This window comes from Amphiprion ocellaris, chromosome 19 (assembly GCF_022539595.1).
Source record: "Amphiprion ocellaris isolate individual 3 ecotype Okinawa chromosome 19, ASM2253959v1, whole genome shotgun sequence".
Taxonomy (NCBI): domain Eukaryota; kingdom Metazoa; phylum Chordata; class Actinopteri; family Pomacentridae; genus Amphiprion; species Amphiprion ocellaris.
In genome coordinates, this window is record NC_072784.1 from 2482212 (window position 1) to 2554300 (window position 72089).

The window sequence follows — 72089 nt, forward strand, 5'->3', positions numbered from 1 at the left end:
GCAACTCCTCGCCAATGTCTTTGTACGGTCGACTCCTGTTTGAAGCAAACCCACTGACATCAACACATACAGTCAGCTTTCCTCTGTACACGGCTTATTTTCACATAATTACTAATGTCTCACTGTACTCCCTCTGCTGTTGTCCTCTGCTTTGGTTTTCATGGACATCACAGCCATTTTCTTTACTGCTCCTCATTTTACACCCTGTGAATCTGTTTTTGTAACCAACACAGTAACAATGATTGAATCTGCTGTTGTTTGACTTCCTCATGAATTTAGCATAACTCCTCCTCACACACTTGGTCTTTCTGCTGCAAAAATGTACAGTCTCATGACTAAAAATGCTCATACTATCTGCTGTCAAATTCTATTATGAAATACTACAGGTTAAGGACTTAGACTAGGCTTTGATACGGGCTTCATTATTCAGCCTCATAGCTGTGGATGGAACATGATATGAACAAGTTGAAACGCTGCTCTTGTTTGCTCGTGGGTGAAAGTGAAACAGCAGAAAAACAGCTTTGTGTCATGATAGAAGCTGGAAGTCAGAGGAAAACAGCTAAGTACAGAGTGGTTATTACAGTAAGGCATCAGAGTCAAAACTGAAAGTAATTTTACTAAGAAACAGCGAGACATAAGACCTTTTTTGTGCACAGAACAGAGAAAATACTTTAGACTTTTGAAATATCTTGTTTCTACTGGGAAGTGACATTGTTGAGAGAAAATAGCTACAGAACATGAAACGGTTGTGGAGCACAAACTGAATTTAAATGACTGAAACTGAACAGTGAGAACGCAAAGTTTCAGAGCAAAGTTTCGATTTTATAATATTCCATTAACTTTCAAACTAATTCATTTTCAAATCATACTGATCAGATTTGATTTTCAACGCAGTACAAACTGAAGTATTGTGATTCCAGTTTTGGTTTTTTGCATGCATTTCTTCAAGTTGATCAGTTCAAATAATTCAAATATGATTGAAATGACATGTTTCTGACCATAATCATGTTCTTATATCGCCCCCTGTGACTGTTTTACACACCTAAAGTTTATTGTAGGTTCGCTGTTTTTCTTCCCCTGGGCATGGGAGAAGCCTGGGCCCCAAGTCCACACATGTAAAGAAGGAAAAGCCTTTAAAAGAAAACAAGCCTTGATAAACTGTAGCCTAAATTACTCCCAACATGGATCTACAACAGCACCTGGCTCTACATTTGCATCTGAATGGGAGGCAGCACCTAAAACTAATGCGTAAACACTCCTTATCTCTACAGCTTTACGCACAGCGGGTTGGTTAAGTCTTTATCTGCTCTGCTGACGATCTTTATATGTTAATTCTTCAATATATGTCGAGGAAGTTAAAAAGAGGACTTTAAACTAAGTCTCGCCAACTGTTTATGTGCTCTGGTGCAGCCCGAGGAGAGGCTTACTGGAGGTTTTTGCGGGAAGAAGAAGGGAGCCAGACAGGCGACAGTCAGCGCTGTCTTGGCCTCAGGGCAGAGGCAGGGAGCGAGCAGGCGAGCCAATGAGAAGGAGACATCCGCTCCTCTCTGTCCTGCCCGGCTTGGCTCAGCTCGGCGCGCCCTGTAATTAGGAGCTCTAGCTGGGTTGGGCGCCGCCACGGTGGACAGCCTGGCTGCTGCGTCAAGGGAGTTTGGGAACGCCAGCTCCAGACTGTGCGTGGATTTCTGAGCACTCCTGCTTCAGAGGTCAGAGCAAACACCAGAAAGACAAAAAGCAACCTGAAAATGAACGGGCAGCCTTCACCTGTCTTTGAGGAGAAGAAACCCTCCCTCCCCGTGGCTGGGAGCTCCATCTCGGCAACCAAGGATTCCCCGACGCTGCCGGAGTCCTCCTCCACAGACATGGGCTTCTACAGCAGCCAGAGTGCGCTCCACGGATCGCAGGATTTCTACTCGGCGCAGCAGTACTCCGCTCAGCACATGAACCCGTACGCGTACCACCACTACAACCTGAACGGGATGGGTGCCGGCGGTGCGTACCCTGTTGGGAAGGCCGAGTACCCTTACCCGCACGCAGCGTACAGAGAGCACGGCGCGTTCAGCAGGGAGGTGCAGTCAACGCTCCAGGACGGTGGTGAGTTAATCTAAACCCAACAAGTCTACAACCCAGATCAGATGGCTGGCTGTACTGGATAAGTTTGGATCAATTTAATGACTAAATCCAACTTAAATGTCTCCAGACTGAACCCATAGACGCACTGCTGCCTCCCTCTAACACTGCTGTGTAAGAGCTTCTCCATCTTTGTCCAAAGCCACTTTGACCACCTGAAGCTGATGCATGGCAACAGCTCATGTCTAGCCATACTAACCCAATAATTGCGCATGAGTTTTACGCACTGGGGATTTGGCGTTGTTTTTTATTTTCCAGTTTTTCACTGCGTTTGAACTCTCTTAACATCACATTTCAGACATGTTTTGGAGCATTAAGCTGCTTCTCTCTAAATCTTGAACTTATAAACCTCCATCATTAGAAGACAAACACTAAGGAGCAAAAAATGCACAATTAGCAGACTTTTTTTTTGGAAACTTATTCATATCAGGGATTTCAGGCATATTGTTCTCTTATATACAAATGTATTTTGTTGAATTTTTCATGTGACAATATAATTTCCTCAAACTTACATATTGAAAGTTTGAGGAATTTTGACATTAAGAGATGCACTCACTTCTTATTTATATAAATACAACCTGTTTTCCTAATTTAAAATGTATACATGTAGCTCACATACATATTATAAAGCTAAAAAGTTATTTAAAAAAAAATAGAGGGGTCAACAATTAAAACTACCTGCAAAAATTAACAGTTCAACCATATTAACGTGCAGTTGCATTTATTTTTCACAGAAAATAACAAACTTCTTTTATTTTCTTTACTTTGCGAAAGAGTAAACTTTTTAATAAAATGTAGTAAGAATAGAAGTAAATTAAAGTTTCCCAGGGATGTCACAGGTCAGCAGTGGTACAGATATTTTTGGGAGGTGTTGTAGAAGGATTCTTCAACACAACGAGGTGAAGAGCCAGCCTTCATCTGCATTTTTGTCACAATTAAAGTAAGCTGTCTGTAAACTAACCTGTTAATCATCTCCTCTTTGAACTTGTTTCAGATTTTATTTTGTCAGGAAGATGGAGATCAGCCTAGAGGGCTTTGGATGGAAGCCACAGCTTGTTATAATCAGTGGCTTTTCAACTTAATCCATATCTGTCCTCAACAACTAATTCATTAACTCACAGCTGGTGTGTGTTCATTAGATAAACAGTCGGTGCCATCATAAATAGGCTAATAGAGCAAACATGATGTTATTTAGGAACATCAGCGTCTTCCAGTGGTGCCACACGCTCATTATAAACTCAACACACTCAGATTACAGAGCATCAGGTTCAGCGTTTTGAACAACAAGCATAATTTTGGCCCTCTGACTTCCCCTTTGAGTGCAGCCAGCGTGCGTTCAGAAGCATTTTCTTTTGGCTCTGCTTGGAGCTTGGAAGGTGTCTCTGTGCAAACTACAGAGGGAGAACAAACTCAACAGACTGGTGTTGTGTTTTTGACATTCCAGTTGGGAGTTGACTCCTGGAAAAGGCCCCGGGGGACTTTGGCCCGCCGCCACACACATCAGGTGTCATGACATGTCAGTCAGCCTTGGCCTTTGACTCATCCGACAAGGACGGTTCTTTATCACGCAAGGCTCACGGCCACGCCCAGACAAATAAACAAACAAACAGTACGGAAATAGGTGGAGAGTTTCATTTGCAATCGATATTTAATTAAAAAAAAAATAGCAATCAAATGAAACGGGGTAACTAATGTGAAAAAATGAATAAAATAATACATATTCAAGGAGCACACAGTGAAACCATCATGCTGCCTGATAGGATATTTCTTTTGACACTACTTTAAGAACACATTATTGACTTTTCATACATTTTTAATTCTAAACCCTGTTTAAATCTCTCTCTAAGATTAAAATTTTGAATACTGCAAATAAAGTACTTAGTTTCTTTTAGTTTGTTTAAATATACAGAGTCCAAAATACTGAACTCAAGCTTTAAAACACCCACTGTAGTTTCATGGTATAAAATAATCCCAGTAAAATACTAAGGACATTATTTATATGGAATGTTGAGAGTCTTTTATTTAAATGTACACACATAAAATGCAATTTAAATTTTATATTAGTTATATTTTTCATGAATTGTACTTGTTTTGAATAGCTGAAGTCAAATTTGTTCAATATAAATGAAAAGATGTAAATAGCCATACTTAAAATTAGTGGATCAGTATAAACATGTAGAAATGTTCTGGTTTTCGGGTTAAGAAGGATTTAAATAACAAATGTGTTGATCAAATGTAAACAAATATATTTAAGCCAGATTGCTTGTGTATTTATGGAAAGACAAAAAAATCAATCAATCAAATGCAGGAATAGCAGCACGAATGGGGAGCGATGTATACAAGCGGGCCTCCAGGCTACATGAAAGACACCTATAAATCTCTGTCTCCCTCCCCAGCTGTGGGAGACACTCTGACCAAAATTATAAGTTCACAGTGCTGGCGGAATTTCTTTGAAATTTCGGGGTTGCAGCAGCCACGGCTATTTTTGTGCTACAACTCCTCTGCACAGAACTGCCCTGGAGAGAGCTAATGCAAGTTCATGTGATTGTTTCAAGAAAGAAAAGTGTGAAAAAGTCTCACACAGGTTGTGTTACATTTCACCAGACCAAAGAGAAGGAAGGTGGCAGTGATGTGAGGCTGTCACTCCAAGCAACAATATTACATAACTTTTTCTGTTTCCTTTCTCAAGTGAAAGAAGAACCAGACGTGGAAGTTCGGATGGTCAACGGGAAGCCCAAGAAGGTGCGCAAGCCCCGGACCATCTACTCCAGCTACCAGCTGGCCGTCCTGCAGAGGAGGTTCCAGTCGGCCCAGTACCTGGCCCTGCCGGAGAGGGCGGAGCTTGCCGCTCAGCTGGGCCTCACACAGACACAGGTGAGGCTGCAGGAAGCATCCAGTGCAGCTCGCTAAAGAGCAGAGTGTTTCTGAAGGAACTGTGACGGTGTAAACGGTGAAAATGGGCCTTAAAGTGCATCTGAGGATAGATGGATGGATAGATGGATGGATGGATGGATGGATGGATGGATGGATGGATGGATGGATGGATGGATGGATGGATGGATGGATGGATGGATGGATGGATGGATGGATGGATGGATGGATAGATAGATAGATAGATAGATAGATAGATAGATAGATAGATAGATAGATAGATAGATAGATAGATAGATAGATAGATAGATAGATAGATAACTTTATTGTCTCTAGTTGAAGCGCTGAAAGGACCGGAGGCATCAGTGGAATTGATTAAAGCATTTGATATTTTACATTTCAGTCTCCAGTTTCTACCGATGCCGTAAACTAAAATTTGAACACTGAGACCTTGATTATACTCCCATATGTACACTAGCAGTCAAAAGTTTGGACATACCTTCTCATTTAATGGTTTTTCTTTATTTTCATGACTATGTGCAATGTAGACTCTCACTGAAGGCATCAAAACTTTGAATGAATACATATGAATTCATGTAGTAAACAAAAAAGTGTGAAAAAAAATTCAAAACATGTTTTATTTTAGATTCTTGAAATGATTGAATTTGAATGAAAAAATCCCAATAATGACTCAAAATATGTCCAAAATAACTTGTAAAACAAGTTGAAGTTAGTCCAAAATGACCCGAAACCTGTTCAAAACTACTCAAAATTTCACAGAACATGTAAAAAAACTGTACAAAAACACTCAAAATATGTCCAAAATGTGTTAAATCTTGTCGTAAATGACCCAAAAGAAGTCCCACATAGCCCCAAACACTTTTCAAAAAAACTCAAAATTTGCTCAAAATGATTGAATTTTTCCAAAAGAATTAAAAATTGTCAATCATGACTCAAAATCTGTCTAAAATAACTTAAGTTGAAATTTCTCCAATACCATTGTAGTAAATGACTTGAATTTTTCGAGAAGGAATTGCAACTAGTGTTCAGTGACTTGAAATGTGTCCTAAATTACTGAAAAATAATCCAAACTGACTCAAACTTTATCCATTAGGAAGAAATATTTGTCCACAATGACTTGAAATCTGTTCAAAACTACTCAGAACTTCTCAAAACATGTTCAAAATGGACCAAATCACCATCTGTTAAATCTGGTCCCAAACGACTCTAAAGGATTCCCAGATAACCCTGAACAAGAAACTCAAAGTTTGCTCAAAATGATTCAGTTTGAATTAAAAACGGCCAATAATGACTCAAAATCTGTCTGTTCTATGAGATTCTTTGATTCCTGCTTTGCACACTCTTGGCATTCTCTCCATGAGCTTCATGAGGTAGAACCTGAAATGGTTCTCCAACAGTCTTGAAGGAGTTCCCAGAGATGCTGAGCTTGTTGGCTCTTTTGCCTTCACTCTGAGGTCCATCTCATCCCAAACATCTGGACTGGGTTTAGGTCAGCTGACTGGTAGCGTATGTGCACATATCTAGTTGGTGTTTTTACTTTCTAGTCCACCTGAAGTCTGTTTGGAGGCCTCTGTTCCATACAGCAGCAGTAGGTAGACATCTGTGCATCCTACACATGCACACTTCTGCCCAGCATGCTCACTGTGGTGCTGGTAGTGTAGCCACGGATGCAAATCTTGGTCTGCATGCGGATTTCTGCAGAGACGCCTCTCACTGGCTTGGAAAGATGAGAGAAGTTTCATCATGTGCTACTCAGAAAGTTTACCCCTGACCGAAGCTGAAAGCAGCTAAAACAGTGAAGTGTAAGTTCAGTGTTGTACTCTCTAAATGTGACATAAACCAGTGTGCGACTGAGCTACAAGTTCAACAGTGCACATGCTCAGCTGTAGTGTGTGTGGGTGGAATACGTTGGAACGCTCTACTGTGCATGTGTTGGAAAAGTAGTGTATTAACAACTACTACACATCCATTCGTGTCTAAATAATCAATCTTAAAAGCAACAGAAGCACCAGCAAGGATGACAGTAATGGGAATTTTAACTGAAGTTGAACTGTCAGAGGTCGTTTAAGTGCACTGAAAATAGTGTCAGATGATCTCCAGGATTACAAAATTTAGCTTGCATATTTGCACCGTGAGCCGAAAAATCTAATAAGTTGTTGTCAGTTAATGTTAAAAGGTTAAAAGTAGGTGTGTGTGCATGAAACTGAACAGAGAAAGGTGAAGTTAATGTATATAATTCCACATCAGCCTCTAGTTAGATAAATAAATCTATATAAAATCAGAGTAAAAATCAGTAGAACACTAATAGATTTGTGTGAATGTTAGAAGTTCGTTGGCAGAGCTGTGAGTTGTTACTGTTGCGTTGGTCTGGATCTTGCTGTCACAACCTTCATGCCATTATGATGATTTACTGCCGCATGAGTTATCTGTGCATGAGTGATAAAAGACAAAACTTGAGGCGCAGGTTGTTTTATCACGGCTGCTGTAAATCATTGTTCAGCGTTATGCTTGAGCAACATTCACAAGCTGTAAGAAAACAGACGCAGCAGTTATTTCATTTGGTTTGGATTTAAAACGTTTTTTTTACAGATAAGACCATTAAAGTAGCTCTTACACGGTGTTAAATGAGCTGTAAATGTACAATTACAACAAAAAAATGGATGAATATTGTACTTGTTTGTCCAGATCAAGTTACCAAAGTGAAACAACAGACCTTCAGTTTTTTTAAAGCTGCACTTGTCAACAGATCATGCTAAAAAGACAGCGCTGACCATTTAATGTTGAAAAGCATTATGACACATTTGAGTTGATGTTGGGGGCTTTTCCTTTAGCTCTGCTTACGTTGACAACAGTTCATGAGTTACATTTCAGACTCCTCAGCAGCTACTGTACATGCTAACTGGTTGCTAACGCTGTCTGTTATTTGGTAAAAACCAGATTACATATCAGCATTATCATCTTTTTTTGATTATTTTTTCCCTGAAAATAACTGTTTGCTTTAAGTAGAAAAAGACAGAGAAAAGGAGTGTATATTGAGAAAAAACCAAGACAATAATCAAAAAGTGAAATGAAACAAAATGCTAAAAAAGCACTTTTTTATGCTAAAAATGCGCCAATGTGTGTGTATAGTCCCTGTTTCTAATCTATGCTAAGCTAACTGGTAGCTGAGTTGCCACCCAAACAATTAGAACCTTTTTTTTCCAACAACTTGAGACAATATCAGCTGCTACTAGCATAGCAGGCAATAAGCGTATTTGTCAACCAGTTCGTTAAACCCTCTGAATCTCTAAGCCAAAACCTAGCCCTAACAAGTTGCAGATACAAAAAAAACAAACAAACGACAGATTGACTAGAAAAATGAAGGGATTATTGGGCTGAACTGCAGGCTGTGTTCACAGAGCAGATAGAAGACAAGTACAGAAAGAAACTAAACATCAAAGTCAGGGTTGTCCAAACTTTTTTGCAAAGAGGGTCAGATTTGGTGAAAGTGTTCGGGGCCGACCATTCAGCCTGACATTCTTTCAACCATTAACATTAAATGCATGTGAACTATTTAACAATGACATACTTTTCATTTCTTCACATAGAACACAATTAAATCTAAACTAGTTTTGACCAAAATCACTCTGCCTTTCCTAATTGAAGACCACATAAAATGAAGAAATAGTCTGACTGGGAAATAACAAACTTTCGTGAAGATTAAACAGATCTACGTTCATTTGAAACATTCCATATTACTCTATTAAATGCTGACTGTAAACTTCTACATTCAAAACGTGAATAAAAAAAATAACACGTACTTATTCAGAAGTACAAAACATCCTGGGCCATATGAATCCGTGAATCACTCGTTTCGTTTTTGATATTTAACTACTACTTAGATTCTAAGTAGTTAAATATCTATTATATATATCCAGTGGTTTTCTTTTTCAGTATTGGTAACACATTTGGAAAAATGTTTTACATGATTATTTTAGGTTGGTAAAATTCTTCTGAATGGACTAATAAAAGAAATCCCGCTTTTATTATTTATGTATTATTTATGGAACTTTTATTTATGTGAGGATTACTTGTAGCTTTATTTAGTTTTAGTGTTTTATTCTGTATTATGTCCTGTTTATTTCAGATATTCTCTCTTGTTTTGTTTGACTTTTAGATGCCTGGTTCTTTGGTGTGATGTAATCTCTCTAATTCTTTAATTCTCTAATAGTTTGACTTTAAATTTTAGCTCTCAGTTTTATTCTTTAATTTTCAAACTGCCTAGTTCACTTGTTTGATATGAGTGCTAATCTAGCTAATTATTCATCTAATTTATTATCATTTTTACTATTTATTTTAACTAACTGCTCTGACTTGTCTCCGATATCTTGCTTGATTGTCTGTTGCATGTTTTAACTGTCAAAGTGCTTTGTGAACACTGTTGTTTCTGTACTTCTAGCCATAGTTGTGCTGTTAACATATATATATATATATATATATATATATATATATATATATATATATACATACATATATATATATATATATATATATATATATATATATATATATATATATACATACATACATATATATATATATATATATATATATATATATATATATATATATATATATATATATATATATATATATATATATATATATATACACTATCGTTGAAAAGTTTGGGGTAATCCAGACAATTCCATGTTTTCCATTAAACTCCTACTTTTCTCCATGTGCTAACATAACTGTACAAGGGTTTTCTAATCATCAATTAGCCTTTCAACACCATTAGCTAACACAATGTAGCATTAGAACACAGGAGTGATGGTTGCTGGAAATGTTCCTCTGTACCTCTATGGAGATATTCCATTAAAAACCAGCTGTTTCCAGCTACAATAGTCATTTACCACATTAACAATGTCTGCACTGGATTTATCATTCATTTAATGTGATCTTCATTGAAAAGAAACTGCTTTTCTTTCAAAAATAAGGACATTTCTAAGTAATCCCAAACCTTTGAACAGTGTACGCGTTGAACAGTAGCAAAAAACGTCCAGAAACCGTTTGGCGTTTAGCGGTTAAATATAGTTAGAACATGTCCAGTTGGTCTTTATCAGTTGTTTTGATGCCCCCAAGTGGCCAAAAACCCATTAATGTTCTTTTTAAAGTTGCTTCAACATTTCGTCCTCTTCCATCCAGGTCAAAATTTGGTTCCAGAACCGTCGCTCCAAGTTCAAGAAGCTCTACAAGAACGGAGAGTTTCCACTCGGGGACATTCCTCTTGAACACAGTCCTGATGCCAGCGACTCCATGGCCTGCAACTCTCCCTCATCCCCAACTGTGTGGGAAAACAACAACAGCAACAACGACAACAACAGCAGCAGCAGCAGCAGCAACAACAACGCAAACAGCAGCAAGAATACTGTGATGATGGATCCTACCAGCAGGGGGCAGGCTCCCTATCAGCCCCCAGTGGAGTCTTCGCCCGCCTTCATGGGGGAGTACACGCACCAGAACTGGTACCAGCAGCAGGGCGTGCATTTAGGCCTGCCGCCGTCGGGCCAGACGCACCACGCAACAGCGAGCGCACCGTCGGCCACACAGAGCATGGGAGCCGTCTACTGATGACCAACACGGCGTTTCCACCGGAGCCCTGCGCTCAAACACCAGGTGATGATTCGGAGCTCTGCCGTGACCAGAAACACCTGACTATGATCATCAGACACGAGTCATGACTGTAAAAATCCTGACACACAAGTTGTAAAACAGGCTGCAAATGTGGATTGAAAACAAATGTCGTCCTCAGTTACCCTCGCTGCTCCCAAGTTGAACTCATAACTGTGCAGAGGTTCGGGTGACTGAAGTGGATTTTTCCACTGCTGAGACTGATACTGATATTTTTATGTGAAATCATTGATAACAGATAATATTTTGTATATTTAATGTTTGAATTTTGACCATATTTATTCCAAAAAAAACAGAATTATTTAGTTCTTCCCTTAAAGTGTTCTCTAAAAGGGCCTCCAACATGAAAAGTGAATACTACTGAAAGTCTCCCACCAGCGTTAGCGGGGCAAAATGTTGAAAGACATCAGCCCAACGGAGGAGACAGACTCTGTAGTCTTGCAGTAGAATTTACAAAATACATATCCACATTTACTTACTTCAAACTCACTTTTCGTTGAGGAAAGGAGGAGAGTTGCCTGTTTTGGACGTTTGACACCAGATTAAGTCACTGTTTAGCTATTTATGTAGCACATTTAAAATGATTTAAAGAGCTTTCAACCAAAGAATTAAGACTAATATTCCAAATGTATCCAACTAATTTGAGTACTGCTAGATTCTTCAGGTTAAGACCCTACAATGTTAAAGATTCTGTAGTCTTGCAGTAGAATTTACAAAATACATATCAACATTTACTGAATTGAAACTCACTTTCCGCTGGGGAAGGATGTTGAGCAACAGAAGCAGACAGGTGGTTTTAGTTTTCTTTTAGTGGCAGCTGGAGCAGGTAAAAGTAGAATTGTTTGTGCAAGAGAGGACATCAAGACTGTATTCTTGGCTTAGAGGTAAGGCTGGGAATAAAAAATGGAATTTATAAACTTTGGATGGAGCCACGCTGGCCGTTTCTCCCTGCTTGCAGTCTTTGTGCTAAGCTAAGCTAAGCTAAGCTAAGCTAAGCTAAGCTAAGCTAAGCGGTGTTCAAACCTCTCACCAAAATCCTCCCATCTTTGCTTGTGGTCACATTAGCTGCTACTAGTATAAAACACCTGAAACACCTGCCAAACTGTTACTAGTTTAGTTGCATTGTGGGTAATGTAGTCGAATGCAAGGAATGAAATAGACAAATCTTATGTTCTGCAGCATTACAGCATGATTTTGGCACTTTATGAAACAAACTCTGTTATATGTATGCAATGCTAAACCTATTGCTAACTTGAGACTTTTCTATAGACAAGTGCGTTAAAGTTGAATCTCAAGACATGCAACTGACAAGTCAATGATGTTAAGATGTCTTCCTCATGTCGGCATTCGCAGCAGTTTTAGTCACAGAATAGTGTTACTTTTTAACAACTAAGTAAGGAAAAGATGGTTTTTACCTTGCTGACATGTTTCAACTACGTCTGCAGCCTTCCTCAGAGCGTCATCTCTGACGAAGACTTCCATACTTAGTTGTCGGTTAAAAAGTAACGCTATTCTAACACAAGAAACAACAAAACGAACATAATCCAAGTATTGGTCATTTTTGACATGAAGGGCAAAAAGAAGTATCAGCCAACCTGTTTAGGTTAATTATCTCCTGCCTTGGAGGCTGAACATTTAATTGATGTACTGAGCAAATCACAAAGAAAACTAAACTGTTGTGCCATTGGTTTTTCAAACTCATGCTATCCTTGTTGTGATGGTATCCCATATGGCAATATTCATTATTTCATTAAGGATATTAGGTATATCCTCCAATATTATCTTACATAGATATTTACAGGTTCGAGCAGCAGTTTGGGATTGAGTGAAGATGATACGATATGTGACCAAAAATTAGCCGAAATGCTGCGTAGAGGAAAGACATCAAACATCCACAGAAGGCTCCCAAGACTTTATTCTGTTAATCCTCCAGGAATTTAAAGTCTGGCAACACTGAAGGCCAAGTATGAGTCTGCATCCTACAGTTCCCATAATGCACCTTTTAATCAAACTTGCTTCCCGCAACTTTGAATCCTTCCCTGACGCTTTAAAGCAGGCTTTCTGGTATATATTTGGAAGGCAGATAAACTGATAACAGAGTTATTTCCTCAAACTCAACAAAGCTTCTCCAGGAAACATTATACAACACATTCTCAGTAGTTCTCCCCACGGTGTTAAACTGTTCAAGTGGCCCTTTAATTCCAGCTCGGAGACTCTACAAGAGCTCGATAAAGGAACTGTCAAGAGCAAAGTTGGCTGGTTGGTGCTAAAACATTTGAAAGTTGTACATATATATATTTTATGAACACGTGCTGTACTCAGGTCTCTTATTTATAGTGTAGATATAAAGTAGCACAGCTGTTTGTGCCTTTTGGAAATGAGTACAAAAAAAATAAATAAAATGTATTTTGTGTATTTCAACCGGCTGCTAATTCCTGCTCGTGTTTACGTGTAAATGCAACCCAGAAAACACGCAGGCAAAGGCGTTGTGCTGACGCTGCTTTCCTGGCATGCCTGGTCCAGAGTGAGTCAGACAACAGATACAGGTTGCACCCATCCACACGGTATATTTTACACACACATGCAGAGTGGCGTGTAAAGGAGGTTGTGGGAGGTGACGGCGCTGCAGACACTCTGGAGTCTCTGGATGCTAATAACACACCGCTGACACTGAGAGACGGGCGTACGCCGCTTTCATGTGGCTCACAGTTGGAAAAGGGGAGGAGAGATGTGTGTGTGTTTGTGTGTGTTTGTGCGTGTGTGTGTGTGTGTGTGTGTGTCTATGACAAACAAGCTGCTCGCCAAGCTCTCAACCAACCAAACCCACAGGTTAGCCAACAAAAAGAGGGTGTGACAAGGTAGGCACACTTTTAAACAGTGTTACTGGGGCTGTAGAATACCTAAAATATTCCTTTGTGTCCTTGGATGAAATTTTATAACACGACTCCATGTTTTGGGCAACCACCTTGCTGAGAGTTCTAAGACAGGGTTGACATTGCATGATCTAACGATAAATATAAAGCTGGCAACTAGCACAAAGAACCAGTCGGCTGCTGCAACAGAAAACCTTTCTTAGGGTCGGCCACTGACAATCTATGACAATCTGTGCTGTTGTTGAGGCTAGTTAGTTTCTTTTTTCCATTTATTGTTACTAAATATCTAATGTACACAGGCTAGCAGAAGTACATGTGGGCATTTGTTTGGGTGACAACTGTTTAAATCCAGGAGATTTTGATTCTGAAATTGAAATGTCTGTAGTTATATAACTAAAATCAAGTTATTCAGCTAAAACTGCAGTCATATTCCGGTTACTGAGTAGAGAGTCGATCTTCCTAACCAAAGAGTTGCAGAAAAATATTTCAACTTTAGCAAACGGATCCGACTTTTACAGTAAAATAATGTCCAGCTGTCACAGATTCAGCTGTGAAATAAATGATTTACCTGCAGCTTATAAACTGTGACAACTCAAAGACGTGTACTCATTTAGCGACAGGTCGGGATGAATTTTGTCTCCATGTAGGGGACCATTTATAATTAAAGGTATTTATGAAATTAGTGTTCTTATTCCTCATGCATAACTGCAAACAACTTTCTTCCTCACATGGATCCTGCTGCAGGTATTTAATAAACTCAGAGGAAAGACTCCTACAAACAACCAGAAGCAATAAACTTTAGCTGCAGTTGATGCTTTGTCAAAACCTGGATTACATTTATTATTATTAGTATTATTATTACTATGATTATTGGATTATTGTTGTAATTGTTAAAATCTAACCTGTCTTCATCACCTGTCAAGTTTGTACATTCATTTCACCGTTTAATTGATGTGAAATTGAAGAACAAAGTGAATGAGGTAAAAGTCAACACACATAAAATATATTTAGTGATTTTGGAGAGTTTGGAAAGTGTGCCACCCTCAGCTAAAGGCCTACAGTTGTGTCTTTAGTGTCTGTGATGTCTATGGACTGATCCATGGCCACTACAGATCAACCAGTTGAGCCACTGAGTTACCACCATTTCCAAAATTTTACAATATGTCTTTCCAAAATAAATGAAGTGCAGATGGTATTACTCCGATATGAAAGTTTGCCCTCTAGTGGTTGTAGACAGGTTCTTCTCTGCTGATGTGACTCTTCTCTTGTTTGATTCTCAAATGGTTTCTCATGACTTCATTAAATAAGTTCAGCTTTTATCCTGCAACAAAGAGCACCTGAAATGTAGTACAGTTTAAAAGACTTGAAAGTAAAAATAACTGCTGTAGTTCTGGATTGTAGTGATGAGGAAAAGCTCAAAAACGGACAAATATTGAAATAAAAGTCGTCAAAATGGAGTGTAAAAGTGTTGTGTGGTAAAATGTGACTTATGCATGCTTTAAAAATATACATACAGTATGTGATGTTCACCTGAATCTATAGACGTACCGGTTGTGGAAATGAAACCACAGATCCACTAAGACTTCGTCCATGTTTGCTGAGGCTCCTACCTTCCTGTGCTGAGCCCTCAGCTTCCAGGTGTCAGAGAGGAATGCATCCCAACATCACAGGAAGACAGACGGTGAGGGCAGACAGGGGCTTGTAGCGACCTGTGGCTGGTTCTCCACAGGGGAAAAAAAAAAAACCTTCTCACTAAAGCCATTGTGGGTTTCTGGCTTTTAACAAACAATCAGCAGCTAATATCCATGCAACCAAAGACAAACGTGCCAAGTTGTGTATCTTTTTTTTTTCATTTATGAACAGTCAGGGTGTTTCCTCATGTCGCAAGAAAGGAAATGCCTTATCAGCTCCAGTGTCGTAAAAGCACGACGTGAAGGTGAGCTGAGGTGAGTTTTATATCTGTGCTCTTTGGCATTCGTGAGGAGGCCGGGGAGGGCGAGACGAGGTGATGACATCAGCCGCCGAGAGCCGAGCTGAGAGGAAAACTCTGCAGTGGAAGGAAAGTTTATAACAGCGTCATGAAAGATTGGGAGCTGACGTTACTTTCCTTTCCCTGCCTCCAGGTATAATCCCAACGCTTGGACTGATATGTGGTTTTCAGAGCCGATACCATAAAGCCAGCTCCTGTAGGGGATATTTACTGCCAATAAGAATCACGTCTGATTTGAGGATCTCTTAGAATTACCTCAATTAGCATGTAGACCTTGATGAGGCACCCAAAAACTCAGACAAATGTAAAGAATGAAGCCAACCCACACAATCAGATCACATAAAATACAATCCTTGTTTCTCCCAGTCATATCCAAAATGCAATGATATCATCCACATATCGTCCAACCAGCACAATTTACATTTCTCACAACATTTACACACTATATGTAGGTTAATGAGCAACCAAAATCTGTATAATTTTTCCATAGGAGCTGTAGAATCAAGACTTTCAAGCAAGATCTAAAGAAAGTCAGAAGTCTACAGTCCTGCGTTTGTATCTAACAGCTAAAACAAAGTGGTTCATATTTTCTAAAAAGAGAACTTTTCCAGCTGTCAAATTCAGTATATTAAGCTGAAGAGCTTGTTAGCAGCTAATTCTTAGCTATAGTTTCTCAGTTATATCATGCAATGTCAGCACTAAGTCAAGTAAATGCATAAACTCACCCTTTTTGCTCCATTTTATCATCTAAAACAACATTTTTCTCCCTCCAAAATTAAGCTAAAGCATCCAAAAGCTGTTATGACAAAACAGATAGTGGAAGTAATGTGACATTTCACAGTTTTTGTGAACTTAAACTGGAAAGAGGAAGAAGAAGACGAAGGACAACATCAGTGCCACCACAGAAATGTAAATAATGCACTATGTCTTCTTCTGTGGTTTTACTTGAGTGCAACATGTTGGAGGAGAGTTGCCTGTTTTGGAGGTTTGATGTCAAATTATGACACTGTCATTTATGTAGTACAATTAAAACAACAGAATGGATTCAAAGACTAATATTACAAATTTACCTAACTAATTTAAGTTCTGCTGAGTTCTTCAGGTTAAGACCCTACAATATTAAAGAGAAACCCAATTAATCCAAAGATTCTCTTAGAGCAAACATACTGGTGACAGTGAGGAGGAAAGTACATCAGCAGAACCAAACTGAAATCCAGTTGAGGCCCTATGATGAGTCTTGTTCTCCTCTCTGTTCCCTTGCTTCCTGTCTACCTCCATCCCATATTATTTAATAAGGGCAAAAATGGCAAAAACATTAGCCTTTTTATTTTAGATGCTATTTAAATTCAGCTGACAGCGAATGATTCTTGTAAAATACTTTTAAACTGGTTAAATCTGTGGATGTTCTCAGTCATCCAGGTCATGATAAGTCTCAAGCAAGCATAAGTTATGGCAACTGGACTAACCTCGTGTGAGTCGAAAACGTTTCACCTCTCATCCAAGAGGCTTCTTCAGTTCTGAAAGCCTGGTGGGGGTTTTAAACTGGTTGCACATTGACACCAGAAAAGCAATTTGTCAGTACAGATGTTAAAATTATTTAAAATTCCACTTTTTTTTTGCATCAATGAATGGTTTCCCGTCATTGTATTTTTTGATCCACTGCAACATTTGATGCTTTATCACCATCAGCTGTCGATCAATGAAAGAGCTCGAAACCAAACAGCAAAATGTGAATCACATCCTTTTAAAATAGAAAATAAGTTCTCACTTTTACTGTACTATTAGATATGGGGACTTCCATGGGGAATTTTATAGTTTCAGATCTTTTCAGAATCATTTTAGTAAATATGTGATGGATATAGTGTTGCGAAACGGTTCATTTTTGTGTCTGTATGATATAATACACTGCATTGTGGCACTGTTAGCAGAAAGTGTAAAAAGAGAAATGTGAAAAAATTAGAACAACTTCTGTCCTTATTCATGACATTTTCTGAAAACAACAATGTAAGACTCTTAGTGTTGGGCTATGCTTGCTAATAAAGAGAGAAGATAACATTTCAGTGCTGCTAAATTGATATATAACATGACTGACTATTATCGGCCAAATATCGGTGTAATTCTGATCCATTGTGCAATATATAAACCCTGATGTGTGCATACACAATGTGATAGCTCTCACACAGACACACACACGCACACACACACACACGCACACACACACACACACACACACACACACACACACACACACACACACACACACACACACACACACACACAGGCTAAGCTCTGCAGTATCTCAGTTTCACTTAAAACTAAGCGTCTATGTGTTTTTGCGCTGCATGGGTCAAGTTTAACAAGCAAATATAAAGTGACCCCTGCTGTTTACGACTAGTTTTAATTGTGTTTTTTTTTCTCCACTCTCTCTCTTTCTGTCTCATTCATGCCTCTCTCTCTCTCTCTCTCTGCTTTCTACTCTTTAGGGGGTCAGATGCTGTCATCTGCCCAGTAGCAACGTCTTTTGGTTTAATGGTTCTTACATTTTTTGTCCTCACACAAACTCATGAGTTGTGCTCTTCCATAACCCTCTCATCTTGCACTCACTTGATGTTTACTTTTCTATCTAACCCTCGTATAGTATTTCTGATGTCTCCTCTCATCTTTATCCTCCTCAGTATGAGAAAGTGTGAGTGTAGCTGCTGAAACACAGTGTTTGAACATTGTGGACAGATATGTGTCTTTGTATCCAACACTTATCACGGGAATAAGTCAAATAATGAGTCTTGCTGTGGACTGAGGTAAAGGACGAATGTGCTCTTGGTTGTCTCCACATTGGGACACAAAAATTATTTTTCTAGAAATAGACACAATCTATAAAAAGAGCAGATGAACACATCATAATATAAAATGTGTGTGTGGCACATGGGCCAAATATCAGACTACTGAGGGACCCTCTGTAAACGATAGAACCACTGACTGATTTAGCTGCTGATAAGCTGGTGGTGAAAACTGAGAGTCTGGCAGGATCTGTTCCAGACCCAGTGAGTCACCCACTCACCGAGCTTAACTGGTCACGCAACATGAGAAATTCACATGACTGTCGATACGTTCCTGACGTTGCTAGTCAGTAGCATCCTAAGCTAGCAGATAACAGGCTAACTGCTCTTCTGAAGGCCTGTTTTTATTTTAGCGGACTCAGTTCTTCTATTTTATACTCGGACAAATGATTTATGCTAGTTCCAGTGAGGTACTTATTTAGTGAGCTGCTGAGTCACAGGGTGAATCATTCCACGAAGGCCAGATCAGATATGCGACTTCTGGTTCTACTCTGGGGTTTCCTCCGAGTTGGATGTGCCGGGAAAACCAACCAAAGGCAGCCACCAAGGAGGAATCCTAATCAGATGCTTGGACCACCTTAGATGGTTCTTTTCAACATGAAAGAACAATGATTCTACTCCGTGCCGTCTCCGGATGTCCAAGTTCCTCGCCCATCTTTTAGCCTGAGCCCAGAGACCCTACAGAGGAAACTTATCCAGGATATCAGTGTCTAAATGAGTCGACATCCATGAACACATAACCTTAATGGAATGCTTACATTATTGCTAAATTAAAAACACTACTAGCACCTCTTGGAAAAAACTAGTAGACAGTTTGTTTTGGCTACATCTTCATTTTGTCTCCCTTTGTATGTGGTAGCCTTTAACATCACCATCCTCACTTTAGTTCAGTTAATGAGAAACATTAAAACATCTGGAACACCAGAATCTTTAGGGATTTGATTCATCCTGTGTGTTCATTTTGCTTTTAATTACACTAATTCTCAAACAACCTGTTACCAGTGTGCATAATATGATAGCTTTACTAGTATTTGACCTATGGATTCTCCACATGTCCACACTCGGACACATGCAAGGATATTTTAAAAGTTTCACCAGAAAACGTCATGAGATAAAGACTGTTCTTGCAATACTTTTCAAAGTGCTCTCCTTTGACTTCAACACATTTGGCCCACTTGGATGTTCAAGCTTCGTGACGTCACCATCGGTCTAAAAATGGTGAACGCACAACTACAATTTCAATTTCAAAAACAGATAGAAATCAGACGTTGCAGGTCGGGTATGTAAGGTTCATGGGGCACTAGCTCAAAGCCACATTTGGCTGCTTCTGCCACCTGTCACAGAAGCACAGGATATTCAAAATATGCAATATATTAGCATTGACCTGGAGCATGCCAGCTCCAAGCTTTCTACTCGTCCCAAAGGAATCATCACAAATGTTTGAGCTTTTGTGGACGGTGATATCATGCTTTATATTTTACCGTTATCCCCAAAACGAGGGTTACGCCCCTTGTTTATGGCTGAGAACTTTTAGAAGTCCTTTTGTAAGCTGGTTAGGTTGCAACTAAGTCCACAGTTAATGAGCAGCCACTTACTATGGGATAAAGGCTTGACTTGTTGAGATGTAGAAGGAACCAAAATAATAAATAGTTATCAATGGACTTAATTCAGCTGTTACATCTTAAATTTAAACAAATTAAATTAAAAAGTACGGCCTGAGCAACCATTCTAAGAGATCCTAAACAACCGTCCACATTATGAAGGGAATTTTTGTCCAAACAACACAAATGATATTAAAAAGAGCAACAAATCTATAAAAGGAAATATATTGTATGCTCCCTTTTTGCTATCACGATCACCCCCCAGTGTTAGCTGTAAGTAGGCTGTTTGGAAATTTTTAAACTAGAAGAACACAGTATTTGCTTTAGAAAAAAAAGTGCTGCAGAATTCAAGATCTAATCTTCCCCAAAATGTCCCCATTGCCTTCATACTCTACCCCATACTGAAAGAATAGCTACCCTGTAGTTAAATGCACTGGTACAGTGTAAGTCCCTCACAAATACTAGAATGTACTGCCAGAAAATACATATATTGTAAATTTGACAGATTATTATGCCTGAAACTTCACATCTTGTTCCATTGGGACTACAAGGATGTACTCGTACACACTGTAACAGTACAAAAACTTACACTAATGTTTTGTTAATTACTCTGTACATCACACTCTGCACTAAAGACTTTCTGTCTTCACATCCACATGCCTTAGTATTTCACTGTATTTTCACCATTATATTTGTATTCTATTGTGTGTATTTGATAAGTCTGGACACTAAACTTGATTTGGAAATTAAAAAATGACCAAAGAGTGTAATAAGGCACTGAACTTTGTAACATGAAGGTAGAATAGTTGTTACAGTTGGATAAAGGTCATGATCTTTTTTTTCAGGTTTCATGTGTCTTTTTGCAGTAACAGCAGAGTTGCAACCAATGAGGAAGGAGGAAATAAAAGTATTTTACGAGGATTTTTTGTCTTTTTTTCTAAAGAAATGACAGATTAAGCATTTTATTGCCTCAACAACAACCATTTCCTGACTGATGCAGGCCTCTCTGCATTATTTAACAAGCAGCTGAAAGAGAAATTCACCTCCAGTTCTGTCACAATGACAGAAGGAATGTAAAAATGTCTTGAGGAAATACTAGAAATGTTCCTGTGCTTCGGCATTGTGTTTGACTCAGTCCCTAACTTGTTCTTTAGCTAAATGTTGTTAGTGATACTGAACAGCAGCAACCGAACTGGACACATCTGCAGGTAGATGGAAACCAGGTCTTCTTCTACGTACTGCAGAAAACAAACTGTATCTGACTATATCAAAGATAGTCGGTGCCATCGACGCAAAAAAAAAAATATTTTAACAGCGAATTGTGTGGTTATAACTATAATTTTGATCTTTAAGTAGATCGGAAGGTATCCATCTCCTCAAAAGTTTGTTCTGTTTGTCAAGAAATAAAACCTTAAACGATATAATTCAGTCTTTTCCTGGTTGTAGCTTTAGCGTGCATGTGTGGCCCTTTTTTCTCTGCTTTTCTTGCCTTCCTCCAAGGTGTTGCCATGTTCCCTCAGCCCCCAACAGGCCTCCATCAGTTCATTAGGACGACGTGACGCATTTGAGGTATTCCATAAAACTCTACGGTGTGAACTCTGCCACAGGCAACAGGATGCTGCTCTCAGTAGCAGATTAAGTCAGTCGGGCCCTTCTGAAAATCCCCTGGCCCCTTTTGTAAAGAGCTGTTTGAACCCTGAGAGACAACAAAGCAAGAGAAGATCCGTAAAATATCAATCATGAGCCACTAAAACGGTGCCTCCTCACAGAATGCAGTTCTGTTAGTAACCTAAGTGTCATTTATTCACCTGAAGGTTGCTGATATCGTGGCAAAACGTTCAGGTTCCCCAACATGTGTTTCCCATTGAAGAGACAGCAGCCAACTGTCTCTGCTTTAAGAGGAAGAAAGTTTCCAGTGTTCCACTGTTCTAATTAATTCTCTTCCCGAAAACGAAGCCACTTTACGTCCAGGTAGAAGTGACTTCATTCTCAGAGTCTTCAGCTAATGGTGCCAAAGAAGCAGAGTTGGTAACGACCTAGCACATTTATTCCCAGCCCAAATTAGACATTTAGAAACACTTTCACCAGTTATATGGACATTTTAAGTGTTTATTAATGCCGACTGTAACTGCTAATATGATTCCATATAAACAGATATGAAGGCATTTTTAAGTTTTCATTGATGTCAACCATTGGAGGCTATGAACCTAGAAGTGAGGGTGTTTAAGTGTTTATTAATGCCAACTCTTCTTCCTAATATGAGGCTGTATAAGGGCATTTTAAATGTTTATAATGTGATACGTAGAATTGTAATTTGTCAGGAATATTGCCCTTTTTTAAGACCCATAGCTATGAGCAGAAAAAGCAATATTTTTAAGTGTATAATTCAAATAATCACTTGTATTCCCAGCAACCATCTTTCTGATTATGTATAGAGTACACAATCAGAAAAACTATTATTATTATTGTAGTAGTAATAGTAGTAATAATAATCATAATAATGTATTATTAGTTATTTAAAAACAGCACATGGACTATGTATACATTTAAGCATAATAATAATTTTGAAAAGTAAGGGACGGATTTATTTTTAATCTGGAGACAATGTTTAGGAATAAGTGTGATTTTCCTCTAAAACTACCAACGTTTTCAGTATAGCTTATAGACCATCTACACAGTTTATTATTGTCAGTTTGCTCCATTTTTCCATCCCATTTCTTTGCCAGCTGGACTCATTCCATCATTTTTTCTAGATTTTGCTAACATCTCTACACATGAAGCACCCTGTCTTGATTATATGCTGATATTAGATATTACAGTAACTCTTCATGCTTCTATATGATGTTAATAAGTCAGAAGCTTGAAATTTCCCTCCTGCAGTCTCTCAGTGTCAGGTAAGAAATACAAGTCTATTATCTTTGAAAGCACCAACATCTTTCATGTCTTGTTGTTTTATTATTAACCACCACCTGAAGGTCACTTAGCCTGAAACTTATTTTGCTCGTTCAGTCCATCTGTAGAATATACTACTATGTAATATGCTAGTATTCTAAATGTTTTGCCTTTGTGTTTGAAAAAAATAAATAAAAATGAAGCCTTAGGAAAAACACCAGCCACACAGCATAAATCATCAACATTCCAATGCAGATCTGTAAGATTCATTGAGCAGATCGATGTGTTGTGAAAGGATTAGTCCTCAGTAATCCAGTTTGATGCAATCCACCACTTCCTAGCCGGCTCCTTCGGGGCCCGAGGCGGAGGGATATTCCCTTGACTGACAATTACGCATAATTATAGCGTCAGAGTGAAAGCTTTATTTAACAAGCTGTGTCCTAAATTACCTATAATTGACATGGTCATTTTATAAAATCATTGACGATGGTTGACGACTCTTTTTGTGTTTCCAGATGTTTGCGGGGCAAAAGATGTGACCTGCGCCTTCTGATTTACGATTTTAGAGAAAATGGCCCCGGGGCCACTGGGGCGCACAAAGACCTTCCACTGAGGACGAATATGTTATTTTAGCAAGATGTTACCGATGCCTGAAGTTCATATTATCTGGTAAAAGTGTAAAAACAAATGATGTCCAGCAAATGAAGAGGACTGGGTGGAGTGAGAGGCCAGAATATCATGATATTGACTCAGAAAATGACAAAATCTGCACATGTATTTTCTTTACATATATTGTTTTTAAATACATTTCTGTCATTTTTCTGTTTGGCTTGATCTTGGTTGAGTTTTATATACAGTGTAGGATGTCTACCTATATATATATATATATTAATGCTAAAAATGACTTTCCAATACAACTAAATGACTAAACTGCATTCTCTGGAACATATTTGAAGGAACATATTGTCTCCTGGATTACAAATAGAACATTTCAATATATATTTGCTATTTATTGAATTGCTCTACTGTTTCTCTGCTTCAGCCAACCAATCACAAGTTACATGAGGACAGACTTGTAACCCTGGTTACCAAAATAATGGATGCAAACATGCTTTTAGTGCAAACAATGATATTTTCCCAACCTACTCAACTCCTTTTGGTGCCTAAACCGAACCAAAGAACAAAAACAAAAGTCAAGTCTGATAATTGTTGTATAGGAATGTAATATTTGAGACAGGTTTGCATATTCTCTGGGGTTCCACCAGTACCACAGAATGGGATTTTGTTCATATGCCTTTATGTTATATCAGAGCATCTGTTTGCTCTGCATGAACAACAGTCAGCATCACAAGAACTTTCTTTTATTTAGTTCTTTAATCTGGTCTGTCTTTAACATCAGCAAACCAGAAGGTTCACCGAATCAGTACAGTTTATTAAAAAAACACATGAGGAAGCCCTGAAGAAACTTTTTTTCTTTTTTACACGTGTACCTGCCCACAAAAAACACTAATAAACAAACAAACAAACCAAAACCTCCCGAAGTGTCCAGAATCAGGAGATGGCATTAGCTTTGAGTCGTAGCGTCAGCTGTAGCTTTATCAAAAATATCTCGGCAGGCCGAGCCGCTCTGGAGGCAGAAATAACACTTTTATTTTGGCGATGTTATTGTTATTTGAAGCATTGTTCCTCCTTACAAATGAACAGTTGAATGATATAGAACAACATTTAGCATTTAACTGTGACGTTGGCGTTCAGCAGAAGTACAACGATTCGGCTTAATTCTTAATTAAAGAAGTCGGATTTATTTTCTTAAATCTACTTCTTTATGTGAAAGTCAGGACATTGCAATGAAGGCAAGTTAACCAGTGTTAAAAAGCTCCACACAGGATGACTCCGTGATGTTTGTAAGTTTATTAGACTAACTATGCAAACTCTAAGTTATATCTTTCTTAGTTTAATTTGGCTGTATGTGTCACTAGGAGCTCACATCTCAGCCACTGCCCTGTTTGCTGCCATTTATATCCCCTTAATCAAATCTGATATGAGTCATTTTGTTGATATGTTGGATATAGCTGATATATGTATGTAAATACAATAAAAAGTCTTACAAGTTTATTTTAAAATGCTGCAATTGCAGCTAACATGTTGTAGTTTTTATGCTTACGTCCTGATGTTGAAATTTGCAAATGGTTAAAACTCAATGAATTCCATTTGTTTCAAAATGCAATGGTCCTAGCAGCTGTCCATCCATCCATCCATCCATCCATCCATCCATCCATCCATCCATCCATCCCATTGGGTCGTTCCAGAATTGGAGGACAGTTTAAGTCCCATCCATCCATCATCTATACACCGTTGAATCATCACTAGGGTAACAGGGAGACTGGAGTCTATCCCAGCTGACTTAGGGTGAAGGTAGGGGACACCTGGACAGGTAACAGTCTGTCACAGGGCTACATGTACAGACAGGCAATCACACTCACATGCACACCTACGGACAATTTAAAATCATTAATTAACCTCAGCATGTTTTTGGACTGTGGGAGGAAGCCGGAGAACCCGGAGAAAACCCACACATGTACAGGGAGAACATGCAAACTCTATGCAGAAAGAACCTGGGAAGGCCGGGATGCAAACCAGGAATGTTCTAGCTGCAAGGTGAAAGTGTTAACCACCAAGCCACTGTGCAGCCCGCAGTTTTAGCAGTATAATTTATAATTTTTCAGTTATGTTAGCAGTTTTGTAGCTGCTATATCTATTTACTACAACTGATGATTTTATTATTTTTGCCTCCAGAGCAGCTCAGACTCTAAAATGTCCTTGTCCCTCATAGCTCCAGTTCAGCTCGCTTGTATAAATCCGTAAATTGTCCCGGAAGTTTGGCGCCCTCCTTTCTGTCACATCATCTGAGTTCTCGGCATGGAGTCCTGCTGGTGTCCGGGGTACCAGTGTCCAAAATTGTTCATGTACCCTCCCGAGTGCACCGGCGTGCCTTTGGCGGCCATGCTGATGTCCCACAGGGAGCACGGCGAGGAGGAGGACGGCGGTGGGGGAGCGAGGTGGTCCCCCTCTGGTCCACAGGGCCCGTTCTTCATGATCTTCTTATATTTGGATCGCTTGTTTTGGAACCATATTTTCACCTGAAGAATAGAAAAAAGGAACGAGTTACTCAAACTGTGGCCCTGAAACTTCATCAGGACACACTTTTAACTGAATTTTACTGTGTTTTACGTCATCGGTTGCTGAAAAACTCCTTTAACTAGAACTGGCAATTCCTGGGGAGACTGCAGGTGTGATTGCTGCAGTTGGTTGTACAGGAGGAACTGCAAACCGCAAGATTCAAAGACAACCAACACAACCACCTGAGCCACTGTCACCACATGTCAGTTTGGGAACCATGTTTCCCTTTATCAGGCAAGTGATCATATTTGGTAACTTCCGCACACATTAAACATAGCATTGCTGGCTTTCCACCCAGCCAATCAGCGAAGATCACTCTATGTTACATCACACTACATCGTGGCATCTGACCAATCAGCAGAGGCCTGGAACGTATCAAACTTTCTCTCGTCTCTAAAGTTGGAAAAAGACAGACTTGTGGCTTGATCCTTTTCCATATTTGTGGTCGAAACGTCAGAACTAACCATGGTTAGCTGCCGAAACTCACAAATTAAATTATTATGGTTGAGCATTTCTGCTAAATGATGATATATACATTTCTTGGAATGTTTTTTTTTTTTTGTGCCACTAACGGTCAAGGAACTATATATGGTAACTTCATTGACCTTGAATTTTAACATGAAAATTAAAAATTTTGGAAAATGGGACAAAAGTAAAAAAGTCTTATGTCCTCCAGTAACACTCTAGGGTTGAAATTTTGAAGTTCAAAGTATTTCAGTGAGTGAACTTTAAAGGGTTTTGAAATTACTGTACACCAAACATGTACATAATAACAATAATAACGAAGAGTCACACTAACAAAGAGGCCAACAACACATCATGAAACTGCATTATGTGGTGTTGTTCTTCACCTACTGGGCTGCTCTTTTCCAACCATTACCATCAATTAAAGCTATGATAAAACATACATTTACACTAGTTTTTCCACAACTGAAGGATAAAATATGTGAATAACTCAAAGAAAAGGTTGGGTTATTGTAGTCTTTTTCAACTACTTGCATCATCTTCAGAAATCCTTTTGCATTCTGTGTTCCAGTAGAGTCATGACTGACAGTATTGTTAACTGACAGTATTGTTAACTGACAGTATTGTTAACTGACAGTATTGTTAACTGACAGTATTGTTAACTGACAGTATTGTTAACTGACAGTATTGGTTACCTATGATTATTGATTCCTAAATCTCTGGCAGTGAATCTAACATTGCCAGTTCTGACATCTCTGCCAGTAAGGTGAGCAAACATTTCTGGTTCTTTAACCTCTGGAAGCAACTAACGTTACCGGTTCTTTTGTTTCTGGCAGCATTGTTACCGTTTGTTTCCGACTCTTAAAAGGAATCATTCATGCGGTGAACGCATCCATCCATTACAACAAGAAAGCTGTAAACCACGTAACTAAACGACGCCTTACCAAAGAAAAATTTTGGTGGCAAATTCATGTACAATTTGCAGCAAAGACATTAGCTCATTAAAAAAAAACTTTGTTATGAGTGTGCCAGTGTTGGACAACAGTGACCAATTTAAGGCAACATTCTGCCAGATTGCAGTAAACATTTCCACCAGTGGTTCACCACAGTTTGCCACTAGAGCTAAACTTCTAGTAAACTTCCGGTAACAAATTTGCCCTCAGCGACAAACATGTCACTTCATGTTTGGCATCAATAGAGCTATGGGAAGTAACGGTACCATTTATAGTTTCTGGTAGTTGTTTGGAAATGTTGCAGAAAAATGTCCCTGCTACTTTCAAGGTGCAGAGGTTTGTGTTGTCCAATCACAACATGGAAGCTGTGAGTTCAGGCCTGCTGCTTGGCTGTCAATGCTGTACCTGCAATATAAACTGTCCATAGGTATGAATGTGAGCATCAATAGTCGTCTGATTCTCTGTTTCCCTTCAGTGGACTGGTGACTTATCGCCCAGTATCTGCTGGGATGGTATCCAACCACCTCTGATCCTCAGAGGTATACCGTGTTACGCTAATGGATGAACTTTACCACAATGTTAGTCAGAAGCCCCCACAAGTTTTCCTTAAAACTAGTTTGCATTCAAAAATATCACTTTGCTGCAAAATTCGCAACCAAAACCATTTTCCAGAAACAAAATCTGCATATGAAAATATGACCTTGCTGCAAACGTGCGGCTACATTACCAACAGTTAACCATGACTGTTTGCCTGATATAGAACATTTTTAAAGGGCATTTCTATTAAAAAGGAAACTCATGTTAACACACCATTACCAAGAAGTGTACAATGTCTGAATGGAACATTATTTTCTGCTAACAGACATTTATACAATCAGCTATCAGAGGCATGAGGACAGGATTAATGTTAGCTGTCAGTTATTTAAGTAGTGTTAAAGGTGATAATGGGATATGTGCAATAGTGGTAAAGGGACACGTATAGGGTAATTATGTGTAATGTAGACCTTGATATGTGCAACAGTGACAATGGGAAATGTGCAATCCAATTGTGTGTAATAGTGTCAGAGGGATACATGTAGTGGAATCTGATGTTCTAGAGACAGAGGGATAAGTGTAGTACAGCAATGTGCAATAATGATAGAGGGATATGTGCAATATGACCATGTGTAAATGTAATTAATTACTGCTTTTATTTGTTCTGTCCACTATGTGTTATCACTTGTTGCTTATTTTTCTTTTTTGTTTGTCTTTGTCCAGTTATGGTTTTATGTTATTTGTAATTTCTTTATCTTTGATCTGCCAATGGGACTTGAGATAGAAACTGTCCAGACAGCTACAATCTCTCGTATTTACGTGGAAATGTACATTAATACCAACTATCCCATTTTAAAAATAAAATAAACAAATAAACATACAAATTCTGCTATATGCTAGCTTTAGGCCTAGCAGCTCCATGGAAGTTAAAGCCTAAAAGTGAGCAGAATTTTAGTGAACATTAATGCAGCTTATATAAAATGGTGAAAACATTTAAAAGACATTTTAGCAAAAGAGGGAGCTATAATACATATTAAAACAAACATAAAACAATACAATACAATGAAAGAGTATGTGGTCATACTGATAAGAATGTCAGTAAAAGTAATACGTGTACACTACCAGTCAAACGTTTGGACACACCTTCTCATTCAATGCTTTTTATTTATTTGCATTATTTTCTACATTGTAGATTAATAATGAAAATTAACACTTTTTTGTTCACAACATAATTCCATGTGCATTCTTTTATAGTTTTGATGTCTTCAGTATTAATCTACAATGTAGAAAATAATTTAAAAAAAACCATTGAATGAGAAGATGTGTCCAAGCTTGTGACCTGCAGTGTTTGTATATATGAAGTCAGTGGTTTTAAAACTTAAGAGCTTAACAAGCTGATGGTAATAATTTAACAGCTTAGTATTGTCAGATACTAAACCTGAAGCTAAAAAACAGCACACAGTTATTTCTGCAGACTAATGGTTTGTAGTCTAAAGTCCTATAGAAGGGTAAATATATGATATATGGATGAGTTATTAAGTGTTTAATGGAATACTTGTAAGATATAATTCAAAGAATCCACCACTGATGTTCAGAATCATACAATTTTAATGTTAAATTATTAAAAATGTGCTGATTCTCCATATACAGGCCCATAGTAAGAACAATAAGCATATGTATTGACAGTACAGACACAATAAATATAGAATATCTCAAAATACTGAGCTGAATTTCGCTTCAATAAATGTTCTGTGGTTAGAGATGAATCAGTCGTGTTGGTGTAGATACAAATGGTATGATCGCTGTTTCAACTGTGTTTGCAAATTGAGCATCAAATTACACAAATATGCCTCTCGGGCAAACTGTCAGCTTCAGCGGGGAATGAATGGATCATAAATCGTACAGTCAGTGAAGGTTAATTTTGTCTGAAACAGATTTTAACTTCGCCGTAAAGAAGAAAAAAACAAACGCCCACGGACTGGTGTCGCTCAGAGAAAAAGCTCTGGCAAGTAGTGGAGGAGAAAAAGATGAAAGTCCAATGAAAAGAGGAGAAAACAAAAGAAGAGAAAACAGTCTTGGCCCTCAAATTGTTTTCTCCTCCATCCTGGGGATTATTACCCCAGGAGTTTATGGGAATTTATGAAAATGGTTGATGTGGTTTCATGGAAGATATTTTATTGAATAAAAAAATCAAATTTCAGGCTGCTTTAATTGACTCTGAATATGTGGAAAAAATGATCCCTTTACCCAGTAATCATAAAGGCACTCAGCTTTCACACCCAAGAAGTCATGGAGAGCAAAATGTGACGTTTAATTTGATCTCTATTGTTCCAGTGTATCTGCTGACGTCAATCAGCGCCTGTTAGACGTTAGCATGGATAGTGGCACATATATAAAACGAAACCGTCACTCCATAAATATGCAATACCACTGTAATTAAAGCCCATAATGACTCAACACTTTAAACTATAGCCTCACGATTTATACCATATTTGGTCAATTCTACTAATATTAAAAATCATATCAGAAATCTGTAGTTCTCATTATAGTTGTACGGCTAAGTTCCTTCTTTGTAATAATCTATATATGAAAGTAATAAAAGTGACAGCCACCAAACCGCAGTGCCTCCAATATAATAATTACCTGAAGTGGTGTACCGCTGTGGATGAAAACCCAAAGTGAGTATATGGAGCGTAGCTTATGAGGCCAGGAGTCAATCAACAGCACGTTAACTTAATGCAGCCTCACTGAGAGGATTTCTTCTGTAATTATTGGTTTCATATTCCAGCAGCAACATGGAGTTGACAGCTTCCCTGAGAGCGTGGCTAATGACACCGACATGAAGGGAGGAGGGTGGCGGAGAGGCAGGCCAGGTGCCACCGACACAGACAGTGTGTGTCAACATTAATGCATTAAACCAGCAAATCTCTGCATATTCCTGGATTCTTGGCCAAAAAGTTGATCAGAGGTTTTTTTCAGAGATCTTCCGTGCTGTATAAGCAGCATGAGATGGTTAGATATCAAGAAAGTTTCAGGGAAAAACATCAGAACTGTGCTACGTGCCGTTTCTCAGCTGCATCTGGGAACATTAGCCATTTGGATGGAAGGCGGTCAGCGGTTGGCTGGCAGCCTAATGGCATGGAGGCGGGAATGGCGATGTGGTGTACGATCACTATCTTCAAATGTGTGTGTGTTTATGTTTCCATCTGTATATGAAAATGCACACATGAGCTACATATGTAGATGCATGAGTGTGGACTAAAGTGCACCCATGTATGTGAGGAATGTGCACAGTACACAATACATAAAGCACGTAAACACACCGCGCTAATTACAGCTGACTGTACGTCTCAGTACAAGCTGTTCTGCGTCTTCGTCTATTAACTAGGTCACCAACAGAAGAGAGGCGACGGAGATGTTTTACATTTTAAATATACTGTACCATTCTGGCCACAAATAGATAGTAAATACACAACTGTTCAAAAGTTTGGGGTCACTCAGGCAAAAACTCCCACTTTTATCCATGTGCTAACATAACTGCACAAGGGTTTTCTAATCATCAATGAGCCTTTCAACACCATTAGCTAACACAATGTAGCATTAGAACACAGGATTGATGGTTGCTGGAAATGTTCCTCTGTACCTCTATGGAGATATTCCATTAAAAATCAGCTGTTTCCAGCTACAATAGTCATTTACCACATTAACAATGTCTACACTGGATTAATATAATGTTATCTTCATTGAAAAAAACTGCTTTTCTTTCAAAAATAAGAACATTTCTAAGCGACCCCAAACTTTTGAATGATAGTGTATATTTACAACAATGATTTTTAACGCAGTTTTAATGCAATCAATGTAGGTGATCGGTTGTCTGAAAAGCAGCTGCAGAGAACATTTGGCTGTGGTTTTATGTCTTCTATTTCAAAGCTTAAGGAAGTCTATCAGACTAACCTGCATGTTAGTGGTAACCAATGCGTTAAAATGTGACACCAGGGGGTCCTGACAAAGCATCCATATGTGATGACTTTGGACTAAGACCTCCCAGTAAGTCCAGTTTTATCAGAACCAACACAATAAACCGATGGAGCAACAACCATGAAGCCCAAGTTATAATTAAAAGTATTTTTAATTTAAAGTTATAGTTAATTATTTAGTGTTAAGGTAAGAAAATTAAACGGCTGCCTGGAATGAATAGCTCAACATTTTTGGAATACGCAGTTAAATATAAGGCTACATCCAGCTGCTGGTTGCCAGGTTACCAGCACCTCTAAAGCACATTAATTTACATGTCATATCTTGCTTGTTTAAGCTATGCAGAAGCCATGTTGCAAAAGAAACTGTCACTTACTCCAACGCTGCATCTGAAAAGCACCAGCTTGCTCTGTTACTCCAACCCTGTCTTCAACAAACATTCTACTCAGCTAAATTGAATTCTCAATTATGTTGTGAAAGAAACACACGCTGTTACAAAAAGGTAAGGGTGTGACGCAGTAGGAAAGGCTTGAGTCATTGCCATCAGCTATACTGTAAATGTTACAGACAACACTATTTTTTGTTCCACTGCAGATATAAGTATTCAGTACAGATATAGTTACAGATTTACATATCAGTATTTGGACAATAAAAACATCCAGATCAAGTGGCAGACTGTAAAAGTTTAAATAGGGAGTGATTTCAAAGTAAAACGTCCTGCAAATGCTGAGCTTTAAGAACCATGTAGGGTTGCTATATGCACCTGATTTGGTTTTCAGCCCATTAAATGACCAGTTATGTAAAAATCTCCACCGGAGACAAAATGGAACCTTGGAACACGTGGCAAAAGTAGCAATCATGATCCTTTCCCCAACCTAACCGAGTAACTTTGGTCCAGATAAGCAGAGAGTCAAAAAACAGCAAGTGAAAAGTCAAACCAAGACTGAAGTCAAATAACAAAACTATTAATTATTTAGGTCCAAGATACAATTTGAACTCAAGTCTTCTGAATAAAGGATAAATATCCTCACTTCCAAGCCTCCAAATATGGACTTTAGTTCTTTTTGTAGGCATCAATTGTGGCGTCACTGCCATTAAATGTAGTGATAGCAGGATATTAAGCCTACTAGCAGTAGGAAGAACAGGTCCCTGCTTGTCTGCTGACACCTATTAAACGGTATAACATCCAAATTGGGGGCTATATGGTAATATAAAAGGTCTCTCCTGTAAATTTTCTGTTATTTCTTAAAAGCGATGCCTTTAAACTTAATTCACATAGATGTAATTGCAGTCTTTATCCTAAGACCACAAAAATGTGCCTCCATTCCTGAAACTGACGTCATATTTATTAATTGCACTCTAATATCAGCTGAATACTGTAAAGGTTGTGATAAAGTTAGATAAACCCACTTTGTCTAATCCAAAACATCTGAAAGAATAGAGAAAGGGCACCAGAAAAACAGCATGCTTCTGCAGTGAGCACACTAAGGAAGCATAGTGAGTACGACTTGCAGCAGACCACAATGAAAACCACTTTTGCCGCTATGAAAGGCGAAGGCAAATGAATGGATCATCTCTTACTCCCAGTGTAAACATAGCTGCAGCGGTTAATTCATCTGGGATTAGGACAGTTCAGCTGATGACATGGGCTGCTCATGTATACTCAGTACACACACTCACATGCAGCTATCACATTTCAAATGAGGTATTCCCAAACACTCCTATCTAATGTTTCCCCAGTAGGACACCTGCTCGCTACTCCAGCCTTTATTTTTCACCTCCCTGACATGTGTAATGTATCTGAGGTAATCCTACACACAGAGTACTACAAGCCTACATGTGTCATAAACCCCTTTATCTGCTCGCAGTAAGATGTTGCTACATGTCCAGCGTTATCATTTCCTGCTGTTGCCTCGTGAAGAACAATAACTATAATTACAGTCACAACGATTAGACCAGAAGTAACGGCATCCTGGCATGCCAAGTCAATTTGTCCACAGTCTGCATTCAGGATAGGTTATTTGCCAGAAAAATGTTTCCCATGTTCCAAGTCTGACCTGGTCCTCACAAGAGCTAAAAGCAGTTTACAATGCTAACGACACTAGCTAGCTTATGTGATAGCTGCTTATGCATTTAGGCATGCTAATGCAATTTTTCTATGGTCTACATATAAAATATGTGGAATTTTGATAGGAATAGACATCCTATTATTTAAAAATCTTACCTGTTCTTTTGAAGAGGAAAAACTGTTTACAAAATTTTGGAATGAACTCACTTTGTGCTAATGACACTAACCCGAAGCTAGCTGATGCAATAGCTACCGCTAGCCGAGCTAAAGCTTAAACATAAATTTAGGTATTTATCTTTTAACTGTAGATGAGAAATATGTATTTTGACAAACTCCTGTGTTGGTAATTCAGTTTGTTTTCCAGCTTAGCTACAAGTGGTAGCAGCTAAATCATTTCATAATGCAGCAACACAATTGCTAATCTTCTGCTAAAGGTTAGCCTGGTTCTGATTAGCTGTCCTCACAACTTTTGCCTAAATGACCTTTAATGGATTTAGATATATGCAATTGAAAATTAATTTAATAATACATTATTTTTAGCTTATTTAATTTATTTAAAAAATATATTACCTATTAACTAATAAAACTAGTCAAATGCATTTCTGAATGACCAGTTAGGAAAACTTGCTCAATACTGTTCCAAATTAAACCTTACAAATTCACATTGTTTGTGATATCTACAAATCAGACGTTACGTTAAGGAAAAGCTGACCCACTCTGAATAAACCAGACCACCCATCCTTTTTATGAACATCTGTTGCTTTCTCCAAAGTCCAAACATTTGCCACTCCTGACTTATCAGCCGTCATACAAGAAGTCAGCTACACTGGTTAGAATTCAGAGGTATCAACAGATTTATGGGAAGACACAGTATAGATTGACAAGCTCTATTAGTCCAAAACAAAAATCCACGATTTCCCATCAGTCCTCTTAGTGTTGCTCTGCTGAAGGTTCACCAGCACATCTTTTTTCTTCTACTTTCAGCTCGACACTGTGTAACTTTTGGACAACAATTTTCAAATGTCTCTCAGAACTGTCTGTTCCAGAGATACTGAACCCAGCCACAACCTGACAATCTCTGGATGCTTTGCAGAGATTTTGTAACTTTCATTTGATGTGCAGATTGCTTTGCATTGAGGAATGGTGGTTGCTAAGAAACGTGTTCCTCTGACCTGGAAAATCCAGCACTCCACCCAGATCTGCACACTGGCTTAAGGAGATGTTGTCTGTTAAACAGATGGAAAGACTGCATCTGTAGAAACCCAATAACAGCACAAATTTGAGAGAATATGGGGTTTTTGGTGCATCGGCACTATATATAAGGACGTAGAGTTATCTAGAATGGGTGTGGAGCACAGCTTGGCTGATTCATCGCCACTCTCAAGATGTTAATATTGTAAAAGGCGGTTGCTTTGTTGACTCCTTTAGGCTTTTTTTTCTCTTTTAGTTAATTTTTATTTTAGTTAATTTTGATTTAATTTATATTATTTTGTTTTATGAAAACTGTAAATAAAAAAACTTTATTCCCTAAAAAAACACATTATGTTAGATAATGGAGATAACTCACCGCGCATTTTGTGACGACTTTTTGATGTGCCTATATTTATCTAGGGTCAATGGTTTTCCATTACCTTGGCAGAAAAATAATCTGATTACTCCACACTGCCTTTATGGACCAGTCTGTAGGTGAAGTATTTTATGAAATAAATGAGGCGGACATTGCTAATGATGCGATCTGTGTATTTTTCTGCTTATAATTAATAATCCCACATTGGTAATTTACATTTTTAAAGAAACAGCCCTCAAATCATGTATTCCCTTCTTTTCTAATATATTAAAAAGGCTCAGGAAAAGAGAAAAACAGTCTGTCAAATAAGCCAATCAACAAAAAATAGTGTTCTCAGCCAACTAACACAAACATAAAAATGCCTGAGAGCAATTTTATTTTGAAAAAACTGTCTCAACTGGGGTTAAAGCCCTTTTTAAACAGGTTTGTCATTCCTAAATGGTAAACAAGAACTAGAAAAAAGTAAAGTGCAATATCTGCTGGTCACTAGGGGATTGTTTGAAGGTTTAGAACAATAAATATTGAAGCTTTCATCAACTGTATAAAAGCTGAACTACTCTGAATACTCAGATAAGTTTCGCCAACAATATTTATAGAAAAATACTGTGGATTATTAATAAAATCCAGTGTAGAATGACCTTGAGGCTACAAAACATGATCCAGTGTTGGTTTACCGACGTCACACGACAGACAAAATGGCTGCCATGAAGCGTTGCTGCATGACTGTGTGTCGGAGAGAAAGAAAATACACAAATACAAAGTTCTGAGAGGAAACGATGAACCAAATTTTAACCTCGACACAAATGTACTCAGACTACAGCACAACCTCTGTGATTTACGCTGCTTCCTGGCCGTGGATCTCATGACATAAACTAAACTCGTCGTGACAACTTTATCTTAGTAAATGTCAGCATATAATTACACTTGGAGGAACGTTGTTAGGAAGAACGCTCCGGTGGCTGTTGGGGCTTTTATTGAAATGTGAGAATGAACAAAGAAAATAATCAGAAGGTGTGACGGATTGGAGTTGAATCTAATTTCATGTTAAGTGTTTCACTCACACCCTCAATTAGGGAAATTTCATATTAGTGTTTCCTAATCTTAGTCATAAGAGATATTAAGGTTGTTATTTTTTTTTAACCCTCATGTTGTCTTGTGGGTCAAATTGACCCGTTTTAAAGTTTGAAAAGGTGGGGGGAAAAAAAGAGATTTTCACAGTGAAACTTCTGATGTCCACATTTACAATATTTTTAGGAAATTTTTGAACATTTTTTGGTGGGGAAAAAAAGAAATGTTAAAAATGTTTCTGAAGAACATTCACCAAAAAAATCAACCAAAATCCAGTGAATTTCGCTGGATTTTGGTTGATTTTTGGGGGGGAATGTTTTTAAAGAAAATATGAGAAGTTTTACTTAAGTAATCACTTTAGATGTTTTATGGAATTTTTTAGAAGATTTTTACTCACTTGTTGAAAATATTTATAGGACTTTTCTTGCCAAATTTGAGGGATTTAAAAAAAAATGTTTAAGGGAAACTTTTAAGGAATTATTGGAATTTTCTTCCTGAAGGTTTTGCAAATTTTCAGAAATTAAGGGAATTTGTTTTGCTGAATTTTTGGATTTTTTTCTGACAAGGAAACAATATTTTTTGGTGCCTGTAAATGAACACAACAGGAGTTTTAAATGCCTCATATTAAGATAGAATATTCTTATTTTTTTAGTCCCTTTGTAGCTGTATTTGTTGTTTATCTGAATGTGTTAGAGTAGCTAAACCTGACTCTTACCTGGGTCTGCGTCAGGCCCAGTTTGGCGGCCAGGTCAGCCCTCTCAGGCAGGGCGAGGTACTGGGTTTGCTGGAAGCGCTGGTTGAGGGCCTGGAGCTGCAGGCTGGAGTAGATGGTGCGAGGCTTCCTGATCTTCTTCCCCTTCCCGTTCAGCCTCACCTCCCCGTTCTCGATCACCGCCGTGGGCTTCTCGTGCTCTAAAAGACGAGGGAGGGAGGGAGGGAGAAGAGGAGTTTTACTGAGATGAATATCAACGCTGGGGACAAAAACTGGCCCTTTTGATGAGTACTATACACAACAACACTAAAAGTAAAGTGCATTAATATATTATGGAGGGTTAAAGCAGAAATTCAGTGAGCAGACCTGGATTTGTACTACAGTCAGGCCTCTTGTAGAGCAGAAAGAAATATATCGAGGACACAGAAACACGTTTGAAATTAATCGTTTTTTTTTTTTTTTAAGGGGAATTTTTTGGTTCAGTAAAGAACATTTTTTGAAAAATAACAGGAAACCTTTTCTTAATCAATTTTACATATTTTAATTACATATTTTTTGTCTAATTTTTTCATAGTAAAAGAATATTCTTGGGCATTTTTAAATTTAAATTTACAGAAAATGTCAAAATAAAATTATTTGGTGAGGGGACAGGGATTGCAGTACTGAATCTGAAGACATAAATAAAGAAATCTGTCATGCTAGAATTAGATAAAACTGCTGAGAAATGAATCTAGCATGGGTCAATATAGCACAGAAACAATACTGGTTTATCCAGCATCTACATATATATATATATATATATATATATATATATATATATATATATATATATATATATATATATATATATATAAAACACAACTAACCTGAAGAACGTATTCATCCACTAACCCACATTAACAGTAACAATGGGACAAACTGGTCAAATTATGTGTTGATACCTTCCCTGCTACATTAACCAACACTGTTAAAAAAAAAAAAAAAACGTGGTTTTTATGGTAAAATTCCAGCAGCTGTGGTTACCAGAATGCTACCGTAAAATTACAGTAAAACATTTTCTACATTTACGGTAAAGAAATGTCTTGTAATTGCTGATTTTAGGGTTTAAAAATGTGCTTCATTCCATATTTTACTGTAAAAAAAGTTTTGATCTTTCTCTCTATATAAAATAAAGTTTGTGTAACTTATAAATATTACAGCATGTTTCCATTATCAGCACAGCAGTTAGTGTATTTAACATTAAATATGTGTATTTTTAGCAAAAATTCCAGTTAAAGCTGTTATAAATGTTAAAGCATATGTCCGTTATTAACACAAAAGTACATCAATTTGACCGGGAACAAACTGTATTTTTTTTACATGTAATAAATGTAGAAATTGTCATGTTACTTGTTATAAATATTGCAGCATGTTTCTGTTATCAGTGCAACAATATGCACATTTAACTGGGACAAACCGTATTCTTTTTGAGAATTAAATGCAAAAATTACAGTACTGTTCTACATATTATGGCATATTTCCATTAAAAACTGTGCAGGAGTCGGGAAACGTATTTTTTCAAGAGAAAAACCATCTAAAAAACACTCTTTCTCCTGATGAACCTATTTACAGTGATTCAGTGTTACATAAATGGCATGCAAAAAAATGACAGTAAAAAACGTTGACAGATCGATCCTCTTTCTTCTCTGCACTCTGGTTTGGTTTACAGTTATTCCACCATACATGCAGCTCAGCCAGGAGGCATTTTCTCCTCTTTTTTTTTTTTTTTTAAAGGAAAGCAATACTCTGTATATGTTCGCCCACGCTGATCTTTGTTATGACATGAGCTCACAGCCTGCAGTGGCAGGAGAGAACAGCTGTGGACAAGCCAAGGCCTCACAAGACGCTCAGATTCTGTAACCGAGCTGCAGCTCCGGCAGCCAGGAGGGATTCGAACCGCCGGCCTGAAGCGTCCCCACCCCAGAGGAGGGGAAAACAATCTCACCGAGAGGGAGAAAACTTGTTAGGGTGTAAATTTCCAGTGAGCACACTGAGTTTTAATCCTCCTATATTGGGGCCCAGGGGTCCATCTATAACAATAAGTAGAAATGTGTTGAGGTGGTCACCAGTCTCTAGGCTCCAAATAGGATATTTAACCAAGGTGAGAAAATAAAGCTTTGTTAATAGGCCAAAGAAAGGAAATAATTCATATCATCTGGGCTGAGTGTGAACAAATATCTCTTTTGTTTCCCAGAACAAGTCATTCATAAACAAAGACTTGTGCTGCATAATATTTTATGTAACAATTTCAATTAGAGCCCAATCAAACTGCCAGAAAAGTCCAATAATGTAAATACAAACAGGCTGATTTAGAAACTGGGAGCTGCGATGTTGGATAAAAACTGTTGATCACAGAGTCGATGAAATGTGTTGATCATGATTTATAGCCGATCATTTTCTGTGCCACCCGTTTGAAATTATGTTTACGGACGTAGAAACTGCTGTCCAATGTGTCTCTAGTCGTCTGGGAATGCACTTTGTTTACAGAAGCACAACTTCATTTAAGTATTATGTCCAGATGAACAGTGAAAACCTGCTCAAAGTGCTGACGTTGGGCTTTCAGAATAGAATAGAATAGTTTTAATGTCATCATACATGGAGGCATGATGAAAATCTAAATAGCTGCCGCTGGATGGTCCATTGAAACAAGCTATGAGTAATAAAATAACAACATTAAATGATAAAATCAAACATTCATATAAAACAAGACTATATGAAAAATGCCAACATGTGCAAGAGGCAAGATTCATACAACATGGGAGGTAAATGAAATGAAATAAGAACCAATAAAATAGAATAAATATGGTCAGGAGTTTGCACTTTCAGCTGTGTTGTTCTGTCAATTATGTGTGGATTTTTAAAATAATTTTTAAAAAATTAGTAAAATTCTCAGTCATTTATTTTAACAGGGTGACAACTTCAAATTATTTTAATTGTTGATTAATCTGTTGATTGGTTTCTTGATTAATTGATCTACAAAATGTCAGAAAATGCCGGAAAATGCCGATCAGCGTTTCCCAAAGCTTAACATGACAAGGAGGAGGAAGGAAAGCAGAAAATAATCCCATTTAAGAAGCTGAAATCAGAGAATTCGCCTTTTTTCTATCTTAAAATTACTAAAACCACTAAAAATACACTAAATAATCATCAATGAATTTAATAATTTATGAAAAAATATATTAAATTGCATTAATAGACATAATAAATATTTTTCAGTACTCACTGCAGCTTTAATTTACAGACTTGAAGTGACAAAGGCACAAAAATTGGTTTGGATTAAATCCCTTACTGTTATTTATTAGAATTTTCTGATGTTTTGTGTGTGTAAATTGAGAAACCATATATTTATAGGCAACTTTGACATTTTTTATGCATTGTTTGGTTCCTGGTGGATTTATATTTTGTAAAATTAACAGAACCAGATGTGTTTGTGCTAAAAAGGAAAGGAGAGCCTGCATGTGGGGCAAAATAATTATAAAAGGTACCAAAGTAATTAACCCAAAGAAATTTACTAAAAAAAAAAAAGAACCCAAATGCATCCGGGTTCCAGATATCAAACATAAAATGAACAAAAGTAAAAAATAAAGAAGGGAAGACAGAAAAACTAAAAATCAGTGTTTGTGTGCAGTTTAGTGTTTCTTTGAATGTATAGAAGGAAATGCAGCATCATTATTAATAATATTTACATTAAAATCCATCTCTCAGCTGCATCTGTTAACAGTTAACGTTACATAAATACTTGCTGACAAACAGCCACTAGTGATGACTCCTCTTCACTGTGGAACATGTTTGAATATGACACATAAAATAGGATGAGGCAAATTGAAAATGTGTTATTGCAGTGTTTTTGTCTGAATTTCTGCTAATGCCACAAGGTCTGCTGATAAAATGTCACCCTCTGTTAGGTTTTACATTTATATTTATATTGTCCTCTGTTGGTTTTATTCTATAAGAGTTGTTCACTGAAGAAGATCAGACAATACAAGCAAAAAAGAAATTACAATCAGAGGTAAAATTATCTCTTTCCTTCAGTGTTCAAGGAATGTCCAAATCTGTAATTCACAGCACATTTAATGCTTAAAACACTGATAGATTTGGTTCCATTCAGATGTTTTCAACTAATTCTCGTAAAAACGGAAACACAGTGGCTGATGATGATGAAGATGAGGATGAGTGTTTTGGGGTTGTTTTTGGAGGGACTGAAGCTCCCGCGGGCCGCTGCGGGACACCACAGGCCCGGTGTCCCACAGTCTGAGCAGGCCTCAAACCCATCTCCTGTCCAACCCCAAAACACACCAAAGCCCACCGTGTGTGGATCCAATTATTGTGCCTTATTACTGTGGCTTATTTTCATGTTTTTTCAGACTATAGATCCACTTAAGGAATTTTAATGGTCTGAATTTCCCCCTCTGTGATCAGACTTGTAATCGTCGTGCGTTATTGATGCATTTAATGACCTCTGTGGCATCAGTTTGATGAAACACAGATTTGTAAATGAAAAAATATATATTAAATTCCTTTATTGTGATGTCTATGTTAAACTTTTCTTTGTCATCTTTCAACACTAGATAAATAAAGTCTGTAATTATTTTAGATCATACTGAGGCCAAAGTAGAAGATTATTTCCCGATTTTTCTTTTGAACTGTGCGTAAACGTACCCGCATCCTCCAGTCTGGTGTGTCCAAGCGCGCCGCTGTGACCCCCGTGCTGGTAGGGCAGGTACGCCCCGGGGTGGTGCGCGCTCACGGGACTGTGGTAGGGCGGGTACCCCAGCGGGCGTCCGTACGAGGATGCACCGGAGGAGAAGGGCCCGTCGTGCTGCGAGGGCCCGACGGCGTGCAGGCCGTGGACCGGGTAGTGGTTGTGGGACAAGCCCGGGGAAGGCTGCTGGTGTCCGGGGTGTCCGGGGTAGCCGTGGCCGCCGAACTCCAGAAACGCCGATTTGGAGGGATCAGTCGGGACCAAAGTGTCCGGTATAGAGCTCATAGTCATCATTGGGGTGAGGGGCAGTGATGTGGAGGGAACAGAGGGGTCAGCTATGGCCTCCGGATGGGGGTCATCATCTGGCAACCCACCATAAAAAAAGAAAAGTCAGCACTTTCACAGGAGTGTTTGTTGCACAAAAACGCTAAAAAAAAACGACACTTTATTCCTGCTCGGTGGAAAAAGCGGGCGTGAAGCGGGTTTAGGTGGGTTTGTCCTCCGCTACATCCCAGCTGAAGGGTCCACAAACGTGACGCTCAGAGTTCAAAACCATTGAGTCCAATAGAGCGAGTCGAGACGCATGGCACCGGAATGCGCACAGCCAAAAACTCCTAACAAAGAAACAGAAAACAAACAGATTTAATATCCTTCGATTCAGACTTTTTTTCTTCTTCTCTCGGTCCTAAAACACTCGGATCGAGGCTGGTTTCCCCCCGTGTTGTGCAGAGTGTCCTGGCAGCGCAGAGCAGAGCAGAGCAGCGCGTCCCTCCCCTCCAGAGCGCACTGTGCGTCTGAACGGGCCCCCGGCTGCCTCCACTTGGCACAAGCAGCGCGCTCATTGGCTGCAGCGCGGCACCGTGTCACACAAATCACAGGCGGCACCGGCGGCGGACCGGCGCAGCACCGGGAGCCTTTTGGCGCAGAACGAGGCCTGAATAATGTCTGAAGAACTCTGAAGTGAAAAGCAAAAATTCATTTTTACGCATTAAAATATTAAAAATGTGACACCGTGGACAAAAATGTGCAGACAGTGATTCCTCTTTTCCTGCAACACAAGACAGTGAGTTTATTAATTAAAATGACTGAGTAGGTTTATAAGTAAACAACCAAACAAACAAAAAGATTAAAAACAATAAAAAAGCAGGAGGAACATTCGTTACATTTACAAGTTATTTTTTGGAGTCTAACATCTGGAGGCCTTAAATTCATGCTCCATTGACATTATTGTACAGAACATTAATTAATCACTCAGTGTGGCATTAAATGTCTGATTTCTCCCCGAAAATGAAATTTAAAATAAATATATATGCTTTTTTTTAAATTTTGTGTGATGAAAACAAAGGCAGCAGGCCGCTTTAGTAAACGGGCGAAATTGTAATTGTTTGCCAACAGCAAAATAAGGCGGATCAGAGCAAATTATTTTCATAAGCTGCTGCTGAAAGGTCGCAGGCCTTATTATCTAAAGTGTGTTTTATCCACACACACTGACCACTGATCCACGGTAATTCAATTTCCTTATTATTGCGCTTTCTGTCATTTTTTTTCTTTTATTCTTTTTTGGCTCCAAATGAATTGAATAAAAACGGCTCGATTTCATGTCAGAGTGGAAAAAGGGAACACACACACACACACTGAACACACCGCCTGTGGTCCCACACGGGGGGACAATTACGACAAACATCGTCCTTCTTGGAGAAACTCAAAACTTGTGATTTTGGCAGAGCAGCAGCTCGGACACTGTAATTTCCCTCAACTCGCGGTCATTACGCTCATCTGCGGTGGAAATCCCGGACTGAGCTGCTGCAACAGAAAACCTCTGCATGCAGAATCATGGAGGATCACAGGAGTGGAAATATTAGATGCAGATAAATCACCTCTGCACAGAAATATGCACGTCATAGTCTGCTATATAAGTGTTTTAGCGGCGCGTAATTGACCAAAAACTTCATTTTTAGATTGTTTTTATTGAAACCGAATTTTTTTTTTTATTTTGCTACAATTTATGAATGTAAAGGAAACATGCATTTGGAAAAGCAGCATTATTTTTATTTTAATGCAGAAATAAATGCAACAAATTCACCATAAAGGCCCTTCTTGGTGAGACTGGTGGTAAACTGGGGCCTGTTTAAAGAGACTTGCTCAAGAAATTTTGGATTAATTATTATTTGTATGTCAATTTAATTCTTCTTTTATCATTCACTACATTTCAGAGCAAAACACTGATCTAGATTTATGTGACAGCTAGATTAATTTGTTAGATTGAGATCATATCCAAACACAGACACTACCAGTCAAAAGTTTGGACGCACTTTCTAATTCAAATGAATGAGAAAGTGTGTCCAAACTTTTGACTAATAGTGTAAAAGCTTATGTGCATTGTTTAGTTTTAAACCAGTCAACAGTTGGGGACTTCTGACACATTTCAGAAACTTGTCTAGTCGAAATCTTACCAGAAAAGCAAAATAAGTGCATCCTTTTAAAAGAAAATGTTCGAAAAAAGTTAAAAGATGAATTCAAATTAGAGTCTGAGGTGCCTGGAAATGACTGGAGTAAACCCAGTTAAGAAAACCAAGTAAAACTCCTGACAGTGTATTTTGAAAGGCACAAAGCCTCACCATTCTCCCAGAGTGGACCATCTTAAGACATAAACACCCCCGAAACAGCAAGTTTTTACTTTGTAATAAGATCGTTAGAGTCCAATTACCAAAAGGCCTCGCAGCTTTTATTCTTTTTTAAGTGAGAAAAAAAAAAGACTAAACGTTAAGAGGTGAAAACTAGCTTAGCCTCAAGCAGCTACAGCAGTAAAATGCTGCTTTAATACTGATCACACTTCTGTCCATCCAGTGGGATTCTGATGCCAGACTTTTAGCTTTACTGCATGTACAGACAGTTCTTCTGTGACATTCATCTGTGAAATCCTTCTGGAGAATTACACACATGATCGATGTACGAGGGTTTGTTTATGTTTTAATGCCGGTGAATTTGGCTGAATTGAGTGTGAAGCATGAACGAGGCGAGGGATATCAACTGTTAAACATCTCCGATTAGAGTGAAACTCTGCAGCCTTGACAGCAAAGTGTTTGCCGTGCCAGCTGGAAAAAATAATAATTGGAAGGTTGTGCAGACAAAGAGACAGAAAGACACACACGGCAGACAGAGATGTTTTGGCATGTTTCTTCCTCTTTTTCTCTAGGATCCGGCTTATTATACCAACAGGCTCATGTGTGGAGACTTATTACACATCCCAGCCTGTGCTCCAGCTTTCATCTGCAGCCAACATTCCTCCCCTCCCTGCCTTCACCTCTGCTCAGCGCCGGGCACACCCTCCTCCGCTGTGTCAATGCTGTTATTTAGTGGCACAGTCTTGCTAAGTCGTCAGATTTTCTTTCAGTTTTTTTTGTTGTTTAATACTGACTGAAAGATGAAGCAGTCACTTGGCAGGGCAGGAGGAAGGTGCAATGTGGGAGCAGATTACTGGCCTCTTAAAACTCAATTGTGCAAGTCTGACAAGTGAGGGTTCTCCTTCCTGCTCAGAGCCAAGAGGCCTTCAGTCTCAGAAGGTACTAGACATGACAAGATTCTTCTTGAACCTTCGGTACATGAAAGCAACTACAACACTGTGTATTTGTCACATTTAACACAAACGTTTTCTATGTATTCTGGCTATTTTGAAGTCATTTTGGCTCCGTATAGAGATGAATTAACAGTAACACAGTCTAATAACTGCACTCATACAGCCACACTGATTTGCTGCCCTGCAGGGAGGCAATTTGTCATCCGGTGTCAGGGGGAGATGAGTTACTGTCCGGCAGCGAGAGATGGAGCCGCTTGTGGGAACATGTGCAGGTCAGTTTACACCTTCAGGGGCAGTGTGGAAGAGGGACCGACGGGGGCAGATAAACTCACACCAGTTCAATGACATGTCAAAACAATGGCTGAACCTGTGAACAAGTGTTGTTCTGATATCCAAACTCTGCTATCAGTATATCAGTATATCCAAGTCATTTATGCCACAGAGCTCCATTGTCATCCCATAATGAGTGAGTTAATTTATGGCCATGAACATGCTCGGTGTAGTTTATTTTTTATTCTGTCAACTCACAACCACTGCCCTTAAATGTGTACTATTGCACCAGATGTGTATTAATCCGCAGCTGAAGATAGTCCCTCATAAATGTAGTATTTCTTCTGGTTTGGGTAACATTTGATAAAAGCTACAGTCCCCACCTGCATTAGGACATTACTGAGCCTAAAGTCTTGTTTGTTGGAGAAGAGAAGACAGAAAATACAGTTCTCTAAATGATCATGATTTACACCGATCAGGCATAACATTCTGACCACCTGCCTAATATTGTGTTGGTCTCCTTTATGCTGATAAAACTTCTCTGACCCAGTGGTTCATGGACTCAGGACTTCTGGGGATGTTCTGTGTCAGTGAATTCTGTGGATCCTGTGGATTGCAGGGTGGGACCTACCTAGATCAGGCTGATCTTGGGAATCCCTTGGATGCTCAGTAAGATCTGGATCTGGGGAGTGTGGAACCCAGGTGAACAGCTTAGCCCTTTCATGTTCCCCAGGGCCAGTCTTGAGCAGTTTTTGTGGTGTGTCGGGGTGCATTGTCTTGCTGAGGGTGGAAACTGGCATCAAGGACTGCTGTTGCCATGGAGAGGTGGGGGGTTGCTTGACCTGCAATGTTTAGGAGGGTGGTACATGTCAAACATCAACATTAATGTCAGGACTCAAGGTTTAAGAATGTTGCATTATAACAAGATGATCAAAGTTATTCACTTCAACCGTCAGTAGTCATAATGTTGTGGCTGATCTGTGTATAGCATCCGACTGTCTAGCTTGCTATCTACAAATCTGCTCTTTCTTCAAAATAGATATGCTGAGCTCCCAATTTGGTATCAATAACCAGGCATGACTGCAATACCACGTCACCAGTTCAACATGGCAGCACCTATTTCTGTCCAATCGATCCAGAGAAATCTGCAAACATCAGAAATAGATGCCATGAGTCCATAGTCAAATGCTAAAGCACACATATGTACTATCATTTTAACAAGAATGCCAGGTCAGATGACTGAGCATCTCAGAGACCCGCAAGGCATAATGGGTCAGCAATCACTACTGATAGTGGTGTCCTTGGAGAGATAAACCACTTACAGGGGATCAGGTAATGTAGTGGAACATGTCAGATCTCCTCCAATGCAACAGCTGCAGGACTTCAATGATCTGCTGCTCATGTCTTAGTGTCTGACACCATGAGACACCTTCAGAGGTCTCATTGAGTCCGTGCATTGGCAGGTCAGAACTGTTTTGGCTGCAATCAAAGAAACGAAGTATTTGGTCCTTTGGTTTCTGGGTTCAAAGTAGCAGAGCACAGAGCAAAAAAGAACAAGTTTTCAAAACCTCCTGCAGGACAACATCACCTCATCCTATCAAGCAAGAAGCTACAAGTTTGTTGCAAACACTTGAACAACGGAGATGCTTCATTTCTATTGGCCATGTGGGCATATGTCAGAGCATGTTGCACCAAAAGTTTGACATATTTGAACAGGCACTCAAGCCACTGAACTGAATGGCCGTCACATCGCGGTAGTACCATCATCCCATCATCCCATCCAGTGTGAAAGGGCCATTTAGCAAGGGTTGAATATAATGTTTTGGCACATTAGCATAGATGCATTAGAACAGAATAGAGTTTCATTAAGTGATTTCATTCTATGTCAATGAACTTTGTCAATGATTCGAGCTGAAACCGAGGAGAAGCAGGACGGCACCTCTAGAATATTCCCAGAACAATAAGTGCATGTGAACATGTTTCGTGACCGTGACACACATCCCAGACTGATATGAGAACGCACACAGAAGAGGTGTTTACCTGCGTGCACCTCAGTGAGGTGAGGTGAGGCGAGGGGTAAGGTAGACGTTGCCTGTGTGCCTTCTCTGCTAAGACTGTAATTATGGCGTGCCATTATGGAGCGCAGAACAAAGGCGAGCCCTGCAGCTCTGCAGCAGCCGGAGAGCAGGGGATGTACTGCTGCCTCTATTCACACTGCAGTTAATAACAATACTCCTCAACGCACTGCAGACAGCGCGGCGTCAACCCTCCCACGTGTGTCTCCTTAGGTGTGTATGTGGATGACACACAGGAGGGGAGGGAGGAGGGAGGGTGTGTGTGAGACAAAGACAGAGAGAGACTGACTGTGATGGGTTTGCATGTTTGTACTTTGCATATGTTGCACATGTATGCAAGAGAGTACAAGTCGAGGTTTCAAGTGCACCTCCACTTATCTGGCGCTGTGACGCTGCAGGTTTACTGAGCTAAATTAATGTGTAAAATGATCCAATCGTACTCTTAAAATGAACGAAATGGTAACAGGTTTTTGGGTGTGTGCATCAGTCATGTGTATGCTAGCAGAGAGATGCAGCTCTTTTATTCCAGCAGGCCAATGCAACCTAGTGTGTTAGAGGTGGAACTGGTGGCCATGGGTCATTTTCACAGCAAACGTTGTAACTTGTCGTTGCAGGGAAAAAAAACAGGTGTTACTGATAGCATTAGCACGAGCTTGTGTCTTTTCAGGTGTCCCAGTAAGACATGCCATGACAGTGTGACAATGATCCATTGCATGCAATACCAGAGCTCTGAAACTGAAGCAGCTACATGGAACTCAGCCATCTTTTTCTCATTTACACCAGTACTTTTCCTTCTATGACATGTCAAAATGGCCAGTAAGTGCCAGAAGTCTCCAATATTTCAGTTAGATTTCAGGTCGTTTTTCTCAACTGGTAGACTTCAGGTTGAGCTCTGAGTTAAAAAAAAATCCGAAGCAATAACAACTCCATAGATTTGCGGAGTAGTATACCCAGGATTTAAGTGCTAAACTTATGAGAAAAATAACAAATGTTTGTGTGCTTACATACAACATGACCTGGATGACACATGTAAGGACATTGCTGGTTACATCAACAGGCAATTTAACTCGGGTGTGTTATACAGCGTAACACAAAATGACAACTAAAAGATCTTTCAAGAGCACAGTGTCTTAGATGAAGCAGTAAAAGGCACATAACGGATATTAAAGTTGTTTTTATTTTGCAAATTCTGAATATGTTCTCATAAATGTACTTCATGAATCTCAGAGAATATATAAGTTTTTTAAAAATATATTTATTTACAATAGACCATATGCCATCTGGGTAAAAAAAAACAAACACAACCTAATACAAGGTGAGGAACTCTGACAACCCAGACTATGAAGTACAAAAAGGTGTTTCAAGAAGAGTCACTGCTTCTTTATGCCACTGTGGTAAACCCAGAAGCTACTGGACTAAATATCTCATCTGACCCTTCAGATCCCCCAGGAGGAACTGGAAAGTGTTGCTTAGCCAGGTGATACCGTGACCCGACTCTGGGAAATGGATGGTTGGATGGATGGCCCTAAAATTTCTTAGTATTGAGTCGGGTTTGCAATCCAAGCGAAAAAATAGTCCAATATCTAAGCAGTAATTCCAGATTATTTTACTCTGTACATTTATTGTAGAGATTTAGACGATTCAGTCGAGCAGTTGCAGAAAACAGCATCTATCAGGATAATACTTACAAGCTCCCTGCAGCTTAAAGCAACCATCCCTGAATGGAAATCCCCAATGCACAAAACAAAATGGATGCACCATGAGCCTTCGCACATTGTTTTGTGTGACTCCTCTTTTTCCTGAATCTCTGCAATGGAGAAAGAAAGTGCAAAGTTAGCACCACCGACAGTAATCGCATTAATGGAAAAATGACAGAATGAAATAAATCGGGATTATCCTTGCTACAAAAAGTAACAAAGTCCAAAAATCGTTCACAATTGCATGTTTTCTTTTATACCATAAAAGTCACGTCACAACCCCTAGGATGTATCGTATCTGCAGTACTGTGCTGAATTGCTTAAACATTAGTCCATCACATTATGAATCTAATAGCAGCTGTTTTCCTACAGACAATTAGTATTTAAGATTTTAATACAGTAAGAAAAACAACTAGATACTTCCCCCACTGGCTTTCACACTCTAATGCATTGACTGTCTAATAGGTTTTGACAGAGGTATCTGTGAGTGAGCCACATTGTTTGCATAACTGTGAATTTTAAAGGTATATTCCAGTTCTAGCCACATCAGAAAGTCGTCTGTAAATGTTTTGCATACTGTAAACATGATGTTGACATTGTAAAAGGTTGCCGTATCGTTTCAGCATACAGACAATGCTCTGGAGGAATGCAGGATATGTGGTGCAACCATTATGCAACTGAAAGCACAAAAGCACATCAACGCTGTACGTTTCGGCTCAACAGCAGCAACAACAATCCAGTAAAGACATGTTCAAAATCAGCCCAGAGCAATGATTTTACATCAAGACATAAAGAGACATGATCAGAAATGACACCATTTAAAGTGAAGTCGTAAGGTGAGGGTGTACCTAACTAAAGCCGATACTCTGTTTAGATAGCCTGTTAAAGTCTGTTGGCATTTACACGCTGAATCGAAACATGAGCTGACTGTGTTCAGGTGCCAAAACAAGTAACGGCAGTTTGCAGCGTGGGAAATTCATTCCAGCTTGTCAAATCAAACATTATGAATCTCAGTCTAATTTGAAGTCATACAATGCGTAAAGTCCAAACCTCTAAACACAGAAGAAACTAGAAGCAAAATGTTTGCTGAAGGCAATATTATGACAACCGCAATAACAGAATTACTAAAATTAAACTCTCATTCAGCATGCACGCCTACTTTTTGAAGCCGTCTGACCATTGCATGAACTGCAATGTCTACACAAAAAAGAAGAAAAAAAAGAAATAAGATGAAAGAACAGATGATAACAGTTTCAGCAGCTGTGTTCTCAGATCTTGCCCTCACCCTCCAGTTGACCCCAGAGTATTTATGAACCAATTTTAGCAAGTCTACTAGGACAGAAAAAATGTCTAGGGGAAAGCTTAGCATGTCCTAATTGACAGAGAGACCAGATGCGGGGACTCTTTCACAGAGAGAAGCTGTCTGTGCTGATGAACGACCAGAATCTCACTTTGAAACAGTTCGTCCATCAGTATGGAAAGCCAAATAGCCACATTTCTTCCCCAACATGAGCCCTGCACTCTTGCTGCTTTATTAAAAACTGAAACAAACTCACTAGTTTCTATGCGACGCTAACACAAACGTAGCATAGCCCAATATGTAAATCCAAATAACCACATTTCTTCTGTAACATTAGCTCTGCGCCCTAGCTACTATGTTAAAAAATGCAATGTAAACTAACTAATTTTCTATGCTATGCTAACAAAAGCTTAGCATAGCTAGTCTTTCAGTTCACTTAGGCCTTAAAAGATATTGACAGTTCTTTTAAACTCACAGCACTGTCCTGGTACCTTAAATACTCATAAGTGCACCAAATGTGAATTCATCTGCAGCAGAAAATATTAACAGATGCATTACTTCCTGCTGTTGAAGTGACATTTGACAAAAGCTAGAGTGGCCAGCAGTTTGAGGAAATTACCTCGGCCAATCTCCAATGTCCCATAGACTGTACATGAAAGATGAGTTTAACCACAGTGACATCACCATTTGGAAGCCTAAAATTCTGAATTTGTTTGTCACCCTCTTGCTTTTTTCAAACCAGACATGACAAGCAGGAGGTGGATCTGACTGAAGACTTTACACACAGCGAAACTGTAGCAACCAGACAATCACAAGGCAGCCTTGCCCTCAAATATTCTATTTTACTCTAAATGGGACCATAGTTTACAAAATGAACATCATGGTGGATTTATTAAGTGCTGAAACAAGCGATGGAGACCATAAACTCATGAGGAAAATGTTCACTGAGGTAACAAATCGCAAAAGTAGCAGGGTCATTTTCTCAGAGACTTTTATGCAATCAGAGTTTCACACTGTTGACCATTAGAAATAATGTAGGCATTTCTGTGTTGGTTTTACCTTTCAGGCCTGGAGTCTACATCCATCTTTACTATACAGTCTGTTAGCCACACTTCTTCTTCATCTTCTTTGTATTTAGGCAGGTTTAGATGCATTCTGGCACATTACTGCCCTCCATAGGTAGAGAAAAGAAAACAGTCACATGACTGTTTATAGAAAAGGAACTACCACACAAAAAACATCACAGGAGAAAGATTGTTCTTGTGTCATTTAGCAGCAGAGCCTTCATGTAACTTTAATGCATTTGGTCTATCGGTGTTCAGGCTTTACTCTCCCAGAAAGTCACATTTCAAGTCTAATTCGTCAACAGCATTGATGACGTGGACATGGGGCAACAGTTCAAAGCCACATTTGGTTGCTTCTGCCACCTATACTGCGTGGCTACTGTCCAGGAGCAACAGCAAACCAGCTCTAAGTTTTCATTTTCTTGCACAGAAATGACTAAAAACATCTGAAATTTGTGGACAGCGATATGAGGCTTTATAGCATACAGTTATTCCCCAAACTGGGAGTTACCTTCTCTTTTGCTGCAAACTTTTTCAAGTTCTCGCCTTTGTCTGAGCTACAGTGAGGGGCTACATCCACTCAGTTTAGGCTAACCGGTGAAACCAATGAAACACAAGTGGTGGGTAAATACAACAACTAAACTAAGCCCAAACCAAGCAAAATGACAGATAAACACTAGCCAGACATTTTAATATGGACTATGTTTAAAAAAAACAACAACATGAAAGTAGCAAGTCATCTTTAAAAGTTAACCATATTGCAAACAAACTTAACATTTCTTTACCTGCCTCCCCCGTTTTTCAGCAGTCACTTGGTACAGTCCATGGCCCAGGTGAACCTATTTAGCCGCGATTCCACAAGCATCTACTCGGCGCGGTACGGTTCGCCACTATTGTATCTGACTCGGCTTGTCTCGGTTTGGTTGTTCTTCCATATAGCCTCATCGTGGGTGGAGTCGTCATAGCACAGCGAGCCGAAAGTCCCTTAACGTCATTTGTGTGCGACACAAACTCAACATAACGGAGGCGAAGGTAAACCTGCTGCTCGGTCTGTGGCTTTCTGTCAGATTCAAAGTAATAGAAGAGTCAGAGAAAGCTGAGAGCAGCGAGTCGGAACACTCAGGAGACACACAGGAGAGTTTGGGAGGCGATACAGCAGCATCAAGCTGAAGACAAGAGGATATGAACGAGACGACATATGAGGGTAAGCTAATGCTAGTTCGCTAGCTATCGTGTATCAGTCCTGTGAACGACCCTGTAATGGCTGCAGTTTGTCGCTATTAGGTATTAAAATATGTATGCTGTGTATGTGTTTCAGATGCTCTCTGATGAGACTTCATGGGATTTACCTGAAGCAGCAGCACATGAGCCTGCAGTGGCACAAGGTGTAGAGGAGGAGGACAGAGATGTACAGGATGCACTGATGCACTACGTGTCATGCAGAAGTTAAAAGTTATTCTTCTCGTTATACTTCTGTTTTTCTGTCCCCGGACCGCTATTGTTTTCTTTAATGCAATTCTGACAATAAACTTTTGTACCTTTTGCAGATGTGTCTATGCTATTGTTTTATTTGTGAAGGTTAGCAAGACTACATGACAAATTAAACACCAAAACATTAAAACAGCTGTTTTAAGAATATTCCAGTTTGATAAATCAGTATTGCTTTGGTGTAATTCAGTCAACGGAATTATGAACCATAAAGGACTTTGTGTTAAAACATGTTAAATCCCATTAAACATAAATACATTATTAGGGAATACAGAATTGTTTGGTTCAGACTGTTGACTCTTTTCCTACCAGTGTCTTAACAGACAAAATGAAAAGTTATGATGCAATCACATAAGTCACAAAATAGTTTATTAGTCAGCAGCAAAATCAAAACTATTTACAATGTGCAAAGTACAAACTGTGGTGGGCCTCTCCTACAATGGAGGGCTAAAAGTAAAACTATATAGAACTAAATCTCAAGTCTCTGGGAGGTGGACTCACTGGCTGCCCACTGCCTGCACCAGCTGCCCCAGTACACCCAGCACTACCTGCCCCAGCTGCCCCAGCTGCACCAGCTGCCCCAGTACACCCAGGAATGACTGGTTGAAGGCAGCATTCTGGACCATCTCCTCCCGCTGCAAGGCCGCTTCATTCTCTCTTGCCTCGCTGAGGAGCAACCAGATGTTCTCATCATGCTGGGTGCCGGTTCCGCTCCTTCTCAGCCTGCATCTCCACAAGTACGCTTGGAAGGTCCAATTTTCTGTTGCCCCTTTTCCTCTTGCCTAGACCAAAGACAGAAAAGTGATCAGAATCAGCTCTAATGGCCAAGTAAGTACACAACATACAAGGAATTTGGTTTCGGCTGTTGGTGTCACACTAAGAATATGTAAGAGAATAATAAAAAATAAAGAAACAATAGAGGAACAGGGAGGAAAAAAGAAATAGTAGCAAAATTAAATAAAATATATACAGAAATTTACAGCTAGACTGGAATAAACACATTAGCAAAACGATAAATGCTATAAACACAGTAGTGCAAAAGCAGAGAATGCTGTTCATGGTGAAAAAAAATGCTGTACATGTCCATTGGAATAGTGACTATTGTACAGGTGTGTAGAAATGGCTCAGCTGTTTATTACAGTGATGGCAGTGGGGAAGAAACTGTTATTGTGTCTGGAGGTTTCTGTGTACAGGGATCTGTAGTACCTACCAGAGGGGAGGGGGGAGACAGTTTATGTCCAGGGTGAGTGGGGTCTCTGATGATGTTTTCTGCAGTCCGTACTATAGGCTGTAGTCTGTTTCTGTCCTGCTGTGTGGCTGATCCAGAGGTGCACAGGACAGATCGGATGACTGCAGTGTAGAACTGGATCAGCAGCTCCTGTGGCAGGCCATGTCTCCTCAGCTGTCGTAGGAAATACATCCTCTGCTGAGCCTTTTTCAGGATGGAGTGGATGTTCGTCTCTCACTGGCAGGTCCTGAGAGATTGTAGTCCCCAGGAGCTAGAAGGACTCCACAGCTATCTATGATGTGATGTGTTTAGCCACCCGTCCATTGATTTTCAATCATGATCATGTCTTTGATTGTTTTACTTTAATAAATTTTTGGCACTCTTTAACTGAAGCACAAACAGTACCTCCTCCACCACAACTTAAAAACAACGTGGTGTGAACTTCATTTCATCTTGTGCACATTTTGGAGTTACTAAGAACAGCTGTGTTTTCTTATTTCTATGTATATTTTCATCCAGTCATTCAGTTTCACAGCTACCTAGTGACTATAAGAAGAATGGCTGCATACTACATTGCACGAGAAAGTAAATTAGAGTGACTTGCTTGTTAAGTCAGTGGGGAAAAAATGCAGCTGCTTGTGTTCTGTTTATGTGTCACTGTAGCTACATGTAGCTTTCATCAGGCGTTCCTGAGCTGGCTGCTGCACAGTTTGCATTTACACCTGCCTGAATTCTTGGTCGTTGGTCTCGTTGTTCTGATCATGCTTGCAGGCATTTACACCTGTAGTAATAATAATAATGCGAAAATCAACCATGGTCTCTGTTTACCGTGTCTTACCGGTGATAAGACGTTGCTGTGACGTGCTGGAGGTTGATGTTGACTGGGTCGGTGTCCGGATTGGTACTGGTGCTGAAGCTGGTGCTGAGAGGAGGCAGGGGAGCTGGGGGCTCCATGATGGAGGTGGAAGAGGCTTCGTACGTGGAAACGATTCTTGAACAGAAATAAACACTCACCCTAAGTACACGAAAAACACGACATTGTAACTTGTGAAAAAAAATAAACCTGTACGACCACTAGCTTAGTTCGTCATGCTGACTGAAGTATTAGCTTCTGAGAGCTAAACGTTAGAAACAGCAGCACGAAATACAAGCGGAGCACGGAGTTAGCGCTGATGGCTAACTAGCTAGCGCCGATGGCTAACTAGCTAGCTTAGTGTCTGCTACAGGAGACAACAACGTTACTTTCTAAATATACTTGTTTGCTTAATAAAGGGAGCTTGCCACCAATGGGATAAATGATGTAAAAGTTTCTTGAAGTCACAAAACACTCACCGTCCTCGAACGTCTCCAACAATGCAGCGGCTGAGTCTCTCTCCTGTTGCTGGCGGTGCGGTGCCAGTAAATAGCTTCCATTAAACCTCTTCCAACACCTCCTGGTTGACCCACGCCTGTCGCTGAGGTCCTTGGTGAACCAATAGTCATTTCTGAGCTTTTTCAGCTTCTCCCTATACTGCTTCTGTCCTCTTTATATACAGTCTACTGTATATGTGAGCGGCCATCCGCTCAGAGACCTCCTGATAAACTTTCTCCGTCCAGCTCCCTCTGTATTCTTTGGTCCGCCACCAAAGACAGAAAAGTCTCGACCTCTTCATTCACCCACGGCACGGGTCTGGCTATCATATTAAAATTATGAAGAACAGAGTTCCGTGAAGAGCAATGCACACCGTGGCTGTTTTTTTTTTTTTTTAAATGCCGGTTTTGTTTTCGTGCCTGAGTCGCTCTCGTGTGTCGTCACTCCCTGTCCAATCAGTGGCCTGCACTATGTAGACGTCATATCTCGGCTCACTTCATCTCGCTTGGAACCTCAGCCGAGCAGGTACGGAAAATCGTGCCTGATACCATGCACTAATCCATATGGAAACGCTCGCAAACAAAGACGATGCTACTCCTGGTCTCCATCCAATCTTGTAGTTTGAAGGCCATCACTTCCCTGAACCAGCAAAATGGCAATTTACAACAAAGAAACATGCATTCATTGTATTATAATAGTGCTGTATTTCAGAATATCAACATCAGACAATGTTCAGATTGAGACGGACTTTAACCTCAAACTGGTTGTCCCAAATCGATTTTAAAATCCGGTCTGATTTATACTAGATTTGGTTTGACGTGTTGTTTAAAAGTTTGTGCTGCCTGAATAATTAGGTGAATCACCAAAGTTTTTTTTGTGTATCCCCCCTTCTTTAGCAGTGACTTGGTACAGTCCAGCTCCAGGCAAAGGCATTTAACACAACTCATTGCTTCAGTCCAATCTTTTAGTTTGAAGGCCAGCAATCCCTTGGACCAGCAGAACGGTAACTCATGAAATAAACTGAAATTAAAACAAATGTCATTTCTTATCTAACTATATTTCATGTAACTTATGAACCCAAGTGTGTGAAAAAATGAGAAATTAGGGTGAAAGTGAGGCTGAGTGGAAGTGATTTTACACAGCACTTCTGGCTGCTGCTGTGGCTGGGCCTGAGTCCATCCCAGGCCCTGGTAATATTATTTCTAATTGTACTAGGGCACATTTTTAATTAGGGCTGCCACAAACGACGAATCAACTCGCCTGAGCACGATACGTCATCAAAAGCGGAAGTTAGCGTGCAATGCAACAGAAATCACCGTCCGAGCGGAGCGCGGAAAACGCGCGGACATCCGCGCTGTATCGTGCATATATAGTATATGCACGATACTATTTTTAATCGACTTTGGGTGTCCAATCCTGTATAAAATTGCATTTACTGGCAGTAACTTCTATTGTACATGACATCAACATTATTATCGTACGTGCTGTGCCCTGTTTTTGCTTGCAGCGTTGGCTATTCTTGATCATATTTTTGTAGATTAAGTTGTCAAGTTTTGATATCAAGTCAATAATCTTTTTTTTTTAACATTTGATTGAAGAAGTGTGAGTGAAATTGCATCAGTCTGTAAGCCTCTACTTGTGGAGAGCGTTTTATGACATAATTCTCCACTAAATACTACTTTTTATTTTTCATTGTGCATGCTGCCATGCTTGTGCTTGTTTCAGTCAGAAAAAGTTGCCTGTAAATTACCTCTGTTAAACTCCGCTGAACCACTTCAAAACAATGAAATACCTCGTAATTATAATTATCACCACTGTGGTCAAACAGTTTTGAAGTGGTGCCGGGAACAAGGCCAGAAACATATCCTTTTGTTTTGCTCATACTGCACCCCCTCGAGCTGGCAGGTATTCATTGTATTGTTTAAGAGCACTTCAGCAGTGTTGGTGTTTGCTGATAAGAAGTCTGAGACCAAATGTGGAGGTATTTATTTCTTGCATTGGGTTAAATTTAATTAAAAAACTTTTTAATGATTCTCTGAAAACCATCCATGAATTTCAGAATATCTCTGTTTTGTTCGACAGCAGCACTCGGCCTGCATGGACCTGATAAGTGTTGTTATCAAACCATGATGTGATGATGTGACGATGTACCAAAGAGCTTCGTGTCATGTCAGGAGTGTTTCTCTTTCTTAGTCTTCAAAAGCCCTTTAGATGGTTGCGGTCTGGTAACTGCCGGAAAGTCCATGACAGTCAGCACACCTTGGTTGTCTTTTGGTCTTCAAGTCAAAGCTTCAAGGTGTGTTCGGGTTCATTATCCTGCTACAGCATAAATCCTTCTCCACAAAGATGCTAACCAGAGGGTGGAGCATGTCTCTGAAGAACGGAGTGCTACTTGTCCTTTGTCAGGGTGGAGTTATTCCCTTTGCAGGTGTCCAACTCTAGACTAACAAAACACCCCCAGGCTTGAAGATTCCCAGAACTATGTTCCAGTGTTGGTTTGATACAGTGTTATCGTTGTTTGTAAGGAGACCAACAGGAGAGAAAGAATGATACAGTATGGACTGTATGGGAACAATGGGATTTTTCCATCAGCCATTGTGAAATGCTGCTATGTCTGAGTTGACCCCAAGTGTTTGTACTTGAGTTACTTGTCAGTTGTTGGCTTCTGTTGGTTTACTGACCTAGAAGTAGAGTAGAGAGGTCTTAAATATGACAGAACATCTTTTTAAAAGGTCTCCAAATCAAACTTTCTGGTAGTTTCCAGCTTTTGGATGTTGGATTCTTGCAGACTTGCAAAGGTGAGGATATGTACCGTCGGGGAGAGTGGGGTAAAATGAGCCAGTTTTTACTTGAAGTGTTGTTACAGTGGAGGCATGACGGTAATGTGTAAAAATAAAACATGTACAGGGATATGCACAGGGAATATTTAGGTTTGGATCTAAACATTTTGCCCCTGGCAAGGGGTAAATTGAGCTTTTGGACAAATATGTTGGGGTAAATTGTGCCATCAATTACATTAAAGTAATATTGAAAATATTTTAAACCTCATATAATGCAAGATCTGTCTCCATTTGTTCATCCAAGACCCGGTGGGAATATCCTGTTCTCTTGAACCCTGTTCTGGTTACGTCTTTTTTATTTATTTACTTTTTGTCCATGGGAAGCGATTCTGTTGACCTTCATCTGCCACCTGATGTATGGACTTCCTATTCTTTACTTCTCCTACATTGCTCTCAAAATCCTCAAGAGAAGTTGAAACCCTGTTTGTCTTCCACTGGTCTCAAAATCAAAATGTTACATTATTTTGGTTATAAAATGTAAAAATGCAATATAGAATTACAGTAATGTTATTATTTACCAATCAATTACTGCCACCATTTCAACAAAAGTGCTATCATTCAGGCAGTTTAGATCTAACTTCATGCTAACACTTTATCCTCACATTGTATCTTACTAATGCACTAACACATCTGTGAAACCGTTTCAGATGTCTCAACAGTTGTTTAGATACAATACTCATAAAACCATAACATGAAAAAAGAAGTTTTGTTAACTAAAATGTGCATACTGCTTACTCCATGTGTTACTTCTCTACACTGGGAGAGTAGAATGGATACCTTTTCAAAAATATTCAGTCACATTATCATTTTCTTCCATGGTTTTCCAGAAACAAGGGGTGGTTCAGCTAACCTACAGGCTTATCTGACCCCACTCTGCCCTACATCATGCACACTTTGTGTACTTGGAGATGCAGAAAGTTTATGACTAGACAGAGTTTACCACATTTGCATTTTATTATGTTAGCAGTCAGCCTTACTTTTGACTTTTGCAGATAAATGGAGCCATGATATCTGAGTTATTAGATTCTTAATCAACAAACTGAGATTTGATTGATGACTGTTTGGATTTCTGGCATAGCCAGTCTAGTTGTCTGTGGCGCAGTTGGAGCAGTTCTAAAACCCAATTTGCCCCATAACTACCAACAACAACTATTATGAACTGTTCCAGTCAGAGTAGAATTGAAGGCCTAAGGAATGGTACAGAGATTTTGACACACTGGCCAAAGTGTCTTCCAACTTCCGTGTTCCTCACCTTAGGTTCCCAAAAGGCACTTTAACCACACAATCAGTGGAAAAGAACAGGCTGTAAATGAGAAATGCATTTTTCTGAGCATCACAGAACCTTTTAAATGACTATTATCAAAATTTTATGCAGTAATGTTTGGAAAGAAGGGTTGTGTGATGGCAAACAGTTTAAGAGGAGAGGAAATCTAATGTGCACAATCTATGGAACCAAGAAGTAGAAGGCTGCAAAAATGTGAATATTTATCAGTGTATGTACCATCGAATAATTTATTTTTACTGTTTTTTTCCCCCAGACTGGAACAAAACCCAGGCTCCTGTGGCAAAGACTGAGCACTTTGTGCATTCACTCTGTCAGGTAAACCACCAGGACACATTGGAAATAATAAGAAGCTATCTGAACAAAGCATGTTGTTCTCTTCAATACTTCCACGGTTGAGCTGCAGAAAGAGACATTGCCTTTTCACCCTTTTTGTAAAACTATTTCACTAAATGTCATTGAAAATGCCATTCTACCAGACAGAACAGGTTTCTGTTGTTGCGTGTGGTGAGAACATCACGCCATCTGATTGGAGTGTAAAAGCTGAAGCTTCATATGGTGCTGAAAGACCAGTTGAAGTATGTAATATGGGATAACTCGATTCACAGCATCTTACCTTAATGCTTCCTTGTGGTACTTCTTTGCTTAGTTTTGTGTCATAATAAACTGTTAGGCACATTTTTGCGCCACATATTCAGTATATTTGTGTCGATTCTCAGCCATCTAGGCCATGGTAAGCGTAGGAGCTTCAGTACAAGTCCACTGGTCTTCTCTTGTAGGTTCTTGAAGAAGTTTCACTTTCATCCAAGAGGTTTCATCAGTTCTAATCCTGGTCCTGGTCGTTAATGGGCCATTAGCCATGTGAGCTGGAGCGACTATAAATTCTGTAACTCCTGTTTAGTCAGTTAGAACTGAAGACGCTTCTTGGATTTGAGGTGAAACATCTTCAAGAACCTACAACAGAAGTCCAGTTGATTTCTACTGAACGATAAGAGTAGCTGAGATTTACATAAAAAAGGAATTGGCATGTGACAGTCGAGGTGTGGCGAGGTGTCGTCAAAGCAACTAACCTACACTGATGTGGTAATATGGACACTTTAACTCAGTGTATTGTAGTCCACTTGTAGCATTGCTCACGTACGAATGTCACCTCAAATGTGACCTGATGCCAAACTCCCAGAGACGCTGTGACAAAGTGTGGTCTGCAGGAATGTGTCCGAGTTTATTTCATTTTCCACACCCAGTGCGAGGTTTCAGCTGATGGTTACAGGCGCTAGCTTTGATGTTTGTGGTTGTGTGACTGTGCTCGTGCACGTTATGTTGACTGGGAATGTGTTCCTAATTGCAATAGTGTGTTTGTGTGTCTGTCTCTGGCTCAATGTGAAGATGTTGTGTCTTCTCTGAACAGTGCTGGGTGACTTTTGGGATGTGGTGGGTGAGAGCACCATGAGGAGCTTTTAGCTGATTGGTCTGAAGAGCAAATATGGAAATAATATTCCACAGCCCAGTAAGTTTAAATGATAAAAGGCAAAACAGAATAGGTGCAGGTGTGAAGTTACAATCCTTATATCAATATATGTAGTTGAATTTACTTCAATGCAGCGCTTTCATTTTTTCAGGTAAAGAGTCAGTAGAATAGTATAATCTTTTCCCATGGCAGTAGTTAATTAGGGGAACATTAAATCTGTAAAATGAAAAACTTTAATTATTTTTTAATGTTGGTCGTAGACATCTGGATGCATTTTTTGTTACTTAATAAAAAAAGAAAGCCATGCAAAGTTGTTTGCTGTTTTTCATCCAGAACACTTGCCAGAACTAAATCTGATGCTGGCATTTGGTTGCAACGAACACATGGGAATGTTATGACAAGCAGACTAAATAACTCAAGATATAGGAAAAACTAATGGTTCATCAGCTACAACATGCTGTAGGAAGAAAACCTAATATAGATAGTAGGCAACATGACAGGAATATATAATCATTTGATGCTTTTTTAGATAAAATTTGTCATTTTTCACCATTTGATTCACCTCAATACTCCTGTTTTCTGAAATAGAGGTCAATTAGACTCCTCACATCGGACAAATCTGGTAAGTGTTTCTCATTAGTGGGTAAGGTAGCAGTAATTTAGCAAGCTATAGTTTCTAGGCAACATTATCTCCCAAAAATGGTGTTCCTGTACAACTGAGGGTCACAAACATAAATCATGTGTCAGACAATATATTTCTCTCAAAACGTAACTGAGAATTTATAGGAATGTATTTTTATAAGACAGGGCTGTTTCTAGGCTACGTCTGATTGCATTCAAGCTAAAACTGTTTGATTCATGAACTCATCTTTCTCTGTCTTTGCTCTCCATCCAGACTACTGAATTTATTTAAAACTGAGCTTTCTAAAAACAGATCAAAACGTTTAACTACTCTGTGCTTACTGGTTCAGTTGTTTCTCACTGAAGTTTTAATCTGCATGCAGCTAATAATGTGTTCGAATGGCAGGAATACAGACATGGTCGTTTCCTCTTTACTGGTTTTCTGTAGCTGGCTCTTTAGGACATCTCCACACATGGCCTATAGGAGGAGAACTACTTGTTGTGCAAGCCTTTTTTGCAGGAAAAGAGCTTTTAAAATGCAGAACTTATCTACTGACATCAGTGAAGGAGGCAAACAAGCTTTATATGACCAGGATATGCGATTTTGAGGTTTCAGGAACTTGGAAACTACTGTACCTAATGACCCCAGTGTACCTGATCAGGAACTGGTTAATCCCACATCTCCACATCGTGTTCAGAGAGATTATTCTTTTCACACATACTTTAAAACAACTGCCAAACTGTTCCATAGGCAGTTTTGTTCAAGACAAACATTCTCCTCTTATTTTAGAAAATCAGCTGGATCACCGTTTGGTCTGGATTTCTGCTCCAACAGGAGTTCTGGCCCATTTCAACCCCTGACCATTAGTCTCTATGTACAAACCAGGGTGTACTTGAAGCTGCAATGTTGCACCGTTAACTTGTTCAGTCCAGGGACAAAAATAAACCTCAAATAAACTGCTTCTGGTGGCTTGTTCAAACCCGGCACTTTTCATTCAGTCCATGGATTTGAACATTTTCTGAAATATCCACACTGTTTTTGTCCATTTGTGGTGGTTTTGCATAGTTTCATCATTGTTGTATTTAATTCTATTTATTTATATCAGGAGTGTCAAACTCATTTTAGTTCAGGTTCCACATTCAGCCCAATTTGATCTCAAGTGGACCGGACCAGTAAAATCACAGCATAAATAACCACAACTCCAAATGTTTCCTTTGTTGTAGTGCAAAAAAGTACATTCTGAAAATGTTCACATTTTAAGGAAAAGCTTTTTACAAAACATCATGAACAAACTGAAATTTGTTAAGAAAAATAAGTTCCATTTCAACAACATTATGCCTCAGTTTATCATTTCCACATTACAACTTCCAGATCACAGAGTGTCAACAAAGGAACACAACATTTAGCCACAGCTATCTGGAACTGAACAATATAGTATTTTACTGTCAAAAAGACAACAAACAAGATAAACACCAGACAAAATATCTAAAAAATGAGACGGACAATGACAAAAATGAGAAACAAAATGACAAAAATGAGACGACACGAAACAATAAAAAAGGGACAAAGTTACAAAGTGACAAAAAATGGACACAAATGAGACAAAAAATGACAAAAGTGAGAAACAAAACAACAAAAACGATACCCAAAACAATGAATAAAGCAAAATGACAAAAATTAGAAAAAAAAACACAAGCTGGAGAAAAACGAACACAAAATGACAAAAATATGAGACAAATGATAAAAATCTGACAGAAAAAGACAAAAAAAACAAGTAAAACAGGACAAAATATTACAAAAATGAGACACAAAATGACAAAAGAGCAATCTAGTATTTCACTTTGTGATCAAAACAACTTGTCATGATCTAGGAATTCTTTTAAATTTATAGTTTTACAAATTACAATTCATGTTTTCTCTGTAATTTTTACACTTTACAAAGTCAACCTGCGGGCTGGATTGGACCCTCTGACGGGCCGCATGTTTCACACCCCTGATTTATATTGTCAGCATGGGCAACAGATCTCCATATTTCCTACCTTTTCTTCATCACCACCATAGTTTTTGCAGTTACTGTCATCATAACCGTCATCATCATTGTTATTCATGATTAGAATCATAACACACAGTATGAATCCTAGGCGGTCATTCGGAAACAGTACCAAAAACTAAAAAAAAAACCTCGACTGAACCTCTGACCACAAGACACACAACATTAACAGGTGTGTGTGCCAAGTGTGGACATGTAGTGTTCCTAAAATCCTCTCGCTCTTCACTTCCTGTCTCCCAGCCAACTCAAGTAACACACATCAAGCCAAAAGCAACAGAGGCAGGACAGTCCACCCTCGTTTCTCTGAGTTTCTCTCTCTTTTTCTGTCTCCTTCCTCCCCTCTTTTCTTTTTTCACTGTCAAAACACACATGCACACAAACATAAACAAGCACACGTACATGCGTGCGTGCCAGCGGAGGGGGATGATGAATACCCTCCGTGGATGGGCTGAATTAAAAACATCATTAATGAGAAAGCTCTAATTGCCGTCATTCATCAGCCTGTCCACCGCTGAACTCTGAGGCTTACAGATACAAATCAGTCTGACTCTCACACTGTTAACAGAGAGCGAGAGTCAACATTTTCCATACTGGAATTCCTTCAGTGTATGCAAAGATGTGTATCTTGCCTAAAAAGTTACTAAAAATGTCAAAGCGTGTTTATTTGTTTTGCAGGCCCAGCCCCGTGAGATGTATGATGGTGCTTTCAACAGGGCTTTGATAAGTCATTTCATTACATGCTGCAGGTTCTGCATCCAAATAATACACCAAACATGTAAAGAAAAAAAATAAGGAAAATACCCCAAAGCAAAATATTAGACAAAATAACCCTCTTAGGTCATGGCAGGTGTTTCTCAGAGCTTTCAACCACAGCGCAACTCCAAACCTAAACTCCAGAAGACTTTATCTGAACGTAGGTAAACCATGTGCATTATTTGCCCCTACAAACTGCTGCTCTGAAGATCACCAGCTCATGGAGGCCGTAAAGATACTTAACCCTCCTGTTGTCCTCATTTACTGACACCAAAAAATATTGTTTCCTTGTCTGAAAAAAATCCAAAAATTCAGCAAAAAAATTCCCCAAATTTCAGAAAATTTGCAAAACCTTCAGGAAGAAAATTCCAATAATTCTTTAAAAGTTTCCCTTAAACGTTTTATTTTTTAAAAATCCCCCAAATTTGGCAAGAAAATTCTTGTAAATATTTTCAAAAAATGAATAAAAATCTTTAAAAAAAAAAAAAAAAAAACTAAAAATATCTAAAGTGATTACATATATATCAGTATAACTTCTAATATTTTCTTCAGAAACATGTTTAACATTTCTTTATTTCCACCAAAAAATGTTCAAAGATTTCCCCAAAATGTTGAAAATGTGGCCATCAGAAGTTTCACTGTGAAAATTTTTTTTTTTCACATTTTCAAACTTTAAACCGGGTCAATTTTGACCCTCAGGATGACATGAGGGTTAATATCCTGCTTGTGCCAGGTTGCCAAATCCAAACATACAAACACATTTTCACATTTAATGCCACCTACAGGTTCAGGAAGTCGTGAATAGACGTTGTTCTCGAAATAACAGAACATAAATGCTTCCTATAACTCCAAAACCTGCCGATGAATCATCACGGTCTACATTTTCTTTGGTATTAAAGCGATCCAACAATAGCTGTCAGTGCATGCATGATTACAGTCCAAAGAGGAAGTGCTAATAGCTAGTTCAGCATACTTTTAATGGTGCCAGTAAAATAACAGGGCGAAACTTTTAACCCGCTGCTAACTGACGTTAGAGACGCTGGTTCCAACGCTTTAGCTTCATTATTTCCTGTAAGCATAACTACCTCATCCTAAAGCACAATAAGGAAACAGCTCTGTATGGTCTATTTACCACCGCATCCTTTTTGTAAAGATTTCTATTTACTTCTTTTACTTCACTATTTAGTTATTTTTTATTCATGTCGTATTTTTTTAAGTTGTTTGTCTTGTATGTTTAAAAGGGGAAAGTCATCATAATTTAATTATACACTATGCATAATGACAGTAAAGCTTTCTTATCTTCTTATCTTAAATAGAAGTTGAAGAAATGAGATGTGGGATGACAAAACTAATTAGCTTTTCCCCTTTTGATTTCTTTCATCCTCTTATTTCTCTGTGACTAACCGATCAACTGGTTTTGAGCTTTTAGCAGGGTTTGGTTTCATGACCCACCCATTGGACACTGCCTGTTGTGAGTTGAACATTTGCTTTTGTTTTGAAAGTACCTGAATGTTCTCTCTAAACCTGTATCGCTGCTGCTAAAAATAACAAAAACGTCTGCTCTCTGATGGTTTGACTCACCAGTTACTCGCTGTTGTTACTCAGATGACTCCCATGTCAGCAAATCAGTCAGAACCACTGGGCCAAATGCAAAACTATTAAATCTAAGCATTTAAACTAGCACTGACTTGGTGGTGAATATGAGAAAAGTTTTATTTAGGGCTGCACAGGGGCTCGGTGGTCAGCTAGAAGATCCCTGGTTTGTGTCCCAGCCTTCCTGGGGTCTTCCTACATGGAGTTTGCATGTTCTCCCTGTGCATTTATACGTTTTCTCAGGGTTCTCTGGCTTCTCCCCACAGTCCAAACACATGCAGAGGTTAATTGATGACTCTAAATTGTCTGTAGGTGTGAATGTGTGATTGTTTGTCTCTGTGTCCCCTGCCTTCACCCTAAGTCGGCTGAGATAGACTTCCTAATGAGGATTAAGTGGTGTATAGATAATGGATGGATGTATATTTAGGGTTGTGAGTACAGGAGGGCAAATGCATTTATTAAAAAAAACGAACAAGAAAAAGCACACCAACATTAGTAACATTATTAATTTAACTGCCAGTAGGATGTGTTTAGTAAATATCACAATGATTATCTGGTACTCTGCACAAGCTGTAATGGAATTCTTTGTTGCAGGAAATACCTGTGTGGTGAAGTGTTGACGCATGTTGTTGGTGATGTGTAAGATCAGGTGGAGTTAAGAGGGAAGTCCATGGCAGACACACCTTTTTTCAAAGTTTCGTCTACTATCAATCAAACTAATGCTCATAATTATAATTATGACTATAATAACAGATTTTCACATTTCATATTGTCGCTCTTTTGTTGTCATATTAAAATTGTTGTCTCAGGTAGTTTACATACTGATTTTCTTGCCAGTTGCTTCCCTCCTTGCCAGGTTCTGTTCAGCACTCGCGACAAACTCATGCATTTTAGTAGAGCAGGGAAGCTGCTGGGAGGAGGTCGGGGTGGATGAGGGGTCCACACAGTACAGGACTGATGCTTTGAATCCACAGTGTGCTTGAGTTTAGGCAACAAAATAATTGAGATTAGGAAGAGATTGCGGCTTCAGTGACTTATTTTAAACTCATCCTGCCTCCTACTTTAAGCAACTTTTGACATTTTTCAACAAAGACCACAAAGCGTCCCATACATGACCATGAAACCGTTGATTTAGCTTTATTTTCTACTGGTTTGTATCTTAAGTGTGGGTGTAAAATAGCTAAAACATCATTACGTTTGATTAATACATTCAGCGTTACTTTTTGTTGTTCAGAAACCATAGTCCTGTCCATCCTGTTGCAAAATGGTAGTATGTAAAATAAAGATTTTCAGAATAAAAGAATGCTGACGCTGCTTCATGTCCTGGTTACAGAGGAATCAGATCAAGTGTGAGGAGTCAAAAAATTAGTGGATTTTGAAGCACTTTTTAAAAATTCTGATGTTCTTGTTGTTTAATTTAATAATGTGATATTCACAGTTTGGTTTGCTGAAAGTTTTCCAGGTGAATGGGTTGTAGCATGTATAGTTTTTGTCATTAAACTGCAGAATTTGTTAAACAAACCAGCGTTCTGATGAGTTGACCAGCTTTAACTCTGTTGAACATGTTGATCAAAAACAAACTATTTTAACTGAAGACAGCTTCATTGACTTCACTACCATGCCATGTTTTTTGGGTTTTTTCAAGGCAGTCTGGTACACAAGCTTTGTGTGTGTTGTGTGTCTGTAAAATGTGCTTCTGGGCACGTGTGTGTGTGAGAACATTTCTGTTCCAGTTTTAAATCAAAGCAGACAGAACATCAAGACTCAATCTGCCTGCTGCTGAGAAATCAGGAGAACCACTGATCTAGAGTCTTTTCTTAATGTATAACTTTGTATGCTTTAAAATGAAAGGAAACGTGTGAAAGAACTCCAGCCTCAGCTGCAGTTCTCATCATTATCGGTGCCAAGTGCAAGAAATTTACTGGACTTGTTCTGATGCCGAGAAAAGACTGGCACGAGTTAATCACTGAAGAGAAGCTGCCAGTTGTGCTGCCTCAGGAAAACGAGGAGGACGTTTTGTTTAATTCTCAGATAATGTCATGTTGTTTATGCTTATTGAGTGTTCTATTTGTTAAGTCTGAATCTCTAAATATCTGTCATGTTCCCCTTCGCTAAAGAAGCCTTCAGATATGTTACAGTGACAAATCCAGTCAATAGGATGCTGAAAAAGAAAAAAGGCTCTGTGTGTTTTAAATAAAATTAAATTCCAATTGCTAGTTAATGGCAAAGATCCTTAAATAAAGGTATCAAGACTACACTGTAAAAAAAATTCAATTACTTATAAATCCCTCCATTGAAGATGTTAAGTAAAAGTATGAACAGGAAAATGCATCACTGATACTATTTATATAAACTTTGTTGGTGCATTAATATGTGAACAGCTTTTTACTATTGCTGAACAACAGACACTCTGTAAACTATTTTATAAACTGTTATTCTCTCAAACAATCAATTATTTGAATTTTAAAAAATACGGACATTGCCGCAAAATGTCCAAAGTGCCACTATGATAACGTGAGCGTTTTTAAACGAACCATTATGTCAAAACTGTGAGCAATCAATTAAAACAGGAAAAACAACTGAAAGGAGGCAAATCCCATTTTAGAAGCTGATATAAAATTTGAGATTTTTAGATGAAAAATAAGGCACATGATTATCAATATATTAGTATATTATGAATTTCTCTCTCTTGATTAATCAATGTATCGACTTGTTTCAACTCTACTTGAACATGAGGTGAAATAGTTTAATTTATAACAAAATAATATACTTTATAAAGGACATCATTTAACTCTGATATGATGAGTATAAAGTACTATGGAAGTAAAACATACAGTTATGTGGTTCTAGTACTTTACATAATATTTTAAAACCGACACACTGGTTCATAATTTGTGTCGATGATTTATCTACTCAACAAAACGGGGAGATGGAAGCTCACTGATTTGCACCGTTCAAAAGTTTGGAGTCACTTAAAAATTATTTGTGAAAGAAAAGCAGTTTTTTCCAATGACGATACCATTAAATGAATGATAAATCCAGTGTAGACATTGTTAATGTGGTAAATGACTATTGTAGCTGGAAACAGCTGATTTTTAATGGAATATCTCCATAGAGGTACAGAGGAACATTTCCAGCAACCATCACTCCTGTGTTCTAATGCTACATTGTGTTAGCTAATGGTGTTGAAAGGCTCATTGATGATTAGAAAACCTTTGTGTAGTTCTGTTAGCACATGAATAAAAGCAACAGTTTTATCAAATATCCCCAAGTGAGGTCTGGTATGGAGGGTTCAGCAGATGCGTTCAGGCTCATTTTCATCTTAGTGCTATAAAATTCATTCATTGGTTTCCAAACAATTTCAGGCAAATTTTAGGCAAATTTCTAGAAAAGCCACAAAACTGAATGTTTCCATCCACTACTGTTGTATTGGGAGTTGGTGCATTGACACAAACAGCTGATGTTGCTGAAGTTTTCCACTAAAAGTCTGATCGGATCCAGAAAATGAAATTTATATTCAGCCATATGACATGAGAAACTGAGATTATTATAAATGTAAGATTGCTGAGTAAACTTGAAAAAATATTCAACAAAACATTTTAAAAAATTAGACAAGCTTTGAAAGAATTATTCTTTCAAAATTTGTCTAATTTTGGATTTGCAAACTACCAGCTTTGCATTTGAATACTATGTTATCATAGACCAAGTTGTACTTTTCCAAAAACGAAATAAAAAATAAAAGTTCTTACATATCTGAAACCTGGGAATCTTTTCCATCATCACCTTCAACTTTATGTAGAACCTACATAAACAAAATACACTGACAAAACAAGCAAATACAAAGAAGTTATCTCAGCTGACAGGCTTGCATTCAGTATATTTTACTGGTGTCCAACCTTCCAGCTGAAGCGACAGAAAATTCAACTTTCATCGTCAGGTCTGAAAGGCTTCTCTGTGACTGACAGTAGATGTTTGTCCTGCTTGGAAAAATGCTGCACTTAGCTAACGGTCTTGTTTGAACACCTTAATCCTCAGATTCTCTCCGGTAATCTCAACTCACTTAGTTTAATCTCTTAAACATTTTTTTTGTGCAGAGAAAGAGAGAGAGTGAGAGACAGAAAGAAGGAGGATTTCCTCTGTTTTTACCCTCCCCTCCATCGCCTTCTCGCCCCTGCTGGGTGTGGAAATAACTGTCAATCACGCCTCGTGCACGTCCCCATTTGCATCCAGTTCTGTTTATAGAACGTAAAGAGGGAAAGAGGACGACACGCAAAAGCTGCATCATTAGGCTTTTATGAGGCATTTCAGTGATGTCAGAGAATGCTTTTGAATAAATATAAAGCCCTCTGGTGGAATCGTGCAGGCAGTTTTATACTCCAGGTGTTTTACTGAAGACAAATGAAAACACAATTCAACCGTCACTGGATCGTTCCAGAACTGGAGGACATTTTACATCAAATTTCAAATAATCCATGTAGAAAATCCTGAAACATGCTGTTGTTGTGTAAATGTTCTTGTCCTGAGACCAAATCTAAAAAAACTAAGTGAAAAGAATGTTTGAAAATATTTTTAAAAATATCAAGTCTGGAGTTCCCCTTAAATGCCATTTTTCTCTCATCCTCATGACCAAACTGAATCTGAAATAAAACAGTTAAAATGAAACCAAAACCTCCTTTTTTGGTATTGTTTTTTTCACTGATGTCTCTTGTAATTGTGGGAATTTTTTTTAAATCAATGTAATATTTTTAATAATAATTATTATGCATGGATCGTGTGTCCCACAATAACTCAGCATAATGCTGATGACGTTTTTGTCATCAACTGAACTGAGAAAGATGGGATTAAATGCATTATTTTTTTAGTGCATTATTTTTCTGCAATTAATTCATCAAAATTAACGTGTTAAGTCCCAGCCCTAATAATAATGCTTTATATTGCTATGACTTTTGAGCATATTGTATGTGGACATCAGATAAAATGATGTCTTATAACCACTGGACATACAGAGGACATGCTGGGTATCTTCAACAGATTCTTCTTGTATTCATCTCCATTGACTTTTCAGGCTGATGTCAAAGCCTCTGGAAATAAATCTAAAAATGTTTTGAATTTGGTCATGACCACTGCAGTTTTAAAAAGCAGCCTGTTAGTGACTGTCTTCTGTGTCTGAACATATAAATAATGTCATTTATTAGGCTATTAATGTGATTTTCATATGCATTTCCTTATGTTTCTTTTATTTATTTCCCTAAAAGGTAATGCATGTTTATTTCAGCGTGG

General features: G+C 38.8%; 2 protein-coding genes and 1 long non-coding RNA gene across 3 annotated transcripts; 2 read left to right on the plus strand and 1 right to left on the minus strand.

The window, feature by feature from the left end:
• The first annotated feature begins 1277 nt into the window (after positions 1-1277).
• On the plus strand, positions 1278-13116 carry LOC111581745 (homeobox protein Dlx3b-like). Its single transcript, XM_023290049.3, has 3 exons — positions 1278-2094; positions 4820-5004; positions 10210-13116. The coding sequence occupies exons 1-3, from the start codon at positions 1746-1748 to the stop codon at positions 10633-10635; spliced, it is 960 nt and encodes a 319-aa protein (XP_023145817.2). The 5' UTR covers positions 1278-1745; the 3' UTR covers positions 10636-13116.
• Positions 13117-24233: 11117 nt separating this feature from the next.
• Positions 24234-42951, minus strand: LOC111581746 (homeobox protein Dlx4a-like). Its single transcript, XM_023290050.3, has 3 exons — positions 42109-42951; positions 37414-37610; positions 24234-26028 (listed from the first exon to the last, which is right to left on the minus strand). The coding sequence occupies exons 1-3, from the start codon at positions 42443-42445 to the stop codon at positions 25786-25788; spliced, it is 777 nt and encodes a 258-aa protein (XP_023145818.1). The 5' UTR covers positions 42446-42951; the 3' UTR covers positions 24234-25785.
• Positions 42952-53141: 10190 nt separating this feature from the next.
• Positions 53142-53680, plus strand: LOC129347558 (uncharacterized). Its single transcript, XR_008599700.1, has 2 exons — positions 53142-53338; positions 53453-53680. It is a non-coding gene; the product is annotated as an uncharacterized LOC129347558 (long non-coding RNA).
• Positions 53681-72089: the final 18409 nt, after the last annotated feature.

What these genes read in the sequence shown, in the direction of transcription:
- LOC111581745 (XM_023290049.3), top strand. Translation starts at nt 1,746, where the DNA reads ATGAACGGGCAGCCTTCACCTGTCTTTGAGGAGAAGAAACCCTCCCTC. An exon ending in GTCAACGCTCCAGGACGGTG is followed by an intron (nt 2,095 to 4,819) that starts GTGAGTTAATCT and finishes TCCTTTCTCAAG; the next exon opens with TGAAAGAAGAACCAGACGTG. An exon ending in TGGGCCTCACACAGACACAG is followed by an intron (nt 5,005 to 10,209) that starts GTGAGGCTGCAG and finishes TCTTCCATCCAG; the next exon opens with GTCAAAATTTGGTTCCAGAA.
- LOC111581746 (XM_023290050.3), bottom strand. Translation starts at nt 42,445, where the DNA reads ATGATGACTATGAGCTCTATACCGGACACTTTGGTCCCGACTGATCCC. An exon ending in CACCAGACTGGAGGATGCGG is followed by an intron (nt 37,611 to 42,108) that starts GTACGTTTACGC and finishes CTCGTCTTTTAG; the next exon opens with AGCACGAGAAGCCCACGGCG. An exon ending in TGGGCCTGACGCAGACCCAG is followed by an intron (nt 26,029 to 37,413) that starts GTAAGAGTCAGG and finishes TCTATTCTTCAG; the next exon opens with GTGAAAATATGGTTCCAAAA.